At 43.4% G+C, this 72,089-nt stretch overlaps 2 protein-coding genes across 7 annotated transcripts in view; both read left to right on the top strand.

Annotated features, from left to right (window-relative positions):
• The window catches only part of ythdf2 (YTH N6-methyladenosine RNA binding protein F2), a 9,625-nt gene extending 3,830 nt beyond the window's left edge, over window positions 1-5,795 (top strand). Inside the window, exons 4-6 of the mRNA XM_080479913.1 lie at window positions 1-1,589; window positions 2,947-3,012; window positions 3,320-5,795. The exon at window positions 1-1,589 is cut by the window's left edge and continues 106 nt beyond it. Of these exons, the coding sequence (XP_080336039.1) occupies window positions 1-1,589; window positions 2,947-3,012; window positions 3,320-3,343 (1,679 nt within the window). The 3' untranslated portion in view covers window positions 3,344-5,795. The remainder of the gene's footprint in view (window positions 1,590-2,946; window positions 3,013-3,319) is intronic.
• A 19,984-nt stretch (window positions 5,796-25,779) lies between these two features.
• Window positions 25,780-64,569, top strand: msrab (methionine sulfoxide reductase Ab). Of its 6 annotated transcripts, XM_080479970.1 has the most exons (7): window positions 25,907-26,003; window positions 28,776-28,954; window positions 34,068-34,136; window positions 34,298-34,417; window positions 37,932-38,036; window positions 48,890-48,996; window positions 63,458-64,565. In XM_080479970.1, the coding sequence occupies exons 2-7, from the start codon at window positions 28,930-28,932 to the stop codon at window positions 63,617-63,619; spliced, it is 588 nt and encodes a 195-aa protein (XP_080336096.1). In that variant the 5' UTR covers window positions 25,907-26,003; window positions 28,776-28,929; the 3' UTR covers window positions 63,620-64,565. The 6 variants fall into 6 exon arrangements, with proteins under 6 accessions (XP_080336095.1, XP_080336097.1, XP_080336096.1 ...); XM_080479969.1 differs by lacking the exon at window positions 28,776-28,954 and having other exon boundaries at window positions 25,780-26,003; window positions 63,458-64,569; XM_080479972.1 differs by lacking the exons at window positions 25,907-26,003; window positions 28,776-28,954 and adding an exon at window positions 31,094-31,392.
• Window positions 64,570-72,089: the final 7,520 nt, after the last annotated feature.

The raw sequence follows: 72,089 nt of genomic DNA, 5'->3' as shown, positions 1-72,089 counted from the left end.
ACCCTCCGATGCCTTACCTGGCCTCCTATGGACAGCTAAGCAATGGGGAACCCCACTACCTCCCGGACGCTATGTTTGGCCAGCCAGGCCCCCTGGGGAGCAACCCATTCCTGGGCCAGCCCGGCTTCAACTTTTTCCCCAGCGGCATCGACTTCTCGGCGTGGGGCAACAGCAGTTCTCAGGGACAGTCGGGGACACCACAGAGCTCGGGCTACAGCAGCAGCTACGCCTATGCTCCCAGTTCACTTGGGGGTGCCATGATTGACGGACAGTCCCCATTTGCACCTGCTGCCAATGAGCCTCTAAACAAGGCACCTGGTATGAACAGCCTCGACCAGGGCATGGCCGGGCTTAAGATCAGTGGTGCTGCCCCCGGTGGGAGTGGGGACATGGCTCCTAAGGTGGTTGGCTCTGGCTTACCTGGTGGGGGTCCCCTTGGCCCCGTATCATCTGTAGGACCTCCGAGCATGCCGCCTGTCTCAATTGCCCCAACCAAGCCCGCGTCCTGGGCAGATATTGCCAGCAAGCCAGCCAAGCCTCAGCCCAAGCTTAAAACCAAGGGTGGCATGGCTGGTGCCAATTTGCCTCCTCCACCCATTAAACACAACATGGACATTGGCACCTGGGACAACAAGGGCACAATGCCTAAAGCTGCCACTCCTCAGCAGGTGCCCCCTATTCCCAGCAACGGGCAGCCGCCCAACCAGGCTTCCCCACAACCCGGATCTACTACTGCTGGGAACCCACAAATACCCCTGAGCAATGGACAGCTGGTTCCTCCCGTTTCCCAGATGGGGCAGCATCAGCTTCCACCAAGTGGGCAGCCAGGTATCGCTCAGATGTCCCAACCTCCTCTCTCCCAGGGTCCTCCTCCACCAAGCCAACAGCAGCAAACTTCTCAACCGACTCGCTGGGTTCCTCCGCGGAACCGGGCCAATGGATTCGGGGACGCTAGCGGGGGCGGTGCAGGCCAGTCACCTCCCTCCTCCTCTGGTGTGGGTGTGGTTCCGGGGGTCCCGTCTGAGCCTCACCCGGTTTTAGAGAAGTTGCGCATGGTCAACAATTACAACCCCAAGGACTTTGACTGGAACCCCAAGCAGGGCCGGGTGTTTATCATCAAGAGCTACTCTGAGGATGACATCCACCGCTCCATCAAGTACAACATCTGGTGCAGCACGGAGCACGGCAACAAGAGGCTGGACGCGGCCTACCGTTCGCTGGCCGGCAAAGGGCCGCTGTTTCTCCTGTTCAGCGTCAACGGGAGCGGTCACTTCTGTGGTGTGGCAGAGATGCGTTCACCCGTGGACTACAACACGTCTGCTGGCGTGTGGTCACAGGACAAGTGGAAGGGCCGTTTCGATGTGCGCTGGATCTTTGTTAAGGACGTTCCCAACAGTCAGCTGAGGCACATCCGGCTGGAGAACAACGAAAATAAGCCAGTGACCAACTCTCGGGACACACAGGAGGTGCCGCTGGACAAAGCCAGGCAGGTGCTAAAGATCATCGCGGGATATAAACACACCACTTCCATCTTCGATGACTTTTCTCACTACGAGAAGCGTCAGGAGGAAGAGGAGTGTGTGAAAAAGGTAATCCGCTTACTGTTGAATAAAGTGATTAAATGGATGATTTTTGGAGGGGGAGGGGAGGGGTGCTTTTAATTGACATTGAAAAGGTGCTGTATGTAAATGTTTGAATGTGTGTGTGTGCGTACGTTGCTTTTTGCATAATAGATGGTGGTAAAGCTCAAAGGATTTTAAAGCTGGGTTGAGATGCTTCACAGAATTAAATGTGACTGTGCGGTTTTTAGGCATTTTCTACTCATCACACATGTAATACCCTGCTTTTAGATTGACATGGAGGATGAACACCAGCAGCGATTACATCCTGTTGCTAAAAGAAATGAAAACTTAACGGTATGGATTACAAGAGGCCATGTCTGGAAGCCAAATTGGTTGATTCCAGTGATATTTGTTATGAAGCCTCTCAACGAGAATGTTTCCCTTCATCCCATATGTCTTGACACTTGGGTTTTTAATAGAATTTGTTCAGTTTGTATTGTGTTGAGCTGTCAGCAACAACTTATAAAGCTTAAAAAAAAAAATAAAAAAAAAAAAAAGCAAATGTATTTTGCATTTAAAGAGACCAAGAAGTGTTTTTATACATTTTGTATCAAAGAAATGTGCTGTTGAATACAGGTGCGTTTTTTTAATTTTTTTTTAAAGAGGACAAACTGGAACTTTATTGCACGATATTACCACTTCCAGTACACGTCATTTGCATATATCTGTGTTGTTTTTGTTGATTCCAGTTATTTCAAGTGTAGGAAAACCAGCAAACATGGGCTGTAAAAGATTAATTTGGTCACCACTCCCGCTAATTTGTTTGTCTGTGGATGTTTAGGCTTGTGCTGGTTTTATCTTCCAACACTTTCTCACCCTTGATTGCTCGCGGAACATTTTACAAAAGCAAATTTAGCTGTAATTGCGACCGTGATTACACAGCCATTAGCTTTTATTTGTTTCAATTTGAATTATTCACTTTGCGGCTGCTTAATTTATTTTTTTTTCCTGGAAATTCATTTAAGATGCTAATTAGTTTTCGTCACATGTTGTGACTATTTTTGGACGAATTCTTCCCCGTGTCAAACCACTGGTGTTTTTTTATTTTTTTTTTTGTGGATTGTCTGAGGAGTTTTTCATTTTAATTATTTGACCCAAAATGATGCTGGTGTGGGAACAGTTTTGTTTTTTCGTCCCACCCAATGTATTCAGTGCCTCTTCTTTACATTTTCTTCATCGGTGGTTTGCTTCACCAGACGGTGACGCTTTTTAAAATCCAGTCTGGCATTTTTGGTCGTGTTTTGGTGCGAGTCTGATCCGGGTGTCTGTTTTGAAACCTGAAATCTTTCGAGTTATGCTCAGTTTTCCCTCCTGTGTGTGGCAGGTGGAGGTCCAAGGCAGTGAGCCATATCCCAGCAACCCAAGCAACAGGAGTCATTACAGGCTTCAGGTAACTTCCGTCACCTCTGCTCACGCTGCGCAGCGGCTCCCGCGTTATCGCCGACGCAGTTAAGCCACCTGACCTCTTCCACCTGCGCCATGTAGATAATACTTGATCAAATCTCAGGAACGCTGTCGAGGTGTCGCGCTTTTCCACGTGAAACCCGCAGCAGCGCTCGCTGACATGCCGGTAGACGGCTGAAAGCCCGTTTGAACAAACCGACCAGGAAGCGTATTCGCATTTCTCGTCTGCCATCAATGTGCCTGATGTGATTTTGTGTGACGTGTAACTCGCTGTCCTTTTGCTTGTGTTCCAGGAGCGCCAAGGACGAGTCAAGTAACAGTTGGTGCTCTGGTCAAAAGACTGCAAAAGGCCCCACCTTCCCCTAAAGCCCTGACCGCCCCGTTACATCATCACATCCAGATCTCTAAGAAATTCTAATAGGGGTGAAGAATTAACAAAGGACAAAAAAACTAAATGAAGACTTTGATTTCTTTTGACTTTAAAGACTTACTTCGAACTTGTAGTGAAAAGAAAAAGGAAACAATTATTCATAGGACTACAACTAAATGCATAGCATCCTTAGATGAAATCTTTTTTTTTTTTTTTTTGCCCCACCCCATTCCACTACATATGCTTTCTCCCTTGTATGCTGCTTCCTTCCTTTTTGTTTTTTGTTTGTTTTTTTCTAATGAAAGGATCATCATCTGTTTTCTATGGTCCAAAAGCAAGTCTGTAATTCTCTCACAAACACACAAATCCAATAGAAATTTGTAGTGTTGGCTCATAGTAGTGTCCCAAAGTGAAGAATGGGAAGTTTGTCTCATTTTCTTTGTTACCCACCCCCCACCCCCCCACCTCACTCAACCCCACCGGTCTTCTGAGGAGGCTCAAACTTTCGACCAAAAAAAAACCCAGTGGAGTTTTTTAATTTTATTTTATTTTTTGGTTCCTTGGTGGATTCTCATCATCAGCGGGTGCCAACGACGCTCACTCCAGATTCTCGTATACACACTGGCCATGTTTTCTGCTGGGGGAGGGACTGCAGGTGTTTAGAAAGACCCTCTTGTGTTCGTTTTCTCACTTGTTTGGATGGAGTGTGTCGGAGAGGGAAGGTCAGGGGGATCTCGAGGAGAGGCCGGGAGACGGGCTGTTTGGAAGCAGAAGAAAAGTTAAGTTGATGAGCTCCGCTCGCTGTATAATTTCATGACCATGGGGGGGGGGGGGGGCGGGGGGAAGAGAAAGTCTTTATTGGTCTTAATTTACCCTCTTTCTTTTGTCTTTGACAAGTGAATTGTTGCTACGGGCTGCTTTTTTTTTGTTTTGTTTTTTTGTTTCTTCCTCCGTTTTCTAAAGACATCGATGCGAGTGGCTTTGCCCCCACTCTTTCTATTAATCAGTTCAAAAGTAATAAATGTGGTATATTCAGCAGAACTGTGTGCATTCCCCTTGTTTGTCTGTGGAAAGCGGATTTGTTCTGACACATGGTTTTCATGAATGTGTTGGGGTTTGTTTGTTTTTTTGTTTTTTTTATTCCCTAAACAACCCGTCTACCTTCACCCTCCTTCAGTTAACACTGCAGCGTCCTGCGTCAATTACCTCTCGACTTTCCAAGCCCCGCTCTGTCCTCCACACTCCCCAGGTTTTCTGTTCAGCCAACCATTCATATGATAATATCACAACCGAGCTTCAGCCATTTTGAGAATGTCTTTGTTGGCGAGTTTAAAAGGAAAAGAAAAAATAAATAAATGCAAGGTCCTCTTTCAGAACTACTGGCTTTCATTTGTGGCATAATAAAGATGCTCCACAAAGTCACATGTGGGTTCCTCTCCTCATTGGACAATTCTTCCGGGCGGGCGGGTGGCCTGTAGTCCACGTCAGGTGTGGTATAATCACTGTTGTGATGTACTTGGATGCAGTAATTTTTTTATTTTTTTTTTATTTTCCATTTTTAAACCATGTTGCACTTCATTTCCTGTGGGGGTCGATAGTGTACTCACCCTTTTACCTGCAGTTTTTGTGCATTGAAAAGCTATAAAGTACTAAATTGCAATGTGGATCAGCAGGAGGAATGAGCTTGAGCACGGCTGCATGCACTTTTGGGATTGTTGTCCAACATTGTGGGACCTGCTCAGATCCTTCGGTCTCTCCCATGTTTAGATCAGACCTCTGGGGGCACAACCAGCACTCCCAGAACCCCCTGTTCCTCTGAAGGTAGTTTATAAATGCTGGCTGTATGAGTTTGTTTTCCTTGTTTGCTGATTAAACCTGGAGCAGATCTCTACTGGTATCACACAGTAACATTATATTACCCCAATTTTAAAACCTTTGCTTGCCACTGTACACATAAGAGAATTGATTCTGGATCAGTCCTGTGCTTTATAGCTGTTTTTTATTATCCAGAACTTCAATATTTAAAATGGTGAGAGGTTTTAAAAGTATGTCCACTCAAATTGAATTTGTCATTTCCTGCCTGTACAAATAATTTAGAGTCCGCCATTTTCTATCATCAGTGAGGCTGCAGTCCCTACGGTGACCACAAGAGGGCGACACAGGCCCGTCCACTGCAGCTCATTTCTCCTCCCAGTGTGCAGGTCATCAAGGCCTTCACTTTACTTCACTGTTTTTTGTTTTTTTTTGTTCAACAGCATACTTGATGCATGCCACTGAATTCCAGAGAATTAGTCCAAAAAGCTGGATTTTAATTGCTGTATACCCGAGTTGCTCATTTGTTTTATAGGTATATGGGGATTTAAACGCCACTAGCTATAAGATGTGCACAAATAAAGGGTAAAAAAAGAAAAACTTAAAAAAAAATTGTTTTTATTTTGAAAAAAAAGTGGAGCACTGCCACTATTTCCTGTTTCCTTCGCAGATCGCAGCTGCAGGCCCGACACAAAATGTATACTCCCAGCTGATCGTCTCAGGTCGGTTTGCGTTATTATAAGGGCTGTAATAATTCCAGATTCTGTCTTAACGTGCATTGTGTGAATGTGTGCGGGGTTTGTATTCTGTCTTTACGTGGATTGATTTGTAGAAAATTGAAGAAACTCAAATGACTTAATTAAGTGTGTTATTTAAACATATTTCTATCGACATCATAAACCAGATTTAACACACAACGACCAGAAATGTATATTTGTTGAACTTGTCGCTAGTTTATTTAAGATTCAATAAAATGTGAGAATTTTTTTAAAATTGTCAAACAAGCTATAAATAACTTTTTTTTTTAAGTAATGAAATGCGTTTTATAACTAGAAAGAAAATCATTTACAAAATGAAAGTGTGCGTCGCGGGAGGGAGGGAGGTCGACGGCACGTGTCGTGTCTGCGTGGAGGGTGCGTGGCAAACACGCCGCCTCGAGGGGTTCTCCTGTGACCCTTATCTGCGCGTCTCTGGGGACGCCTTCTCGCCCCTCCTGGGATGCAAATGAGCGGCCATAAAACGGAGACAGACACGGCCTCTGAGCCGATGGAGGCGAAGAAAGAAAGAAAGGAGGGACCGAGGGCAGAAAGTGATGGAGGAGGAGGAGGGAGTCAGCACCTCCTCAGAGCCACATGGATGGAGAAATGAAATAAGTTGGTGAGAGGAAAGGGGTGTGTGTGTGTGTGTGTGTGTGTGTGTGTGTGTGTGTGTGTGTGTGTGTGTGTGTGTGTGTGTGTGTGTGTGTGTGTGTGTGTGTGTGTGTGTGTGTGTGTGTGTGTGTGTGTGTGTGTGTGTGTGTGTGTGTGTGTGTGTGTGTGTGTGTGTGTGTGTGTGTGTGTGTGTAAACTCTACTTAAGATATCGACTCCATCCATAAGAGGCTCTTGATTCATTATTAAACTCCTCCAGTTCAAATTCAATTTAAAAAGCAGGCAAACAATACAGAAAACAGCACATTTTGTTGTAGGGGCTTTAATTTAAGGGATATTATATATTACCGGTTGAACATTTCAAAGATATTAAGAGTTTTTTTTTTGTTTTTTTTTCCTTTTCCTGTTGTATTTTGTGAAAAGTATTATTGAAGGAAGGAGCTGCACATTAAACACGCTCTGTCTCCGGGTTCATATTGCACTGCAAGGTCATGCTTCTGCTTTATTTTCCCCCTCATTATCATAAGGCATCCATCTCTTTCTTCCATTAGTGACGCTTCACCATGTCGCCAACCCGACCTCTATTTACATGACTAAATTAGATTTCTTCTGTCTTTTCGTGCATTTCATATCAGAAAGCCTGCCTATAGCTAAAGGACAAAAACAGAAGACTTCATATTAACAGTGCACGGAGACTGCCTCATTTTAATAGAAAAATATATGAATGTTTATGGACTTCACTGGCTGCATCTTCACTGTGCAGCTTAAAGTGTATTTTCTATGGATTTCACAAATAGGATAGGACATACAGTCCCTATATATTACTTATAGTTGACACACTGCTCGAGCGAGTGCATTTACAAACACTTTTTAACATGCAATGTAAATGTTTATCCCCGTAATGGCCTATAATTTATCTGCATTATGTGGCGTCTCTTGGATCTGGGAGAGGAAAAAGACTATTTAGAAATAAGAATATGTCAGGGTGATGAATGTTTGTATCATATGAGTGGGAGGTGGGAGGGGGGGGGGGGGGGGCTGAATGCGGTCACCTGCTCTCCAGTCGGCAGGGGGTCGGGGGCCGTTGACACACTGAGTGTTACCCCCGGTGTCTCGTCTGTATTGTGGACTCTGACGATGCATAATGTGCAGACAGGCGAGAGGGGGCCCGAGCACAGTTGATGACCTCCGCCTCAACATATGTGGCACACTTGCCCTCTGCACTCTCTGATTGTGTGGAGATGACGGGCATTAATAAAATGTCATTCACAAATCCACGAGGGGACAAAAAGGCTTTTTATGTATTCTAGCTATAAAACATCTTTTTTTTTATTTTTTTTATTGAGAAAATCCCTCTGGCTTCAATGATGTGCTTACTTTTTTCTTTTTTTTTTTCATGTTTCTGTAATTATCACATTGATTCATATATTTAGACAGGTGCAATAAAAAAATAAATAAACCAGAAGATAGTGGGATAGGAAGATTTTTTTTTCTTCCTTTTGCGTTTCACACCTCCATCATTTCGGATGTAGGTCAACTCACATCTTTATTGCCTTCAGCAGTTTACAGCTTGAATCATTTCATGCGGCTCTGTGATTATAGGAGTGAACTGAGGCTTATTATTTTAATTACTCGGTGGGTTTTTAACCATTTTATTCCACTTCTCAAAGAAATACTAGATCATACAAATAGAAATGTAGTCCAAGAAATGATTTCTTTATTGAGGGTTTTTTTTTTGGGCACAACAAAACCATAAAGGCTCAAAAAAAAAAATCATAAACAACGGTCATTTTAAATGAGCCAAAGGAGAAACTGGTGTTTCAGGAGTTTGGATGGAGATGGAACTGGAATCAGCTCGCATGAGGACTTTTTAAAGTATTTTCACCCAGTTTAAACACACATGTATATTATATATATATATCTCGTTGCCTCAAACGGGGCGAGTGTACGCTCATGCGTAAACGCATAGACCTTTGAAGTGGCCCTCTGTCACCACATGGCAAATCCCCCTAGTGCGATCCCTCTGTCCATTTGGCCACAGGACCGACACTGGGAGGCTGCGGCTCTGTCTGTTCTGACTTTATGTGAATCGGTGGACTCGGTCCACGTCTCTTCCTCCGATTACGTTTGCCTTTGCAATTGCTGCGTTCACCTCTAGGTCTTAGCGATATATGTGATCTGCATTAACTAATCTGAACACCTGTCTGAGGCCACCGTTTGCCTAAAGCCTCCTCTCCTTGCCTCTCGCAGTAATCTCGTGGGATTGCGTGGAGCGTCCATCTGTTGGAGTTGCCGGTGCCCCTCCTGCTGTCCTGTCGCCGCGTCATGCTGGTCTCTCAGGTGAGCGAAGACTGTGGCTTTTCTCTTGGCATTCACCGCGTGCCTTAATTGTATTGAAATTAAATCAAGGTCCACTGTGAACACAAAGAGCTCAAACCCAAACTTTTCAAACGTCCTCGGTCACTCTTCATGTCCTTGTCTTAATCTGGCCACTTACCTTGTGTTTTAGCAACACTTCCCCCCCCTAGTCTCTCTCCTGCAATCTTCAACATGTGGACTCTTTGCTAAAGGGGCTACTTTCTCAGTTGTGAAAGTACATCCTCTCTCTTCGCATCTTCAGTCCTTTCCGCTTTTGACATTCCTCTCTCCTCACCTGTGATCTCTCATCTCTGCAGGCTCAGTGGCAGCTCTGCGGTCCTTTCACTCGTCAGTGTCCATTGCATGCTAATCCCACCGAAACATGCATTGTTTCTTTGCAGTAAAAGCACATTTACAATTTAAAAAAAACAAAAAAAACAACACACATTACAAGCCAATGACATAGTGATTCTTCTGTTTCAACATCCTGCAGTATTGTCAATGCATGCATGCATTTATGGACGTGCACGAAGGATTTACCCGCAACAAAATGAGAGCATACGCACGCACACACATATACAGGAAAAAAAATAATGAAAAAAAAAACACACAGACATCATCAAAGCAGAATTCAGACCATTAGGACATTTGCTGTATATGCACTCTACAGCACATCATTAAAAAAAAAAAAAAGAAAGAAAAAAAAGCAGCACCACAGAGAGAAGAGTACAGAGAGAAACAGGGAGTGAGGTAGAGCGAGCGAGCGAGCAAAGCTACCTTTGTTGCACCATAAAGAGAGCAGCAGCACAGCTACCTGATTGCTACCATTCCTGCAGACCATCTTCCCCCTCAGAGCAAAACAAAGGATGATGACTAGATATTTATGAGAGCACACTGCGATGCATCGCTATGCCGTATCCCCTCCGCTGCACTGCCTCCACTGTCCCTGGTTAAGAGCTTGGCGCGGTTTAACCAGACCAAGCAGTTCTTCATTACAGTTGGTAAAGCTGTGTCGTTATCTCCCCTTTACCCTCCCTCCCTCCCTCCTACTCTCCATCTCTTGTCTTCTCTCCTCTCTCTCTCTCTCTCTCTCTCTCTCTCTGTACACTCTGCGCATGTAACTATAGCCATCTACAGACTGGAAGGCAGCACCTAAATAACAACAATCTACACCCTGTGGTAAATAACTACATGTTCACATGAATAATTTTGCAAGAAGTGAATGCTGATGTTTAACACAAAACAGAAACATGAGAGAAAATATTTAGCCTCTTTGCTATTACGCAGGGGTTTCCCCCCAAATTGCTCTTTTTTTTAAAACTCCTGACCTATGCGCCTAATTCCTTTTGTTTTTGCCGTTACCACTACTGTTGCACAAACAGAACAAGGTACTTTTTTTTTTTTTCAAATCAAATACATCCTTCCTCTCTAAAGACGAGGCAAAAGAAAAAAGATTTAAAAATAGCAGCGATGCTGCAGAGTATTTCCTCCTTCGGATCCTTGGTCCTGGTTTTGTTATTGTTGTTGCTGTAGTTGTAGCTGTGACTGCGCAGCTCCATCCTGTGAAGGTCCTTGTGGGTTGGGAATTGCAGGGGGAGCAGGCACACGGGGGGGGGGGTGGTGGTGGGATGGCGGACAAGGGGGCTGGAGGGACGGGAGGCAGGCAGGTGTCAACGCATGCAGTCAGGGGGAAAGAGGAGGAGAGGGTCGCAGGAAAAAAAAAAAAAAAAAAGGGACTATACTACCCAGTCATCACCATTCGGAAAAAAAAAAAATCCATTTGGATGTTCTCAAGACAAAACCAAAAAGGAAGACAAAAAAAAACGCCCAAGATGTAAAACATACATATATAAGCCAAGTAGGTATATATGTATAAGGATCCAAGGGAGAAGGAGGAGAAGGAGAGAGATAAGGGATGGACGGACGAGGAGGAACAGGCAACTGGCTCACACACAGACACACTGCGCCGAGGCGAAGGCACGGGCTTCAATTTATGCTTTCTGGTCGACACCACCCCCCACCTCACACACACACACACACACACACACACACACACACTTACACACATAGAGCGTCCCGCCCCTATCTGCCCCTGTCCCTGTCCTGTCCCATACTGGATGCGTGGCCCAGCTGATCAGTGCAGAGGGATTAGCCAACAGGGCCAGCTGGCAGGGATTACACAGGCAAAGTGGGGGAGGTTTGTGTGGGGGGTGGTGGGAATGGGAGAGGGGGAGGAAGAGGGGTGAGGAGGGTAGGCCTAATACTGGGGGAGCGGTGGTGGGGGGGGAGGGGAGGCCTTGTCTTGTCCTGCACGCACACACACACACACACACAAACACACACTCGTGGATAATATGCGACACGCAGATTTGTCCAGATATCTAGCACACGCATACGCGGATGCACATACACAGGACCCACCGGTGCCTTAACATGACGCCAGATATGATTATTTTTTTTCTTTTTTAATTTTGCAGCGAATGCAGAAGGTGCAGCGGCGCAGGCTGCAGGGGTAGCCAGCCAGTAATGCGTGCAAGTGCAGCCGCTCTTTCCCCGTGAGCCACGCGACGACACACGCTGTTGATAAATGTATGTAAATGTGCAGGCGGCAGCGGGGGGATGGATGGAAGAGGCGGCAGATAGAGGGGAGGGAACCCCACGGGAGAGCAGCGCTCGGCTGACAATGCAAGGTTTTGACCCTTGACCCTCCTGCGCTCCATCTTCCGCGGCCATCAGCTGATCCCGGGAAATGGACAGCCACAGTAACTCCCCCCTCCCCCCCCCTTCTCTTTTTGACTCACAGCCGCACTCTCTTACACACACACACACACACATACACACACACACACACACACACACACACTCAGCTGCTTATTGCACTGAATCCAGCAGGGCCCTAACCGACCTTTTTTCTGTATATAATATATATGTGTGTGTGTGTATGCAAACACAGACACACACACAAACAGTTCCTTCACCAGCCCTCCATTGCTCCTTCATATCTCATCGTCTCATGCCTCAATTCACCACTTAGCTCATCGTGATATCCCCGCTCCTAACCTTTCTCATTATTTTGAAATGTGTCGACATCCACAACTGTCATATCTTTGCGCGTGGGGATCCATGCTGCAGCAGTGTATTTTTTATGTCTTCATGTTTTCACTCATCCCACTGTATTCTGCATTCATTTTTAATAAAATGGCCTTTTTAAAAAAATATTTTGATGATGAACTAATTTTAATCAATATATCACATACAAACAAGTTGAAAATATTAAACTGGTTTCATGATAATGAAACGGTGAGTTGCTTGCAAATCACATTAGCAGCACCTTCTATGTTTAGCACAGGCCAGCTTTGATAATTTACCTATGTGTAGTTAATCTGCAGGGATGTATTTTCACGTGAACATGGAAGTTTGGATTTTTTGCTTTGGTCACTGCTGTCAGGGTGAAATTTGTTGAACATTTAGCAAATCATGCAGGCTGAACGGCTGCACGTCGACCTCGGTAGCAATTTGACACACATTTCCTTCACACCCTTTGATCTCCATTAAAAAAAAAAAAAAAGCATCAAACGTCCATTTTAAGTATCATGCAGAATTACATACCTTGATGGAATAAAATGTCCCCGAATTTGATAGATTATTTTTCATGGAAAACACGATCTGTCTCTGGTCTGTCACTGAATCTGCACAGAATGCCCGGTGTGTGGGGGGATAATTCAGACATGTTCACTTAGTATTAGTTGTGCCGAGTGCTATTCAGTGAAAAGCTAAATGTCAAAAGTTTTTGCAGGCTGTCAACAGCAGTTTGAGCTACAGTACATGAGACAGAGGCTCACATCAGCCCAAAAACACACACACACACACACACACACACACACACACACACACACACATGCAAACGCCGCGCAGATGTACGCACGCATAGCAGCAGACATGGATTGATTTCTGTAAAATCAAAGAGACATTTTGTTGGGCCTTGCAGGCAGGAAACAGCCTCTGTGTTTTATAGTTAATATATAGAATCAGACGTGGTTGATGTGTGACAAATATGACATTAGTTTAGAAGTGTTTACATGAAAAGCACAATAAGGTTACAGCAGCTCTGGGGTGGATCGCCTGAGACTTCCAGGCCTTTCGGTACGGGAGGGACAGATTTTAGGAGTGCCCGTGTGAGTAAAGTGGTTTCGAATGGACGCATTAACAAAAGTAAATCAGCATTCGTTTTTGTAAAGCAGACATTAGAATTTGTGCCAAATATTCTTTGTGCTTGCCTCTTGGTGAGCGCGCAAACTTTATTATTCATGAGCGTTAATTACGCGTCTTGGATTTCATGCCCGCTGTATTGTACTCAATGTTTTTATTTGACGTGTTTACTGTTGTGTGTGTATGGATGTGTGTGTGTGTGTGTGTGTGTGCAGACATGACAATACGAAGATTTGTAACCGCACTTTGATGTCCCACCACCTCATCCTCCATTTTAAAGCCTCGCATATGTGAGGATGAGAGCGGAGCAAACAGCCACGCAACCCCACCAGCAGACAGCGAGGAAGATCACAGGGCGGCAAGCAAGGAATTTTTTTATTTATATTTTTTTTTTATCAAACGGAGGAGAAAGAAGCCGGCGATTACACGAAGAGAGACAGAGACAGGCAGGAAGACAGACAGACAGGCCGGGAAAAATAGGCAGTGCCCGTCCCTAGTTTGGTAATCTGATGGAGAGATTAGCAAGCAGGCAGCATTTGGGTCGGATTATCGAGTCATTAGAAAAGACTGGTGCTTCAGAGCCTCCCTCATGTGTTAATGTGGCTTTACAGGTCCTCGGGACAGTCTGCGCAGACGGTCTAGATTGCGTTAAGAGTTCATACAGTCGACAGTTTTCAGAAATGCAAAAGGTCCGCATGAACTTAATGCTCCAGATGCCTCCGTCTGCATATTATTCAATCACTTCTTTAAAATGACACATTTCTTTGGATAATGTCTTAATTCAATTTATTTAATTTTTTTTAATGTAATAAATGTTTGTAGGTTTTTTTTTTTTTTTTGTATGTGTAATTTGGTTGGTTAGTATCAGTTTTTATTCCTGAAATTGTTTTATTTAAATAAAAATTTTCGATTTAAACTTTTGCAAACTTTTTTTACACATTAAAAAACTATTACGTAACTTATTTCTAAGCTTCTTTTGCCTATGCAATAATTTCTGCAGTTTTTAAACCGTTAAACTGATTTCTATCCTGGAGGTGTGTGAAGCAAAGTCTTTTAAGCGGAGTCATTTTCCACCGTTGCTTCATAAGACATGGCCTCCAGCGTGGACTGTGGGTCAGTCGCGGGGAACACGGCGGTATGTGCCCCTCGTCGCTTGCAAACCATACAGACGAGATGTTGGGCGATGACAGGATTCAAACAGGATCAGGAGGAAGCCAGGGAGCTTACGTGTGTGTGTGGGTGTCTGTGCAGGGAAATACATGTATTTACACTAGGTTATGTGGATTTGGGTATTTACTCTGTAAATATCAGGGGCGATACACACAGCCTGGGTGCATGCATTTAGTGGTGTCAGGGGTGGGAGTGGGGTGGGGGGGGGGGGCTGAGCCGTTCAATGACAGCTGATCAATGCTGCTGACGCTTGGTGTGTCAGATGTGCTGCTATGGTCCAGTGACCACAATATCAGTTTCACTAGAGTTGACAATGAAACTTCTGATGAGTGTTTTGACGTTGTTGTTGTTGTTGTTTTTGGGGTATGTTTTTTCTTTGCTAAATGGGTTTGGAAGAATGCATGAATGGAATATCGAAAAATAATAAAAATAGATTTAGGACTTCCACAGCGGTCTCACACAACTCTTCACACTTTCCTTTTTAGGTTGAATGCATTTTCGCTCGCTCACTCACACACATGCGTGTGCACACGTACACATAAACACAAATGCACTATCTGATCTGTGCTCCCAAAAACCTTCCCTTTTTTCGACTGCCTCTGCATACAACCATGCCCCAGTTCCCCACCCCCATCCCTTTTTGTCAAATAAATTGCTATGTGACCTACTTCCCATTTTGCACCATTTCTCTCATGTTCACATATTATTGTTTGAACATGAGTGATTTGCTTTGGGGCATACAGTATCAAAGAAAACACTGTACAGTATATAATATGAGGGCATGCCAAACAGTAGAGGCTAATGAATGAAACGTGTTTTTAAAAATATGCACACGGTAACATCAGCATTGACAGGTTCTTTTTTAAAAAAAAATTTTTAATTACAATTTGATGTTGTTGCATTGTGCGGCAGCTTCCTCCGATGTGTGGGCATCACACTATGTTTTATTTTGAAGCTTTTGTTTTTAAAATTGCTCTCGTATGATTTGTAATTAAAATGCATGGTCCAGATATTTTCTGATTAATACATATAGTAATACTCATAGTGCACATAATGACAGGATGTCTTTGCGATGGTCATAGACTGGGGAAATAAGGTAAATCAATTTTGCAGCCTAGTTAAGCAGAAAGCACAGTGGTAATTTTCAGTAATAAGCATGGTTAATTCATTGGACCACGTTGCATTTATAAGCCAGTTAGGTCTGCACTAGTTGGCATCCAGTTTCGAGCTCGGACTTGAGGTGCATCTCGAAACGCGCGTCAACAATTTATATGAGCACATTACTTTCAGGCTTTCGGTGGTGGAAGTAACAATTTAATTTAAGCCGTATTTTTGGATAATTGTTGTTTGTTTTGTTTTTTTCCAAGTATGTAGTTTTAATGGTTCTTTACACTATGTGATCTACTTCCCTACTTTCAAATTGCAAGACCTAAGTACATCCTCAATTTGAATTAATATTCAACCGTATTTTCCTGCATTTTCGTTGCCAACGAGTTTAATTATTTTAACAGAAGAAATTCGTGTGTAATACATATGTTTGTTTCTCATAGTGAAATTATTATGAAGTGAATCGAATGTAATAAAACATCCAAGGTTAAGAAATAACCCGAGAACCTTTTAGACTTTTTACAGTGCTTTTATTTGTATCTGAGTTCAAATCACGCAATTTAAAAATAGATGTACTTGAATAAAAATGTTCTTCTCAGCTCTGTTCAGGTCTAAATTTATTTTAAAACGTCTTCTACTTAAAATGATCAATACACTTCTTTTTTTTTTTGCTGATTTCAATCCAGCTAAATATTAAATTTTATAAATTTGTGAACAAAGTTTAATCTTCAATTATCACACTTGTCAATATTTTAAATACTGTGTGTGTGTGTGTGTGTGTGTGTGTCTTTCGTGACTTTGCATAAAATGTGTGTGCCAGTGTGTTTTCCTGTGTATCGGAGGATCGGGGGCCCCTTGCCCTGCCTTTTCGCGGCCGAGCAGCGGTGGCACCGGAGACCACACTGACCCTGATTTATTGGGATCAGAATCCACATGACAGCAATTAATTTACATCCATTAAGTACATCGCCCGCTCTCTCGTTCCTGCTCTCTGTGGACATTTTGCACTCGCGCACAATCAGTTGGAACATTCGTTCGTTTTCTCCCCTCACTCTCAAGACTTTTTTCCTCTCTCAGCATGTTCTCTCCCGTTTAATCAGTCACTCTCACTCCCCCAGTCACTCCGGCATCTCCTCGCTCGTGTACTGGGATTCCATATTACTAATCCATTTAGAAGACCTTTAGCTTTCTCTCCTACCTCCGTGTATTAAGGTCCGCTATAGAAACGATTATGCCATCAAGTTTATGTTACGCGCGTGTGTGTGTGTGTGTGTGTGTGTGTGTGTGTGTGTGTGTGTGTGTGTGTGTGTGTGTGTGTGTGTGTGTGTGTGTGTGTGTGTGTGTGTGTGTGTGTGTGTGTGTCCTGGAGGGTTGCGGCACCTCTGACTTACGGGGAATCACGTGAATAATCCCTATGAATTATCATTCGGTTATGTGCGCTTCCTCTTTATTAAATGAACAAACCGACATTGTGTAATCGCACACCAAAATGGAGCGGCGCTCAACAAATTCGGCTGATTACGATTACACAAGGAATTTGACATCAACAGTATAGGCGCAGCGTCTCTTGATGGTTTCATCGTTCCCCTCCGTGCTGTTTTATCATTAAAGCATCCAGTACGTGCAGGTTGCGATGCTCAAGGGTCTTCCTCCCTTACCCTTACATTAGGAGCCTTTATTACTGGCCTACATCTGTCACTGCTTCCCTACCTCTCACACTTCCTTTCTACCCGTGTCTGTCTGCGCAATGCTTTTTTTTTTCTTTTTTTTTCTGGCCTTTCAACTCAAGACAGGAGACTTTGCTGGAGGGAGAATTTGCCATTTATTTCCGGAGACAAAAAAGTGGAAAGGGGCTTTAGCGCTTTGTATCTTTCCCCCCTTTTTGTCTTCGTTCTCTACGCATCTTTGCTCTCTGCGCCATTGTGGTGTGTCTTCATCCGATTCAGGCTTCCATGCTTTGACTCTGTCCTCAGGGTGAGTCGACCAGAAGAACATGGCTTGGTGAATGTGCTGGGGGTTGGGTGACTGCGATGTTACAGTGGAGGTTGAATTAGACTCTCGCCCCTTGTTCGTGAAAACTGAAGAAGAGCACTCTCTATTCCAGACAGACAAACGCACATACAAAAACTCTCACAGGCACATTTTCTGTATGTGGCCATGCAACGCTGGGCGCCCATACACACATACAATCAAGCGACTAACATGTCCTTCTAGCATTGTGCATGAGCAAGGCGATTTTTTTATTTATTTTCTTTCTTGCCTAATTCCAAATGCATTCTGAAAGGAGAGACAATGAAAAAAATAAAAAATAAATCCTTTGCTTGCATCTCTTAACCAGCATAGCTCGGGGACAGGTTCCACCAGTATCTGTTCAAGGATTGGCTGAGGATGTGGTGCGGGAGGAAAAGTTGCAGTTGGCAGCAGGCGGAAAGACACTGCAAAGGGAGCGGGGGTTCACAATAAAGGATTTTAAACTAAAGCCTCTTTGGTAAAGAGGAGGCGAGGGAGGGAGGGAGGCATGGAGAAAAGAATGGGGTTGTGGGGGTGGTGGATAGATACAGGATGACACAAGGTCCAGATTAACCCTAATCTCAGGCCTGGTGGTTTAGGTGAGGCTGAGGGAGTGAAGGAAGCTATTCCATGCCAGGTGGTCATGAGTAGGTTAAAACTGGGAAAGGGCGGGCGGGGTGGGTGGGGGGGTCAATGAGAGCATGAGTTGCTAGGGGAAGATAGAGGGAGAGAGAGAGAGAGAGAGAGAAAAGCAAGTCAAACAAGGTACATTCAGGATAAAACTAAAAATGTAAAATTACTGTTCATAAACTTGAGAAGAGACGTGCTGGATTGAAGTGTGTGTGTGTGTATGTGTGTGTGTGTGTGTGTGTGTGTGTGTGTGTGGGGGGGGGTTATGCAGCTACCACGACAGCAGGGACTGCGACGATGGCTGCAGGGTGATTGGGTGGTTGGTGCATGGTGACAGTGGCACATGCCCGGGTGCATGGGATTAGAGGGACAGTCAGTAATCTGCTGTTTAGGTTGTATGTAGGGCAAGAGTAGCTTAGCCCAGCCACTCTTAGGATGGGTGGAGCGTCAGAGTGAGAGGAAGTGGACTGGTGTTACATAGCTGCACTCTGCTCACTCCAATCACCCCTCGGTTTCCCCTGTTTATTTATTTCAGTTCAATCCTCTCCATGGATTTAATGATCGGTCGAATTTAGCTCGGAATAATTTCCAGAACCGCAAACAACTAATACCCGACAGACGCAAGACGAGAAAAAGATTAAAATACATTAAAAAATGCTGAATTAATGTAAACGTTTCTTTGCACTAAACAAAGGAAAACATCTAGAGTCATCCAAAAAGGTTATTCTGGTACTATTTTATTGGTACGACCACTTTGAGATCATACTGCGCCGTTTATTGCCCCGATCTAAAATGTAACCAATACAAGTCTTCGCAACTTGCAAAAAAACTTAACGCAATACACCACCAGCTTGAGAATAAATACAACATATACAGCGGAAGAAAATCTAACGTTAATTAGGATCTCATTTGCAGGTGCGTGTGGGATAAATTGCTTTGAACAGAGCTTTGTAATGCAATCAAATGTAGTACAGCCGAAATCCTATCAATTCTCAGATTACGGAACAGCACACAAGAGAAGGCCTCCATAGAAGCAAGATACTGTGAGAAGGTGATGGAATATCAAATAAATATCCAATACAAGCCGGTCTGAATAGTTGAAGTGGGTTCATAAAGAAAAGCCCCAAATAGTAATTGTGGAGCAAAGCTTATCAACAAACTGTTAAACACGTTAAACTGTGAATCTTTATAGCACAGCATGAGCTCTCCACATTCACATCGTGTTTCGCCATGAACCAAAAATCATTGAGCAAATTAAATCTTATTGTTTGCGCCGCTGAAATAACAAACGCAAAAAAAAAAACTCACAACAAAATGACACGGTACATGGCTCTAAGGAGAGACGACAAATTGGCAGACTATCTCCTCACAAGTGCGCACACATCCCCGCCGAGTGTACAGTGTGCAGACTCAGTGACTGTCAAATGAGAGGGATGCACAAAAAAAAGTGAGTGCTTACAGTTCGTAATCACTGTTGAACAGGAAATGTTGAGACAGAGAAGCACATCCTCCTCCTCCTCCTCCTCCTCCTCTTCTTCCTCCTCCCTCTATCTGCAAAGTTCTCACAGTTGTTTTCAAAGCTTACAGGGGAAAAAAAAAAAAAAAACGCTTCACAGAAATTCACATTCATCTGTTGTGAGTGCGAATTTTAATGAATAAGAAGGCAGCATTATTTATTATTTATCAGTAATACTTCGTTTCTTCTACAGTGTTATGTTTCGGGGTTTCTTTTTTCTCCTTTTTGGTGTAGCCTACGACTGAATTTAACCCTTTATATACCTTTACATTCTTAGAATTGATGGAAACACGTGAACGAGTGTCCCAAAATGTGGTGAACAAATTGACAAAATGATGCCGCATGGATTTTGGTATTGGCCACGTCACTTTGTTGGTGTTTGAACTGTGTTTGGGGCATGTAAAACTGGCTTTTATATTCTGTGGGAAGAAACCAAGTTACCCGGAGAAAACCCATACGAACACCACGGATTCATACCGGGGACCTTCTCACCTTGAGGCCCTGCTAGCCACTACACCACTATAGCTGAAGTTTGATCTGTTCATTGTGTGGCAGAGGTTTCTGTCTTCTATGTACTTTGGGGTCCATCATTTAAAAAAAAACACCTAATTTGATCAGTTATTGTTTGCAATAGAAAATGAATTGTTTTGCAAATTGATCTACAAGTGAGTTGAGGCAAAGAATTCAAAACAAACATTCCTTAAATATCAATTTGTTTTCAGAATATCTACTATGGATTATTTATTTGCTTCTTTTTTTCTAAAGTGGCCACCAATGTAATGCACCAATCATGAATGAGAATAATCCTTTGAAAAAATGGTAATTGCGTCTCTGACACCAGCAGCGCTACTCGGGGATTTAGTACCGTTGACTTTCTGCTCCCTGCCGGTGAGATTTGCTGGATTGAGGGAGAAAAGGGGAAGAGGCACCATGTCACTTTGCAAGGTCACTTGTTATAATATTTACTTTCTTGCTGAAAGCAACTGAAATATACGGCAACCATCTTGGAAAGGTACCGCCGCGCAATTTCCCCTCCGCCTTTTCATGCCATTCAAACACCCCCCCCCTCACACACACATCTCTTCCCTCCATTTTCCAATGAGCCAAGTGATTTATGTCAAGTGAAGTCAAGCATGGGCCAGCATATGAATCAAAATTTGTCAAGTTCGCTTTTCTCACTCTGGTCTATGAATTGATATGGCTTTCTTTTGAATATGAATCCCCGGAGAGCGCCGCGTTGCTTTTAACTGACTGTAGCTTCAGCAGAGCAATCAAACCCTTTGTTTTTTCACACCATCCCACAATCCCACCTGCTTCGGCGAGACGATGGAGGGCCCTTTGAAAACAACGAGGCGGCATGATTTATTATTCTAATTAGGCGAAGTGAGACTTTAGCCACAATTACACTAAATCGCCAAAACAGTTTTCTGGTTGGCTGGCTCCTCTTCTGTTCAGATGTTAATCAGACGCAGCTATTGACTCGAGGTGCAAACGGCTTGTGAGTCACACTAGTGCTTAGTAATATCGTGCGCAAACAATCAAACAAACAAAATCTGGAGTCCGTATTGGATCGCAACTAAGCATTTTGGCCTAATAAAGAAAGTGGCATCCACTTGTCAAGACCAGGTATGTAATGTAGCCTTCTAACCAACTCCCAGTCAAACAGAGGGCTTAGCATGCGATGATACCCAGTTAAAATCTACTGCCGTGTTTAATTCCAGGTCATTTCATAATCTCTTTGATACTCACTCACATCTGCACGTCTCCTCACTCTCACTCACTGACAATCAAACAGCTGCAAGCTGGCACACTCCCTAAATCCTTCGCTGTAACGCACAATCAAACATATGCAATCCCCCACCACATGCACACGCATAAACAACGTACACAAGCGCTCATTAGAAGGCTCGCACGCACACGTGCGTACGTGCACCAGGGCACGAATGCAATCATGCAAAAAAAAAAGAAAAGAAAAGAAAAAGTGGGCTTTTTTTCCCTCACAACATATATTCGTCGAGGTTTTAGAGTCGAGCCCTCCGCGAGCGCAGCACACAGCAGAGTCGAAGGTGAAAAAGCACATTTATTGATTCTTTATTGGAGGAATGCAAAACAGATACACACACACACACTTGGAGGGAATTAACACGCAACATGGACTCTCTCTAAGTATGTAGTTCCCATCCATCCCTTGTGGTTCTCTTCACTCTTCTCTCTCTTTCTCTCTCTCTCTCTTTCTTCCCCTGTCTCTTCCGACATCCCCCCACCCCCAAACACCCCAACCATCCTGCATCAACAGGCATGTGAACCCGATGTTCAGTTCATCTCTTTCTATTGCTCCCTCTTCCTCCCTCTCTCACTCTGCCTGCTCTATTTTCATCTGTGTGCTTCCACTCTCCTAGCTTTCGGGTAATTACCTGGCATTTGCATTGCAAAGTCCCCTGTGCCGCCCTCAGCTCCTCCGCAGGTGATTGAGCTTCATTTCCCCACCAGATAAGAGAGAGAAAGAGGAAGAGAGGGAGGAAAGGAGGATTGCAGCAGGGTGTGATGTTATTCTGTTTTGCAGGATATAGGAACAATGCCCTGGGTTCTTTATTATTCTCACCGCCTGGTTCAGAGCATTGTAATGTTTAAAGTTCCCACACATAATCAATCACCGTCATTACTATCGCATCACCTGGTCTGGCTGAAAGTGAAACCGGAGTGCAGGAGGATCCGCCCTCTGACGAGAGCAGGCCTGTGACTCAGGGTGACTTTTAGAAAACTGACAGGTTCAATAGAGTGAAATATGCTTTTGTTTGAGAGGTTCAAGTCACACTTGCATCCTGGCCAAAAAGGTCCTTGTAGCTAACATGGAACAATCATGTGTGCTGTTGACCATAAAGCCACTTTTCACTCTCATCTGAGACAAACAAAGGATTTATCTTGGAACTGTATTACACTAAGTGAGAATTTCAAGATTTTCTCCAACCAAACAATTTTCGAACACAAATAACCTGCAATTTGACAGACATCGATGGAATTTAAAATCATTGATCAGAACCGTTCTGTATTTGCCCTCAAATGGCCATTTCTCCTTTGTCCAGCCGTTGTTTTTTCAGCCCACCCTACTCACACACACATTTGATCCCAGACAGCGATGTGATTCGAATTTGCAACTTTCTGCACACCTCATGATGATAAATATGACTTGAATGAAGTTTAAACTCAATGCTTCCTGCAGGTGTGACAGCGGTCTGGAACCCCGGGTCTCCAGCCTACGACTCTTAAGTCTAAATCGGCCACGCGACGAGACTAGTATGGGGCCTCTGCGTGTGCAGGTTCCTCTGACAGGTTAATGGGTGACTCTAAATAGTATGTAAAGCTCTGTGTTTTCCTGTGATGGATGAGCAACTTGTCTAGAATATACCATGCCTTTGTCTATCGTCGGCTCACAACCTCAAATTTGATAAAGCGGTGGGCTACAAAACAGGGATTGTAAGACAACTCGTCCACGGACAACTCGTCCGCAAAACTGCAACCCCGGACAACCCGTCCACGGACAGCACCCTAAGTGGACGACTCGACTTTTAAATATTGTTATTTCTAAGTGATATTTTATATTTTTTTCATATAACTAGTAAATGACAATATATATTTCTCTTTCTTTCCCATTCTCTTTAGGGATGGGGCCGGTCCGATCCAGTATCGGTATCCGATTCCGATCTCAACGTAAATCACGGATCGGAAATTTCCGATTCAACCCGCAGAGATTTCTGATCCATGAAGCCTCATCTGTGCTTTACTGTTGCTGAGATGACTGCACAAGTGTTTCCCTGCTGGCTGCTCTGCTCACTGACTGCAAAATGTGGACTGGATTTCCTGAAGGGGGGGGTCTCAATGAGAAGTGGAGTAATGAGTCAGGAAATTTATTCCACAGTTTGCAGCCAGATAGCAGGCTAGCGTAGCAGCACTGTGGCTATCCAACTTTTCATGACAACATGTCCGCTGAAACACTGAAAACACCGCAAAGCAACACAGCAACGTGGATGTTTGCAAAGCCGTTGTACAGCGAGGCGGCCGCTCTGCATCCAGACGCCACCGTTTTAAAACTCCAGCTCGCCGAGGAGAACGGCACCGACCGAGGCATCTAAGCAATGAAAAGCGGCTCCTCCACGCTGTAGCCGGCGATTCACACATTCGTAAATCTGCGTCCGACTCCATGTAAAACTCAAAAAATAGTCCCAATCATTTGTGCTCCGTTAGAGCTGGAAAATTTGCTGTTTGTGCTGCGTTGCTAAAGAATTTCCCCAGGTATTAACAAAGTGATTCTGAGGTTTTAAAGATAGAACAAGTTTATTATGGGATGATGACGTCACGCAGACCCCCACATTGTCCAAACTGAACAAAAATAGTTTGTGCGGCTTCCTTTTCTGACCTGATACTAACCTCAAGTTGCATTTTGAGAGAATACATTCATACATTCGTACATTTCATACTTGCCTGTAGAGAGGAGTTTATGACAGCCTCATATAAAATCAACAATAATCATATCAATAATATCAAAGCAAACAGTGCTCTGGTTTCGGAATAGTATCAGTATCGGCAGATATCCAAATTCGGGTGTCGTGATCAGATCAGAGGTGAAAAAAATGTGGATCGGTGCATCCTTAATTCTCTTAATGGTAAACAAATTGAACAAGTGCATGTAAATACATTTCTAGGAATTATTTTTGAGGAAAAGCTCAGTTGGGAGGTGCATGTAAATGTCCTGAAGGCAAAATTAGCAAAAAACATTGGAAGAATGTGTAAAATCTGATCAGTATTAGATCAAAATTCCCTCAACTTATTATATAACTCCCTCATTCTTCCATATTTGAGTTCTGGTGTGGAAAAATGGGGATATAATTATAAAACAAACAATGATCCAAATTGTTTTTTTTACTTCAACTTGCAAATCAAGCTGATTATTATGCTCCAACAAATCATCTGTTCAAATATTGTCGGCCTTAATACAATAGCTGCAACATATAAGGAGATCCTTCAAATCAATAATGCTGAAGAAATTAGTCAGGGACGATATTGAAATATATATCTTGTGATTTTGTGTCAAATATACTTAATAATCCTTCCAAATGTGTCAAATATACTTTGAAATCCAATCCTTCAAATCAATAATGCTGAAAAAACTTGTTGTGGACGAGATGTCCGGAGGAACCACATGGACAAGTTGTCCGGGGTTGCACTTTTGTGGACGAGTTGACCATGGACCCAAAACAGGGATGGCCAACATTGATCATTGTGAGGTTGTGAAAATGCCATCCCACCTGTAAGACAAAAACTGTGATAGAGCATATCTACCAAAACGGTTTATCAGAATTCTAATGACTAATTTAATGATAAGGACTAATTTTATGTCCCTGACTGTAAACATGGATGCATTTGTCATGTTTTACCTTGAAATAAACCCAACAATGCAATAATCTGAAGTAATTTCAATAAATCTGTTGTTCAAATGTGCTTGAAATCGCTATTATTTTGCTATGACCTTTGAAACCAAGATTTTTTTTATAAATTTTGGGAAATTAGTAAAGTATAGAGAAGGAATGGGGCTGCATATAGCCAGCTGTTTGTCAGTTGTTATTGTCTGCTATAGAAGAAAGGTAAATGGATCGGGATGGAGGGAAAAAAAAAAAAAACTGACAAAGATGATACACATGTAAATTCACAACATTTGGATCAAAGGATAAGAAGACTTAAAAGGAGTGTAACTACCAAATTGCATAAGATACACCCTAATGGAGGCAGACATACACAGTGTGTGTATTATATTCTGTCCGTGAGCAGATGACCACTGGTTCTTTAATATAGAATAACTAATGGAGGGCAAGAACTACTTTGTGTGTTATTAACACCGGCCTCTTCCATGTGTTAGCCATACACATTAACCTCAAGCACGCGTCCTGTGATGTAAAATGGACCACAAAGGGAAACCTAACCATCCATACATCCACTCTCCAACCTGGTCAACCAGAAGCGCCTCCCACAGACTGGCATCCTGATAATTGGCGCGTGCTCATTTGCATGCCGCGCGTCGCGGATATTTATTTAAATTTAATTTCGTCCCCGCACACGGTTGCTCTGCAGGCTTTTGTGCCAAAGTCATATTAACCCCTTGACTAGTTAATATGCAGTGCACGGCGCTGCCCACGCACGATGAATATTCATAGTCGACGGCGTTTTCCGCCGCCGTCTCTCCACCCTTCCTCCCTCCCGCTGTGACGCCGAGCGGAAGACCGGAGGCACGCGACCACTTTCAGATATTTGGCCCCAAAACAAAACTGTTTGTCTCTGGTGTGTGAGTCGACAGACACATAATGACCGACAAGACGCAGCTGCCGAGCAGAGCGCGCGCTCTGAAGGGGAGGGAGGAGAAAATGGTCGTGGCAGGTAAATTACGCACGGTGGCAACTTTCTGAAGTGGGTTAGCTCGCGCACGGTGACCTGTCCGAAGTTTCCGTGACGTGGCAAAAAAAAAACCCACCTGAGAGGGTTCTGGGTTTTAAAAAAAAAAGAAAGAAAGAAAAGTTCCCATCTTCTATTGAGATATAAATAAATTTAAAGTTTCAAATTTAATTAAATCGATCTTAAGGATTAATTGACAGATGCTCCCGTTTCCTGTTGTAATCAGGCCTATATGTCGATTTACTATCGTGGCCTCTGCAAAAAAATAGCCACAATTTTATCACACTATAAATGAATTTGTTTCAAAGTAGAGCGTTTACACCAGAAAAACTGATAACTTTTTGTTCCCATTAACTGTGACTAAACTCATTCTATAATTTAATGGGAAGAAATGTAAATATGCATGCATTTCATATACATATGTCAATTTTAACTGATACCTGCTTAAAATTGGATTAAATTCAACATCTTATCAGTGCTTGCGAAAGAAGCACTGGTAAGACTAACAATATGTCTGGTTTGCACCACTTGGCTGACCGGTGGCATGAAGCCTTCAACTTTTCAAAGTACAAGGTGTTTATTTGTCATCTACAAGCTTTCACAACAGGTAAATGACATTCGGCCCTATTGCTCCAGACTCGTTTTCCTTTTTTATGCTTCACGAAAATAATAAAAAATGTTTAGAACCAATGGGGATCAAGTGGTGTCTTTACGTTTGAAGAATGGTGCAGGGATCAGTGTTACCTTAAATGACCTCATGAAAAGCAATTTAGAGACGTGATTGTTGACTAAACTAATGTTTATGATTATCACAGTTCCAACCTGCCATGTTTGTCAAGTCCTTTGACTCATAAAAAAAAGTGCGCTTTTGAGGCATGGTTGTAAATAATACAGAATAGAATTAATTGTTGTAGTGTTTTAGAAAAGGCATTATGTTTATTTACAAAACGTGATGTTTCAGGTCTCCAGTTCATATTGAGATATGAATTACTTTTGAGGGAATTGCCAGAAATGAAATTAAATGAAATGAGCCTCATATACCAGGATTAAATGACAGCTGGTGCTGATGGAGATCATAGAGTGTCTTTGAAACATCTGCTGGTGTTTAGGCCCACCTCGTTTTGCATTGCCCTTGATGCAAAATCACAAGTTAATCACCAGTTAAAAAATCATTTTTATCTAGTTCTATAGATTTGTTTATTCCGGCTGTTGATGACTGACAAAATACTTTTAAATGTTCTTAGAAGTGTTATTTTCAAAAAGCTATGCTTTTGCAAACTATAGTGATTAAGTGATGTTTTATTATTATTTAAATTTGGAGTCCTTGATATATACAACAAATATGTAGGATTTAGTCTGACCGTGAATAAACTGATAAAAAAATAAACTTCATACAGTCAAGCTCATCAAGTACAATAGCATCCTTATGCAGTCAGGTAAAAAGTAACTGCACCCAAAGAAAAGTCTGACATAATGGACATTAAATACAGCTTCAAATCCATCAGAGTACAAGTTGCAGATTCAATGTAAACGAGCAGAAACTGCTTGAAAAGGTAGTTCACATGTCGTTGACTAAAATAATGATCACTGTAGTTCTGTGGCTTTGGAGGGACAGTAGTGGAAAATGCAAATACTGAATGTATTATTGTACTACAATACTGTTGAAAATTTGGTGTCCATTTTCCATTTAGTTTTGGATCAAATTTAAGTCATGTCACGAACTTAAGTTTGTGCTCAGGCCCACCTCCAATTGTATTAGATTAATCCTTCCATCCATGTTTAGCCGACATATATGTCATTATTATCATTATTTTCTATAAATAGAGTTTACACGTTTGGTTTAGCTGTTTGGAGATCAGTGTGAACAACTGCAGAAAGCTTTGAAATGTTTTTGACACGAAAAAATTTACTAAAAATGAACTAAAATACTGTAAATTTCTTCTTGAAAGTAGCAGTTAATTTTTTATTGCGCGTGTGTGTTGTTATAAGGAGACACCCTTTGCCATTTTCTCTTTGTACGCTTCATTTCTGCTGCGTCATTTGAGACCAAGTTGCAGAACAGGTTGAATCATGTCTGTATACTTTTGTTGCTGGATTGATTTGTAGCTTTGATAAAGAACTAGAAATGTTTTGGAGTTTTTCAAATCTCTCACCGGCCTGTCGTAACCGATAATGTTGTAATATAATATTAAATAATCCACCCACATGTTTCCTAAGCGTACTTCTTAATATTAGGTTTTGAATTGTTGTTTTTTTCACCAGTTACTAAATTCACAGATGTTTTTAGTACAGCAAATTTAAAAGAAACGCACGGTTAATGGGTTTTAAAATAACCTGGCAGGGTTCATTACAGATTGAATTTGCTGTGTTTTACCCTGGTAGATTTTTAGTATTTTAGTTTGGTTTCTAAATAGTCATTGGGCCTGTAAAAACTATATATGTAGCAGTTAATTCAAGTTTATGAGTTAAATGCCGACGCTTGTAGTAGCAATAAAAGCCTGTTTGGACATGTTGTGAGATTGCATTACAAAATACTGATTAAATCAGGACAACCTGTATTCTTGCAAAACATACTGGCACTGAGAAATCGTGACATTCTCTCTTTCCATTTTCTCAGTTTAAATATATAAAATGAATGTATTGTAGTCCTTTTGCCTGCTTTTTGAATCTAATCCTAGTATGTATCACAGTCTTTGCCTCTCATCCTCATCTGTTCTTTGATATCATCCACCTTTTCATCGCACTATTTTGAAACAGGAAGTCTGGTAGGAGTACATCACAAAGGACAAACCTGATGCTGCCAATCTTTCACCTACTCAGACAGTCGTATGCACATAGTGCATTATGGGAGCTTGGTGTGAGAGCATAGGAGGAAACAGTGCCGCAGCGTCCAGGGGCCCATCTGGGCATTATGCGCATGAAGGCTCCGCCCCATCGTAAGTTCCTTCTCCGTCTGTCGAAGCAGCTCGGAGACACCGCATGGCAGAAATCTGTTCCTCCCCTTTCACCGCGCGGGGGGGGGGGGGGGGGGGGGCAGTTTAGATGGGGACAGACTTGTGCTAGCCTGTGCATGTGTGTTAGAATAGCATGCTCCTGTGTTTGGTGGTGTGGGCCAGTAAGCGTGAGTAATTTAAGGATTGCGGGGACAGTCTCCACATATGCCCCATGCAGCCTCAGCCTTGTGTGTCTGTGAGAGCGCACACTCGCCCCCTCGCCACAATGAAGATCACTAATTTTGAAAGTTGCCTCTCGCCCTCCAGCCTCCGTAAAGAAGCTCCTTGTTCCTTGTTCAGACGTCCTGTTGTCCTGCCTTCCCTCCCTTGCTCTTGTCTGTATAATGTACTCTGTGACCTTGGCGAGAATGATCCAGTGGCAGATTGCTACATGGTAGGGGCACAGTAGCTATTATTTTGAGTCAGAGCAGAATAGACTGCCAATATTTCTTCTAAACAGGATGGGGAGGTCAGCTGACCAAAATCAATCTCTGGTTACATGTTTCCCTATAACTCTTAAAAGCAGGTTTGTGGTGCAGATATATTTCTAGCGTTTTTTATCAGTTGTTTCTTTGCCTCGCTGCTTACCCCGCATGCCCTTGTTTTTGGCTTTGCAAAGAGCTTAGAGGGGAAGAAAAAAAAACAAAACATGTAAGCAAGTGAGAAAGCGTGCAAATTAGCTATACAAACATGAGATAAATAAATGAGGGCGATTTGCTCATGGGCAACGCTGTGGCTCACTGATTAACACCCGCTCCCCATTGTGGCAATGCAACCTGAAATATGACGCCTGCTTGCTCTCCCGGTGTCTGTGTGAGGTTATTCTCGGTGATCTGGTTTCCACAGTCAGGCAGGTAAATTGGAAACCCTGAATGGTGTACCATGCATCCTGCTCAGTGCACTCTGTGACAGACCGGAGCGTACTGTGACACACACTGTGTCGAAAATGAATAGATTTCTTCTCATTTCCACAGATCCACCATAATGTTATGACCACTGACAGGTGAAGTAAATAACACTATTTTTTATTTTTTTTTTTTTTTATCAAGTTGTTGCACAGTGAGAACAACAGTTCTGCACAACAGAGCAATAACTTGTTTAGATAAGCCTATATACGTCACTTAACTTTGGAGCACGTCACCATGTTGAATTCTGGGAACGAAGCAAAGCCGGTGGAAGCAGTGTGATGCTTTGGGCAATGTTCTGCTGGAAAATATTGGATCCTGTCAACCATGTGGATGTTGGCTAGAAACCTATATCTAAGCATTGTTGCAGACCATGGACACTGCGTAATGAAAAGGAAAAATATTTAATGATGCCAGCTTCTTTCAACAGAGTTTGAGAATCCCAAGTTTGAGGGCTTGATGTGGCATCTTAATACACCAGGAGATGTACTGGACAAACAAGCATGAGCCATGGCCCAGCCTTACATTTTAGATTATCTAAAGATTTGCTGTCATCCCACAAAACATCTTCAGAAGATGAGTGGAGTCCATTTCTCAGCTGTTTTGGCAGCAAAAGGGGAACGTATGGAAAATGAAACTTGTGGTCATTTTGTTATATTTGTTGATTGGTGTATCTCCTGACCTAGCTGGTTAAGCTCTTTGTTTTAGTATAGTTTGGTAAATATGATGCGTTTTATGTATTTATTTTTCCTTGCCAGATGAAGGCAGCGCCAAATACCCCCCCCCCAGCAAATTAGCTTTTGCAAAAGAATTTTGACCAGGCCCCAACAGGATGTGCCTCCATCTTCCTGGAAGGAGATAATGGAGCCGCTGCTATAGTAAGTGGGCTTCTCCATAGCAACTGTATCCGTTGCTAAGATACAGTATGTATGGGATGCATGGAGAGGTTGAAAGTTGTGCTCTTCATAGTCTGGACAGTTTTCCAACCTTGGACTGTGACAGCTTTAAACACGTGAAATGTGCTGCAACGGCAAGTTGTGTTAAAGACCACAGTAGCATCATTTACTTTACTTACCTCCTACTGTTCTTAAAAATGGACCACCTCCCACCAGTGTTGCCACATTCCTCCCCTCCCCTCTTTTGCCCCACTCCTTCTCGCCCCTACCCATCCTCCAATACAGCAGAGGGTAGTTGGCACCGGTATAAAGCATCAGCCTCCTCCGACGACTCGTGCCTGACTCTCTGCCAACCTGTGTGAAGCTAGAAAGAGGAATGGCAAGAGGGAGGGAAGGGGAAGAGAGAGGGAATGAGAGAATGGATTTTGGAAGGAAATAAAGAGAGCAGCCTGGAAATCGACCTTCCATCACCACTTTTGGCATCCGCAGACAGTACCTCTCCCGTGTCTCAGTCAGAGGAGGCAGCAGCGCTCGGACTTCAGTTTGACGGGTGAGAAACGTGGGATCACGGGTCGAACCGGTGGGTAACAAAGACTAAAAGCCCACCCAAACAAGTCAAACTGGACGTCACTCTCCGCTAAGCAACAGCGAGATTGTTGTGCCCTTAACCTCGTTTCAAACAGACTTGGTTTGGCGTCGGGTCCGATGTTTTGGTCCTGGTCCAACCGCCTACTGCCGCCATGCTAAAAGCAACAAAAGGTGACCAAAGTATTCCGCTTCAATCCGGCTTTACTTTGTATCGTGCTCTGCGTTTTTCAGATATCCTTAAAAACAAAGGCGAACAAAAGAAATTACGCCCATATCTCATCCAAGTTGGGGGCACAAAAAAAAAAGTCCTTTTCATGAATCCTTCCCCCATATTCAGTCTGTATTTCTTCTTTTGTGAGCTCACTCGGTCAACCTCCCTGCTTGTTTTTTTTGTCGTCCTCTATTCTTTCTTTTGCTGGCGTAGAGAGGCAGCGTAGTGAGGGTATTCAAGCCAGCTCTTTTTCGGTGCCTGTGTGTGCTAGATGGGGTAATTCTGGCAGAATGGGTGTGGGCGCTGGTCTGGCGGGGGGGGGGGGGGGATGCTGGACGAGGCACAGTGAAAGAAGCCAGCCTGGCACTGTTTGGACCAGCGCCAGAGGCTCCATGGGAGTCACTCACTGCAGAGGTTGGTGTGCAAGTGATTGTGTGGCTGATTGCATTCCATGTGTGCGTGCAGGCAACCGTGCACGTGTTCGCTGAGAAAAGAGTGAGGGATGATGGGAAGGTGGTGTGAGGAAGAGTGTGAAGCGAAGATGGAGAGCAGCTGAGAGAGCTGAGAGGGCGGGGAAGTTTGGCTGAGAGTTGGCTCTTCTGGACAGTGCTGCGTCGGCATGTTCTTGGCTAACTTCATCTTTATCTCTCTTTTTTTTGTTTATTTGTTTACTTGTTTGCTTTCTGTGTTCTGACTTGGATGGGCTGCCTTTTTATTTTTATTTTTTTTAATATCCTGCCTGAAGGCATGGCATCCTAAAAGCCAAAAGAATCCTTCATTGCATCTCTGCTACCCTCATCTGTTGCTTCTCACTGGCTATTTACTCCTTTTATTGTTTTGGCAGGCTGATCTCTCCTCCTCCCACTTCTCCACCTCCTCTATCGCACACTTCTCTCTCTCTCTATCGCTCTCACATTCTCTCTTTCTCTCGCAGTCATTTGGCAACTTCGCTACTTTTTATCGCCGTGGCCAGAAACAAAAGGACAAGAGGAGCGTGAGCAAGGGATAGTCACTACAAACCCACAGAAGGATGGAAGGTTTCTCCTGTCCTCCCATCGACTCAAGTCACCCCGACGGAGGGAGAACATTTAGCCAGTGCGATTGCTGACATAGATATGCTTTGATTGTGGCTGACTGTGCCCGTGAACATGACCTGGTAGTGCCAAACAACCTGCTGCTAAAAGACAGAACTGTCTCACAACAGGAGGGCAGGAAGAGACTGCCTGAGGGCAGCCAGGCCTCTGTGACATTTCAGTCCTTTATGCTCCTGCAATCTGTTACTGCACTGAAAGAAAAAGAAAAAAAAAACATTTTTGTTGAATATCAGAAAGTGCCCTTATACATCAAGAAGGGCATTATCAACTCAAGTGTGATGGCGTTTCTTTTTTACTTTCCTACATCCTTCAACTACTTCATCCGTGGAGTAGTGGCTTGGAGAAACTGTTTCTTCTTAGCGCTTCTGTGCGGTGTGACTTCATAATAAACTCTTTAAGTCTGAAATAAACTGCAGGTTGTTGCCGTTTGTCACAGTTCGAGATCATCCCTCACCTACCGAGGAAAAAAAAACTAACTATTATGTCTGTATCAGATTTAGAGATTGTTTGTATTCAGGTCAAAGTCACACGCAATATCTGAGCAGCCAGTGAGCAGTCACACATTTTGAACTTTAGAGCAAGCATCCATTATTGGTGTGTGCCTAAGCTCTTAGTGTACCCTGTGGCCTGTTTATCTGTAGACTAATATTAGTGGTTGCAGTACAAACCAGCCTTGCTTAGTGGAGATTTGCACGCTAAGTCACCTCAGTCTTCTTAAACCCTAATCCTCCTCACACATCTGTGGGCTACACACACACACACACACACACACACACACACACACACACACACACACACACACACACACACACACACACACACACACACACACACACACACACACACTTCCTTTTTAGAGCTTAATACCATGCAGCACAGTTGGCAGCAGAGTACCACCTCTCAGCACTCGAGTTTGTTTTACTTATTGGGTATTTTTAACATTACTAAGATTAGGACAGCCCTGGATCCCTCCCGTGCATGTGAGGGGATACAAGTCCCATTAAGAGTTGACACCACTTTGCTCTGTTCACAACCCGTGGCACCAAATACGATTGCTTTCAATGCACACTGCAGTGAGTGAGCAACCGGAAAGTGACTGTTTCATTGTGTTTAATTGTGGGTATTGAGGAGAGGACAGCAGGGATGGGATAGCGGTCAAAGCTGTGTAATCCCTTAACTGTCTTCCTGCACAGAAGCCTCTGGCTCTGATCCGTTGGCCCGGGTCATCCTGTAACGAAGTGAAGACCTAGGAGGCCGACTTCAAGCCACTAATGGGCCTCTTTGCTCACAAGCTGTAATTTGTACCAGTGCAACACAGTGTTGTGATCTGATAACATATTTGCACACTGTTTTCCTTCACAGACAAGCATGCAGTCAATGGGAATCCAACTGTGGAGCCTTTTCCAGAAGGCATGGAAACCATCATGTTTGGTGAGACTGCACAATCACACGTTTAAGAAATCAAAAAATAATCCAATATGGAAACCTCATTACCAGTTTGTGGTCGATAACACATTTTGGTGAAACGCTGGTTCTGTCACAGCACAGACAGTCTAATTATCCATGTGTTTATGTGCTGTGCGTGTGTCCAGGAATGGGCTGCTTCTGGGGAGCTGAGAAACTCTTCTGGCGGCTTCCAGGAGTGTTTTCCACCCAGGTGGGCTATGCCAATGGTTTCACACCCAACCCCACCTACCATGAGGTCTGCTCAGGTACTGCACTTTGCTCTCTTTTTATTTTTTATTTTTTTACCCCCCCCCCCCCCCCGACACACACACACACACACTTTGATTCATATTAACCAGTGCTCTCCTGTGAGGAAATGAAGTGACTTGGCGGTACACTTCAGTGTGTGATGAGTCAAGTTTCAAGAGACCACAATTTGCAAAGGACGAAGAAAAAGATAGGGTTTGAAAGATTGTTTTAAGTAGAGCTTGCATCCTCTTGCTCTTTTCCTTCATCTGCAGTCAACTACTCAGAATGCACTGCTCCAGATGGGCTACACCCCCCATCCCCACCCCCCTATGACCTACTTGTAAGGATTGGGCTCTGTACTTTGCTGTACTGCGGCGTTTTCGCCAACAGAGGTTACTGTGTACGAAGCACCATAAATGGGCTTCTTTCCCATGAAAATAAAATTTGGCAAACGTATTGAAGACATGAGCATTAATTCCGTTTGCCGTTGAGGATGTTGAAAATGTTTGCTTACCTGTCCGGGTCCCTGAATTTGTCTGTTTGGGTTTCTCTCAGTACGCTACTAGATAAATGGGGACTCGATATATAATTTAAATGAGTCAGCTGCGTCTCACTTCGTGTCCCTCTTTTGCTTTTCATGAGACTGGAGACAGCTTTAGTTTGAGCCTTCTCCATCTCTCAGCGCACATCATTGCAGGCAGGCACAGAGTCTATGGGGAGACCCTGCATGTGTGGGGGGGTATGCCCTGAACTTTGGCTGGCAGATCTTGTGAGACATCCACAAGATTTCTATGTTTGCCTCCCAGTCCCCACTTTCCATCGGCCTCTCACAAGATGGTCAACTATTGAAGAAGATGGAGATGAAGGAAAAAAGAATGCTGCAAGTGAAAAAACGTGGGAGGAAATAAACTTTTTAGCGGAAAGAAAAATTGAGTAGGGGGGGGAAAAAAAGTGTGAGAAAGAATGGTTACCTGTCCATTGGCTGAGAGGGTGCAGGCATCGCTCCAGTGGCCATGACGGAGCAGAACACTGCGACGGCATGAGACCGAGGAGCTGTCAACACAGCCAAGGCAGGACAGACAGACAGAAAGAAGAGGTTGATGGAACTGTCAGAAGAGCCTGGAAAGGATAGGACGGGCAGACAGGTGGATGGTCTGACAGACAGAAATAGAGGTTGAGGTGCAGTCAGATTTGTCTTGGGAGGACAAACACAGACAGGTGAGAGTGGAGAGGACATGACTATATAACCAATCACTATTTTAACCTCATCTGCTTCACTGTACAGTCCATTTTGCACCATGTTTGTTGTAAAGAATCAAAAGTCTGCTGATGCTTGACCCTTACAGTGCTCGATGAAATTAAACCCATTTCTCAAAAAACGGCAACACAACAACATGTTAAACTTTAGGGACGATCCCCAAAATGTCAACTTTAGTATTTTCTGGCATCATTAAAATTGAGACATTTACGTACGGTTGACATAACGGGACGTGTTGTAAACAAGTTAGTTCTGCCTATTGTTGAAAATTCCTGCAGTGTTGTCTCCTTTTAAAACAGACATGTGGTTGTTTTGGGATGTTTTGTAGTGGTATGACAACAAAACACTTATTCTCTGTGTTACTTCAGGTACTTTTACAGACATCAGTTAGATCTGAATAATGTGTTTTTTCAGTTTCTGAATACTTGAACAAGTGCCGTACAAAGGTTCAAGTTAGTCCTATTTTAGTCAATTTTGAGCAAGTTTCTAAACCACCTAGATTTAACTCCAGTAATATGTAAATGCTCAATTTTCTACTATTGTTTTACAGATACCCTCTTGAATTATTATTATTATTATTATTATTATTATTAAACTCTGGAGTTGTCCACTTTTTTGCTTTTGTGTTTCGGCAGTTTTATTCGCTGTGACTCAAATCATTTGTAGCACTGAGCAGTTAAATTGACTTTGCTGTGTGTGTGGTGCTGAAATGGAAAAGATAATTGTGCCATTTTATTGCTTTGTGTTGTTTTCACTCTGATCGATCACAACTCGCGCCAGCAGCGGCTTATGAGAGAAATGTCACAGCCCAGGCACAATTCATGCTTTACCCCATGTGCTTTTTCTTCGGCAGCGTCAATTTGAAGTCACATTTTTTGAGAAACAACAAAATGGCTCTGTAGCAGCCTCTATAGGTACGCCATATTCCCCCAGACAAAAGCATAATCTTTAGAAATGACATTAAATACACTCCTTTTGTTGCTTAGGAGTTAAAGCTGGTAAAGTAAAAAATTTCAATAGTTGAACAGGTGCTGGTCTGTCTGTTTAAACTGCAGAAAACAATTAAATAAAATAAAAAGTGTAACAGGATGTCATATTGATTTGTAAGGCTGTAATCACCCAGAAGGCTTTTCACCGTGCTGAAAAGTGCTTCAGCCAAACACTGCACCTCTGGCAGCTTTAGTGGTCTTTGTCATCTCTCATCCTTTCTCCCTTTTCATACAGAACAAGCCTCAAGAGTAATTTCATATAGTCACCTTTTTTCCCCCAACTGTTCTCAGCAACAGCTTTTTCTGATGTCGTATTTCCAGATTTCTTGTATTTTTAAATTATTGCTATTATTTTCCTGCAGCCATAACCCAACTTAATCTAATCAACAAAAAGCATATAGGATGATAAAGTTGTTTAATGTTTCATGCTGTAGAAAGGTTTTAACATAAACAGTGACGTTGTGACAGATTGCTTAAAAGCACTGAAAGATGTGCTGTTCAGAACTTGGGTTAAAACGGGTGAAGCTGTCGATGTTAATTTGACGTGAAATCGTCCTTGCAGTGTGCAGAGTGTCACTTTGTGACACGGAGTCAGTCTCAGACTGGATGCATGATTTTGACAGTCATTCTCCCATTATCTGCAATGCACCTGGTGCATCTCAAGGTTTTGGCATGTGTGTGCATGGGATATATAGTACTAGTGTAAGCATTTGGGAGCAAAGTCTCCTTTTATTTATGAATACATCGATGCTTATGGTGAGAATTTGATCACCATTGTTTCCACTATATATGCATGCGTGTGCCTGTGCAGGTGCACCTGTGTGTGAGACCTAAAGCAGCCCCCAGTTTGAGAATGCCTGCAGGCAGCATGTTGAAGCTTCGGGGTCCTGGCAGCTGCAGACAGGAGCGAGAGACTGTGTGCTTTTGGCAACCTCCACCATAAGCTTAACCTTTGCAGTGCCTTTTCCCTCTCTCTGTAGCTCTGTCTCTCTCTCTCTTTCCCTTGTCATTGTGCCATAAGCAACAACACTGCTGTGTGGATTCAACCTGAGCAATTTCTTACCTGTGGCACTGCAGTCGGTGGCATGCACATCCCGTACCCAAGTATAGCTACTAGTGCTTTATTCTTGATATTGGTGACATTTAAATTATTTGATTCATGATAAAAGTCATTTTTTTTATGTCCAGCCTTTATGATTAACTGAAAGGACCTTGTGAAAGCTCACAAAAAAAAAAAAAAGCTGTCTTATTTCTAACTAAATCAGTTTTGTAAATTGTCCCCAGGTCTGACAGGACACACCGAGGTGGTGAGAGTGGTCTTCTCCCCTAAAGACATCAGTGTTGAGGAGCTGCTGAAACAATTTTGGGAGAACCACAATCCTACACAAGGTAGCCACACACACACACACACACACACGCACGCGCGCGCGCAGCACACATACCCCAAAGTCGCCCTAAAATAAGACCCGTCCCAGGGGGCACGGAGTGTATTAGAGCAGAAGGATGATGCCCAGACGTGTGCCTGCGTGTGCATTGTGGTGGGGGGAGGTCTCAGGGGTGTAAGTCAACGCCAGACTGTGTTAATGTGTCTGAGATCCAGCCATCCATGGAGAGACACACCAGTGTGGTGCATGTTCTTGCCCAGTCGTGAAAAAATCTCTTGCTGAGCATGTGCTTGGCATGTACTATTTCCAATATGAACCAGCCTTTGCCATTCCTGCACATGCTTCTGACTGATGTAATGATGATACTGATCTTAATCTTCCTGTCTTGTTTTTAACCTACTGTCCTCACTGCATTTCATTGACCATCATTCCCTTTTTAGCAATCAGGAAGTTGTCAATCGCAAGATTCTGGTGAATTCCGCATAAAGTTTGCTGTGATGGAGAAGCGTTTCACCTAATTAATTCATACGGTTGGTTTGCGATCCATATTCCTGTGCTACATACTTTATACAGCGTACCACAGTTGTGCCACCCACTCACATACACATCCATGTACACATACGCATCCAGCACCACCAAGAACCCCCATCCCCCACAACCTATTTCTTCAAGCCTTGTGCTCTCTTGTTTTCTATGCTCACTGGAGGAGGTGATGTAAGAACATTAATGCACCAGGAGGACACATGGAGGGTGCGTGTGTGCATGTGCGTGTGTGCATGTGCATGTACTTTTAAAAGGGAGAGAGAGAGAGTGAGAGAAGCAAAAAGGTACTCTGCTCACTCATATTGAATGTAGGGAGTGCCATGACAAGTTTGGAAGAGGTGGATCAAAGATTCATAGGCCCGACCTTCAGCGTTAAAACAGGCTTGTGAGGGTGTACACACACACACACACACACACACACGCACGCGCACGCGCACCTGAACGAGAAAGCCCACCACAGTTCCGTCATCCCTTTTGCATCTGTCATGATTGCTTTCTCATACACTGTGTGACCTAAATACACTGAAGCGTCTGCCATGTTTGCGTATCTACCACAACTGCTTGGATATATAAACATGAAAGATGACTTGACGGCATTTTTCACATTCCCCCTTTGAATGTTTGGGTAGACTTCGGTTTGTTATAGGAGATGGGGAAGAAGACTCAGTTGATGTCTGATGTTCAATCAAAAGACATCACGACCTCTTTATCAGATGAGGTTCTCCCCGTGTTCGCCGTATCCACGTCTCTCTACGGGCAAAGGCACAGGCAGAGTCGAACCGGCACGCCACGGGGCAAACGCAGTGAGGCCAAAAGAGTAGTCATGCATTTCCCCTGACTCACTGCCTTGTCTCATCTCATGTTTTATTAATAGCATGCAGCTTATTGTCTATTCACTCTGTTTGTTGTTTTTTGGGGGGTTTTTTTTGTCACAGTTGAGTTTGGCGACATATTTTGAAATAACCACAAACTCAGATGTCCATTTTTTATTTTTTTATTTTTTTCCTTGGGAGTGTTGCTCCTTGCGCGTGACTTAAATGTGAATCCCTGCCGTTTCTCTCCTCTCAGATTCTGGGTTCACGTGTAGCAGAAATTCCTCTGATTTGACAAATGTAGCGTGGAGTGGTGGAAAGGGGCCCGCTGGCTGTGCCTTCACGCATGCTTAAGCTCCAATTTATTCTGTCCACCTTAGAGCTGGGCTTAAAAGAGAATGGCGAAATTAAGGAAGTTCACTCTTTTCCCTTTTAACTGCGCAGATTCGCTAGAGATTGCATATGGAGACGGGCCCTGCAGCATTATGAATTCTGTTTTCTCCTGATGCATATCAACACGGAGCACAGGTTTTTATATACTTAGTGCTGGCATGCATGTGGAACTATGCACAGGTGCATATTCAGATGCACGTAACGCTTCCTTTTAATGCGTGTATGTGGGTGTGTGCATGCACATATGTGTGCGTGTATGTGTTTTGATATCTGTGCCTCTCTGCTTTGCCTCAGTTCAAAAGGGTTTAGTCCCGACAACGTGATGTCGGGCTGCGTCAGTTCCACCAATCCCGGCCTGGATAGCAACATTAGCAGCCAATCAGAAACTCCCAGCAGCCTTTGCTGTGTGCCCTCTTTCCATATTCAGCAACACTAGTCTCAATCTGCCGGCTTCCCTGGGATGTTGCATAAAACCCCCATTCAACACGCTCCCGTATTATAAGTTTCTTATGTCGACGCTAAGACAACTCCTCAACTGTGCAAACCTTCACACGGGCGCACCAAAAAACTCGAGCTCGGTCAAACTCTTTCCCAGTTGAAAGGGCATCAGAAGCAGCCTTTCTGTTTCGACGGAATGGTTGAAAACATCACTCGGTTTAGCAGAACTAATGTACAGATGCAAATGCGTCTTGTTGTGGTTTCACGTAGCACTGACACATTCCTCCATGCAAACGCACACTGTTGACCTCATAGTGGGCACATGTGGCCCGTATGCACGTGTGGGCATGACGCCAGCTTACAGCGGCACTGCTGACTTTTTACATGTCATTAAGCTTAACAAGACGCACGTAGCACTTGCAGACGATGCTCACAGCTGCACAAGTGGCATATCAGTTGGGTACACGCTTGTTACTGAGGCCTGTAGGCCCTGTTCTTTCTTTTACTCGCATCGGGAGATAGGACAGAAGCATCTTGTCTGGCTGATTCCTTTACCTGCCAACCAATCAGTTCTTCGCTCGAGTTCTTCTGTAGTTGCCCTACCACAGTTTATCGACTTCAACTTGAAGTCATCAGTGCTCTTGGCCTTTTTTTTTTTTTTTTTTTTAGTGATTTATTTTTCTTCCTTTCTTTACTTCTTTCATCCACGTTTGCACATTCTCTCCCAGATTGCCTTTCCCCCTCCCCGACCCATACTCCCTCTCCCATTTCACCTGTACCCTCCGCCCCTTGTCCTCTTTGCGGTGAGCAGCACACCGAGGTGGGTGAGTGAGCAAACGGCCCAAAGCCCATCAGTACATCCGCAGAGCAGCACCGTGAGTCGACCGCTCCCTGAGGCCGTCCGCTCATCACACAAACACACTCACATCCACTCACTCCTCTTTTATCTCTTAGTCACTCTCCACTCCTCCTCCTCCCCCATTCCTCATCCTCCCTTCCCCCTTTCCTTGCTCTCCCATGTCTCCCTTCATCCCGCCACCCCCCTCTGCCGCCCTTCATCTTAACAACCAAGGCTTTTCCCCTCTTCATTGTTTCCTTCTCTTTCCTTTTCGTCCTTTACTTCCTCTTCCTTTTTTCCTCCTTTTTTTTAGTTTTTGTGGCCGTGCAGTATTTATGATTTGGGTTGCGGATGCTGCATCAGTGAGCAGGCATTACAGTCATATGCCAATAGACACAAAAACACAAATGCACAGCTAAAATGGCCGATGCATCTGTCCTCATTTGATAACATCTGCACGTATATGCATGCTCGCCCTTGTACGTAGGCATTCATATTGTCACAAAAAGGCAGATCTATTTTACAGTTGAGTATAATTCAAAAACGACTGATAATGGTCTCTTTTATGCATTTCAGCCTTGAGGTTGAACGATTTATCAGAAAATCACTTTTTATACCACCCAGCGTTTTGCTTTCGCTGCTTGCAATACACTTTTTTTTTTTTTTTTAAGCTTACCATATGAAGTATTAATTGATTTTCAAATATATGCTATAACTGCTATGGTCACATCACAGCAATGATGTGAATCAAGCTGTCTTCCATTTGACTCATGCTGGTGGCGGTTACTTTATGACAACTGAAATGAGCATGAATATTCTTTTATGTAATAGCTTCAGCCCAGCTGGCTGCGACACACGCCAATTCCCCGTTGGGGTACCCCCATGTCATCCTGTGTCACCACATCCCTCAATTTTAGGGGTGCCCCTGCCATCTAAAGGCAAACCCCACAGGAGCTGACCTTGACCTTTGACCTGTGACCTCTGCCACCCCCACAACCTAATCCAAATGCATTTTCTCCTCTGTGGTTGGCTGTGGATAGCATGCTCATTACCAGGTGTCGGTTATTACACCCTCACACATGCTGACAACCCTAATTTATGGAGATTGCGGCACGTGTGTGCACAGTGTGGGGGTTGAATTCTGCATGTCCATTTGATTATACAGAAATTATAAAATTTGTAAACTTTTTTAGGTGTCTTTTTATGCTTGGAAAGCATTGTCTCGTGACTTTTTTTTCAGGAAAATAAGTTGTGTATTTGAAAAATCAATATTTTTCTCAACCAATTTGCCTCCAAGAAAGTAAAACTGCTCATATTTGATTAGCTATCGAATATCAATGTTTTAAGGATTGCTATTGTCAATTTTTTAGAAATTTAGAAAATAATGTTCTTGTTTTTTTTAATAGTATTAAATATATCAACTTTATGTCAATGCATAGGTGTGAGAATAGTTTGAGAAAATAATCATAATAGCTTGCCACGCCTGTTGAAACAGTTGACCTTAATGCTGTCTAATGGTAGACAAGGGTGGAAATAGAGGAATCCAAATCACGCTAATATCCGGACAGATTGCAATACAACAGGAGAGCAAGCGCTGCTGGTTAGACTTAGGTGCAGCTAAAAATACACAGTTATGGGCCAGAGTCACTGTGCTCTGACAACATGCCCAGGAACATGAAGTGATCACGTTAGATAGCAGTGCTCTAGTATAGAAATGATCAAATTCAAACTAAGGAGTGAGAGGAATTGGATTGTTGTTCCTGATTATGACTGTAATCTACACCTCTCCATTAGTGGAATTCACACAAACGCTCATAGCTCTGATTTAACATATCCTCCGTATGTGTTGTGTCACTGACGGCCAGAAGAGCATTATTTTCTGTTTCGCGTTGCAAGTCCCTTTATCTCACATACTCACTCTTTTAGATGTGTCTGTGTACGTATACAGTATGTTTGTGTGTGTGAGCCCATGTGTTTGCACGTGCAGCGGAGTGTATGTGTGTGTCCGCTGGGGATGCTCTCACCATCCCAACTCCATATTCTGCCTCTGTCTCCAGCGCGTCAGGAGCGGCTTACATAAGAACAGAGCAAAAATAGCAGCTAAGAGTGGAGAGGAAGAGAGAGCTCTGCTGGCACGCACACAGTCGTAGCGGGACCGCCGGGCACGGCACATCCCTCAGTACCATCACACACTCAGGGAAGACTGCAGTTATCAGGCCCTATTCCAGTGTACTTTTTCTTTTTTCTTTCTTTTTTTTGACAATAGTGCAAATGACAACTCCATCAACACCATCAAATCTCTGGTGACCCTTCAGCATTGACGCAAGGCATTGTTGAAACTCCCTCCCGACCGTGCGAATATTGCATTGAATCAGTGCTTAAAGATGGTGAGAGGGTAGGAATAAATAGGTAAAGGAACAAGAAAAAGAAACCGTCTTAGATTGTTCATTAGTGCTCACTCTGCTGCAGTCTAATTGGTACGCAATGCCAAGTGAAGTAATTCTGAATTCTCTTCAGATGTTTTTCCTCCATGCTCAGAAGCCCGCAAAAAGTCACCAATTATGCAGAAACATTTCTTAATTGCGGACACTGACAATAGCCTGACTGCTGAAATGTTTGTTATTCTTTCTTCTGTGTAATTAAACGAGTTCCCCTTTTTCTTTTTTTTTTTCTTCTTTTTTTTGGCCTCATTTGCAGTCTTTTCTTGTTTTACATCTATTTGAGTGCTGGTATGCAGGGGCAGCGGGGTGGCTCAAAAAGACCAGTGAGTGAAGGATAGTGCCATGAAGTACATTTTGGAGTTTAGGCCAATCTCCCGGTATTGTTAACGAGTGATGGATCGCTGTGTGAAAAGATGCCTGGGAGAAGATCCCTGAGGTCAAGTGTTCAGTTCCACGGAGACCCTGGAAGGACAAGTCTAGTGTGCCAAGCATCCATAGATTGTCCTCACTCTCCCTTTTGCAGGTAATTCCCACCTTCATCTCTTCGTCATCTATTCCGTCCTCACCTATTTTTGTTGAATGTCCTTTACCTTGGAACTGAAAATCGCATGTCTGGCGATGCTTTGCACAAGTTGACCCCTTGTCTCACCACTCTCAAGCATATATACTCAAGAGGCAAAAATAGCTAGAATTTGAGTTAGGAAGGCAAGAAGAAAGAGATAAGGTGGGAGCCAAAGGAACATTATATATTAGCAGTGATAGCTGAAGGGGTAAAAAAAGGAAGGTGTAGCCAGTGGGAAGTGGGAAAAATAGCAGGCTTTTATCCCCAACAGCCAACAGGGACATGCTGAGTGGAACCATTTTTTGGTGTAAGGGTAAACACTGGAAAAGATTTTACAGAGTTGCAAGAAATCTCAGTGGGTTTGAAAACAACAAGCCTAAAAAGTGAATGCGTGTACATTTGGGCACACAGGTTTGTGCATTAACATCAGCCAAAGAGACAAGCTACTCCCCCTCCAAGACTTTAGGTACCCAAACGCCCTCCCACTTTGTCTGGGCTCTGGCTTTCATTCTTGTTAAAGGGACTATTTTAATGTTACGGTTTGGGGGTGGGGGGTAATTAATTAATATTTTTGGCTTTTGTAGGCACAGGTCAGTGACCCCGAGAGGCAGCGCGTGTGTCTGTGTGTGTGTGTGCGCGTGTGTGACCCGTAGCCCCTCCTCCTCTGTCCACCCCCATTACCCTCTGCTTTCAGAGGCAAGGCTCTCATGCATAATGCAGAGAGAACAGGGAGGCTCTCATTAATAATTACTGCCGCCTTTGATGGATAGAGAAAATAACGAAGGGGGCTGTTAAAAATGGAGAGAGCAGGAGAGACGGTGGAGGTGGGAGGGGAAGAATTTGAGTTTTTTGGGGTGGTATTTGTTGCTGCTGTAGTTCTTTGAGGACTGAATGCTTATGGGGATGGATTTGGAGTTCGTATAATCAAAAGCAAGACTGATATTTTGGATGGTTTTAATATTTTGATTAGGGAGTAGCGCCTCTTCTGATGGTGGATGGATCTCAGAAGATGAGATGAATCTTAATTGTGTCTGAAGCTACTATTACCACTCAAGGGTGTTTGTCCCTTGACTTTTCTTCTGATAGGCCGTGTCATCAGATATTTCTTTGTGATGAAAAGCTTTTGTCATTTTTACTTATTTTTTGGAAAATATGAGATCTTAAATGTCTTTCCTGCTACTTTGAGGATTAATGCTGTTAAGTGACAAAAGCGCTTTAATCAAATTGCAGCAGTCGAACCAGCAGTTTGGTGATATACGATGGGCTTTCTTTATCCTCATTAATATGCGTTATTTGTCCATACATGATCTTGCACATGCAAAAGCAGGTCTACATGTGTGTGGTTGGGGTGGTCAGCATCACGAGTCAGCATGGAAGGTCAGGGGCAACAGCAAAACTACAAGACCCCTGCCAGACAGCCAATCACAGTAAAGGCTCTGGTGGGCAGCCAATGGCAGAGTGGCTTGGTGGCCTTTGATAGAGGGGCAACCATTAGCCTCGTCACTGAACAACAGCGCTGGGGGCAAGATGGCCGACTTCCAACACTGCAGAGATGGAGAGAAAGAGGGTGAGGGTAGAGATGGCTGCAGAGACATGGGGAGACAAATGCATTGGCTGTTAGGCAATAACATGAATTGAAATATGGATTAAGTGTTTGTGAAATACAAGTAGGTTTAGATAGTCCATTGTTGGAGTAATAAGAAATAAAGTTTCAAGCAACCGACATCCAAAAATGCTCAAACAGTATACATGTGATTGTTTTTGTACTTGACCGTTATTACTCAAAGTAGAGTGCTGTTGCTGCTGGTTTGACCAGGAATGTCTTTATTAAATAAATAAATCACAATTTTAAATGTGTATTTTTGTGTTTTACTATAAAGTGTTTAAAAAAAAAAAAAATGGATTGCTAATCTTTCTACGCTTCTGTACCAGCTTCCTTCGACACATCAATTTACATCAATCCCAGCTAGCACTGGCAGGATACATCACAGGGCTAACACACAATTGGCCAAACACAGTTAAGAGTTTCCAGTTTTACCTAACTAGCATGCATTTGGATTGTGGCAAGTACCCAGAGAAAACTGACCCTGGCACAACATGCAAATTCTACCCAGAAAGGCCCACAGCCTGTCGATCAAGCCTGGTTTTTTTTCACTGTCAGTCGACGGTGCGAACCACTTCATCATCAATGCCTGCTCGAATATTATCTGGCCTTTTGTTTGGTGTTTGAATATTACAGACCAAGCTTATTATCCAAAGCAGCAATCTAACTTAAACATTTTTTTTTTATAAAAAAAATCAGGATCCAGTCTTTGAGCTAAGATGCACTAAAGATATGGATTTGTATTTATTGCAACTAAATAATCTAATGGCTGGTCTTCTTTATGTTTTTATATATATATATATATGTTTAAAAGAAAAGTTTGAGTCACAGGAGTCAACACAATTGACATACTACCCTGCACAGATCACAGTGATAAACAATTACTCACAAGCAGAACAAAGTTGCCTCTTAACAAGCCTGTCTTTTGGTTTTGGTAAAAAGTCAAAGTATCCAGAGAGAATCCTTGCTGGTATAAGCAGAACATGAAAACCCAGAAAGGCCCCTATCCTGAAGACAAACTTTGGTATCTGCACTGAGGTGTGACAGTACTCACGTCTCTTTTTGTTAGATTTAAAAAAAAAAAAAAAACTAATTCACTAAAGTTCACTGTGGAACTCCTGCTACAATAGCTGGGATATCACAGTTAAATTACCACGACGCTGGTTTTATTTGTGGCAGATTTTGAATGCACTTCGAGTATTGCACTGCTTTGTAAAGCTGATGCTATATGTCTCGTATTCAACAGGGTTTTCTCCACAACACACTTGTTTAATCATATTTCAACCACACAAGCATTTAATATCGTCGAAGAAATTTTCCGTGAGGCAAATTCTCTGAGGCAACAACATTAGTTATCATGAGTTTATTCGGCGCGTGTTGCAGAGCAGGCGATGTCTGCTTGTCTGCTGCGATTTGAATGAAGACCAGATGAATACTTGTGGCCATTATGTTTGAACAGACTGTGTCGCAGATAGGTTGTGACACTCTATGATGCAAGGTAACATTTAATCTAAAGAGAAACAAGATATGCAGATCACCGTGTCAGGGTGACGTCTCGTCTGCACCGCTGGGAAATTGTTATCCTCCCGCAATATGAATAGAATATCAGGAGATGAGATGTCACAATGGGAGAAAGTTACAGTATGAGAAATTTCAAACTTAACAACTGTTATCTCATGACATTACTTAGACATACAGCTATACACAGTCAAATACATTAAATCCATATGTTTAGGATGTTATACTGGCTTCCTACAGATAAAGATGCACCTGAGAAATATTGCATTCCTCTCTTCTGTGCAGATATCCCATGACTCAGAATACTACCCTCACCACAAGAGGCTTTGATAATAAGACAATTCTGTTCACATCCTTCAGCATTGTTTTCATTTCACAGCCTAAATCATAAGCATCCTGATTTTCTCTCACCATTCTGGTCAGCTTAATTTCCAGCCGAGCATACGGTAGTTTTCAGCAAAGAAAGCTCAGAATTAAAAAAAAAAAAAAAAAAAAGGTACACAACCTGCCAAGAACAGCCTGCCAAGTGCTAAAGTAACTATCTGGTGAACATTTAGGGACTGGAAGGCTATAAATTTCCCTCAGGAGTTGGTGGACAGTACAAAGAGAGCCGAATGTTCGAACTCCAATGTGTTAGATGGACAAAAACTGAACTGCAAAAAAAAATTTAAATCCTAATCTTGTGCCATCTGATGTATAAACTGCTTGCCAACATGTTCGCATACAACCCTTTATTAGGTGAAAAATACATATTTTGTGAGTTTACAGATTGTTTGATGCCCTGACATGGCCAGCAAATTGATTGTGCATCAAGGAAATTAAGTAAAAAAACAAACAAAAGAAGTCAAAGACATGGACCTGTCAATAAGGCACAAAGCGCTGCAGAGACAGAGGCAGGATTATGCATTTAAAATACAGTAAGGATCTTTACCCTTTTGTTTTTTTCAGTAGCGTTCACTGACCAGCAGCCAAAATTTGATCGAGTGAAACTGGGCCGCAAGGAAGAAGAAAATCTGTTGTTTTAAATGAACTAAGCCGGTGTCACTGTCAGTTTGCTGAAAGGGATATCTGTGAAGACCTTACACACACACACACACACACACACACACACACACACACACACACACACACACACACACACACACAGTACATAACCCTGGTGCTCGCCTGTGGTGGCCAACGGTTGAGAAAGACTAGGATTTAAACAGGTAGGTGAATAAAAGAATGACACTCTACACTAAAGAGAGGAAACAATTACTGAGTGGGAGAGAGACTGAGAGATAATAGGAGAGGAGCCCAGCATTGATGTGTCCATGGGTGCCAGCGATGCTCAGGATTGTAGCCTTGGAAAAGCATGGAAGTGATGGCAGCTGTTTGGCCTCCTAATCAAGGTACACTCGTCTTGGGCCTCCTCCAAACACACTGACGTAAAGCTGATGAAAATTCTGACAGTGCCACGGAGATGACAAAGAGGGAGAAAATGCACCCACCCACATGTGCCCATACACCTCCTCACCACAGGCCTTCCTAATGAATGCCCGAATCTGCTGTGATCTTTGAATTCATTTGGCTTCATGAATTCAAGATGCTGGATGATGACATAATTGTGAAAACCTTTTACATGCAAATGGCATTGTGTCTGCTGTGATTGTGGTACTTATGCTTATTTGTGGGGTGTCTTATTTTCCTTTTGTCTGTGTTTCATGCAGGTATGAGGCAACACAATGACAATGGTACTCAGTATCGCTCAGCCATTTACACATCCAACCCCACTCAGCAGCTGCTTGCACTGCAAAGTAAAGTGGCCTACCAGCAGGTATGATATCCCCACACACATTAGAAGGTTTGGTTATTACTTTTACTCAAGCAATGTGTTACACATGACCAGGGTGAGTATTGCTGAGATGGATGGTGGGGATTCATGCCCCCGCGCCCCCTCTGGTCTGCGTATCATCCATTCTGCTTCATTATTTTCAATGCAGAGGTGAATAAAAATGTTCTTCCCTGACTTTGTGATTGAAGCTACTTCACCAGCAGGCCGGTTTTCCAGCACAACATTGCTCAAAACCATCACACAACCGGTGGAGACTTGCCATCATCCCATGTTCTCATAGTGCATCCCTATGTCCAAGAGAAAGAGCCATCTTCATGATCTAAAAGAATGCTTAGTGATTTCAGCACTACACAGGGATCAGTGTGGGCACATTGGTGTGACTATGCAGCCACATACACAGCAATCGGTGATGCTGCGCTGTGTATCGTGACACCTTTCTATCAGAACCAGCATTAACTTCTGCCTCACTTTGAGTAACAGTATGTTGTCTGTAGAATCAAACAGCATGAGCCGACCTTCACTACCCACATGCATCAGTGAGCCTTGGCTGCCTATGGCCTTACCACCAGTGGATGACTTTTGATAGATACTGACCTGCAGACAGAGACCCTATACCCTACAACCGCGTCAGTTTTGGAGGTGATCTGATCCATTCTTCTCGCCATCAAAGTTTGGATCTTGTCAGTCTTGCCTAAATCCTCACATGTCTCTGTCTTTATCCTTTGAACATTTCACCCTCAAAGTTGATATTTTAAGTTGTAAGTGCCTGTACATCTGTCAACCAATCAGGAATCAGGAGTGAAAGTGTTTATGATCCATATTTACCAAAATTTGCAGATCACAATGAAGCGTAACTTGGAATACTTTATTACAATTTCAGGTTTGCCTGATCTACATCAGAGAACATTTTTCACACTATATGGTCATATTTAAGTTTTCCCCTCAAATCCCAGGCCGTTGAACGAGTTGAGCCGAGTTTTTGAGATGTTCCGTTTATTTGAATAACAAAAGCTTTGCGTGTGGAGTGGTGACCTCCTTTGCTCTTTAGTTAAGCAGATCCAGCTTTATTTAGAAGATTTCCACCTACATCCACTCAGGGAAACGTTCTTTTTTAATCTCAGAGAGAAGAAGAGGGTCAATAGGTCATCCTAACTGATTTTCTAATGCTCTCCCTTTCAATGGGACACGCGTCCATCTTTTGTTCCCTCAATCCATATGTCCATGCGTCCGTCCGTCCAGCCGGTGATCCCTGCATCACTTAGACTTGTTCATCTCTTCTCCCCTGTGGACGGTATTCATGGGCGAGCCAGCAAGGGGCAGAGGGGAGCAAATTATGATCGTCATGGTTACTTGGGGCTCCTGGGGTCAGCAGTCATGGGCTGCGGGGCTGTCACGTTGCTCTGGTAACAACCTCCCAACCTTGGCCTTGGGCTGAGGTCAGAGGTTGGAGAGGAGTGGCAGCTGGGACTGGGAAGGCAGGGAGTTAGGGGGAGGAGAGCAGGGAAAGTGAAAGAGGCTGGCAATCAAATCAGAGAGCCATCACTGACAGGCTATCAACTGACGATGACCCCAGTCTTCAGCTGCCAACTGGCCATGACCACCCCTCACCCACGTGTGCCGGGACGGTGTTTAAAAAAACAACAACTTACTATTACTAAACTATTAATTCCACAGGATGATAACAAGAATATAATGTAACTTAGCTGGGTATGAAAATTCAATTAGTCATTAATGCAAATGGATCATCAACAAATCACTTAGCAGCAACTTGAGGTATTCAGGGGTATAGACATGGTCAAGATGAACTGCTGAAGTTGAAACTGAGCATGCGAATGGCTAAGGAACATGATTTAAGTGAAAATGGCATGTTTGTTGGTACCAGTTGGGCTGATCTGAGTATTTCAGTAACTGTTGATCTACTGGGATATACATGCTTAACCATCTCAGGGGTTTACAGAGATTGGTCCGGAAAAGAGAAAATATCCAACGAGTTCAGCTTTCTGGGCCAAAATGTCTGAGGACAATTGCCAAACTTATTTAAGATGATAGAAAGACAACAGCAAGTCAATGAACAAACCTGGTACAACTAAGGTATGCAGAAGACCTTCTCTGACCATACAGAGATGGTGAACAGCAGCAGATGACCACACCCAGTGCAACTCAGCTAAAAACAGAAACTTGAGGCTACAGTTCACACAAACTCACCAAAACTGTACAATGGTAGATTGGACAAATGTCTGGATTTTTATTGAGACATAATTTCTACAGTTTGGGCTGCTTCTGATTCTGCTGCTGGTGTAGTGGTTTGGGGCATATTTTTTTTTCACCTTTTAGTATTAATTAACGTCATTGCAGCATACTATTATTGTTGTCCTTCTCTTTATGACCATCTTCTCATGGCTACTTCCAGCAGGATAACACGCCACATCACACAGCTCAGATCACATCAAACTGGTTTCTTGAACGTGACGATGAGCTCACTGTGCTCCCACAGCCTCCACAGTCACCAGAATTCATTCCAGGAGAAAACCTTAGGATATGGCGGAGTCGGGATCACGCTTGCTTACAACGTCAGAGACAACGCACATTCGCACTTGTCGTGTTTCCAAACTTAAGGCTACTTCAGAACCACACGCTAACTGCGACGCCCTGGATGATGACATATATTTGACACTAATGTTGCAGTGCCTGAGATGTCAGGATTTTTAGGAAGAGGAGTAGGAAAGGGGTCATAATTGCCTCTTATGCATATTCTGCAATTATTTCCTCCACTCTCCAAAGACTGAGAAGTCATGTGACCTCGTCAGATGACCACAGTGCCTTCTCATTTCTTTTCTGCGTGTTCACGATGCGACAAAATCAGCTAGATGGCGGCAGATTTGATAACGTTTAGAGACGCAATGCGGTGGTTGCATTGGCTGATATCCAATACATTTCTGATTTATCTCCACATATGAATGAGGCTTGTATCCAATCTCAAAATATCTGAATGCAGGAATCTTTTTCCAGCTTACATTGTCCAAAAGCATATCCGATCTGTGCCACATAACGACAAAAAATTGGAATTGGGTCATATTACACTGAAAGCACTATGTTGAGTCGAGGCCACAAAGAATTGAGGCAGTTCTGCAGCCAAAGAGTGGGTCTATCAAGGTCTACCTAATAAAGTGGCCAATGATTGCACATACAATCTGACACTTTAACCTTAACTGTAGATCCACAGCTAAACTAACACAGGCCAAGAGGCAGAGTATATATATATATATATATATATATATATATAAGACCTAGAAACAGACTGTCAATAACACACATTAACCCAACAAGTGTTTAGATTGTGAAAGACAGTCACAGGACTCTGAGAGAACATGCAAACTCAACACACAAAGGCCCGAGTGGCTAGCTCCCACTGGTTAGAACCAGGAACATTAACCACTGCCTCAGTATGCTCGAGCTTTCCATCGCTTTATTACTTTCATCATGCTCTGCTGGTCACCTAACTGTCAACTCTCGGGATTGCTTGAAAGTTCACATTCTGAAACAGTGGTTGGCAACAGATTTTCATTGTGTAATGTAGACTTAATGTTATGCTTTACATTGCTTGGGTGCAGCTCCAATTATTATATCTTATCATGTAAAAAGCATCAGGAAGCCCGGCATTTAACCAGAAACTGCTGGGTTGGCCTTTGAAGTGGGCACCGTGTAGTTCAAGCTCCATACAGGGGTCTCCTTCAAGCATACCTTGAATACCGTTGGTCTGCCTGATTCTGAATATGAATATATATAGATATGACTTGTTAATGGTATGGTTTGAAACCCTATTACCATCAGCTGGTAAATGAACTCAGTGAAATCTGGTGCAGGGTTCACTAGGTTCATATTGGAGTACCAAAAAAAAAAAAAGGGATTTTACACTGAGCATCATCTTTTTGTCACATTCATGCGGGGGAACAACTGAGCACGTTGATCCATTTCACAGCAGACGCTCACAAAACACACACATGCAAAACATCTTGCTCCTTCTTCCCTACGCCGTCTCTCCCCGCAGTGCTGCTGACACCATCGATCTGTCAAACATTTTAGTGGCACCCCAGTTTCATCAGAGGGCCACTGGGACGCATATCTTCTCAAAGCCGCTGACACGCTCTGAACCAAAATGGCAGCTTCCTGCCCTGAAATGGTTGCCTTGCCGCATTGATGCTGAGTCCCAAGAACGACTTGCTTGAAAATGGCATCTCCATGGAGGAATGGCTTTCTGCACGGGTCGGTCTACCACGTGACTTGGTCTGCGTTTTATCCTAAAAGGCCAAAGCTCAGCGAGCATCAGGAGAAGCGAAGGCATGTTCAGGAGGATGACAAGAGACAGTGGATGGAGGCGATCTAAGACGACCAGAGAGGAGACGGGCATCACGAAATCCAGGTTCCACCCCACTGCTAGCTCATGACTCGCACGCACTCACATGTGCATACAGACGCACACAGACATACATTTGGCACATAGAGGCACAGCCCAATGAATAATTAACCCATACGGAGATTCTCTTCTGCAGGGCTTTCAGTTTCTTAACTTCAGCGTTGAGAGGGGGTTGAAGAGGGGGGGGAGGCAGAAAAGCTTGTTTAAGCGCGAGAGCAGAGAGGGAGGGGGGATGGAAAAGGGGAGAGGAGAAGGGGGTTCTCTATAATGAAATTTGAAATTTGCAGAACATCAAAGGCTTCTGTAGCCAAGCCGCTGTGGCAGCAGAGCAGAGAGGAGGAGTGCATCTCTTTCTCTGTCTCACTCTCTTGCTGTCTCCCCATCTCTCTTCCCCTTCTCTCTTTCTCTTCATCCCTCCCTCTCTGCTAAATTTTGTCTCCCTAGAGCTGGGTGGGGGGTGGGGGGGGGGATGAGCAGAGGGTGAGAGGGAAGGGATGGGAAGAGTTGATTAGGATGAGAGTTGGGGGTGGGGGTGGCTTAGAGAGGGGTTAGGGGTTTGGAGAGAAAAATGGATGAACAGTGGTTCTCTATATATACACGTGCGTGTGTGCGCATGTATGAACAATAGGTTTTACCGAGCCAGCGTGTGTGTGTGTGTGGTTGTGCATGTGTGTAGGGCCTTGGAGGGGTGAGTGTGCCCTCTGATAAAGCATCCTAACTTAATGAGCTTGAAAAGGGGATGAAGGGGGGGGGGGTGCACAGAGGTTTGGATGATGGCTGGAAAAAAAGGGGGAGATCATATGGGGCTAGAAGTCTGGAGGAGAAGCCCAAGGGTTGGTAAAACAGGTCACGGCATCAGCAGGTTTCGTAATGGGGCTTCAAGTCACACAAGCTCATGTTTTTCTATTTTGGAAAGTCTTCAAAAAGTCAGATTCACTCGTCAGACTGTTTCCCGGCTCTCCGGTTTGTCTCGCCTTATCTCTGCGTCAGTGCAATTTCTTTCAAAATCTTAGCCCCGTGCTAAACTGATCGGTTACGTAGCCATGAAGCCTCAGCGTCTTTAGTGAATAAAATAAAAGGAAACTTGTATATTGTTCACTGATAACTTTTGTCGGTGCCGGAAGGTACATGCCCATCCGCCAGGGAGGTTTTGTCGATTGCGCAGCAGCCGCAATGTTAAAAGGCGATCTCTTTTCCCAAGAATGCAAGACTGATGTTCGACATTTTCGGTCTTCAGATACTGCGCTACTCCAAAAAGAACAAAAACCGAAAAAAAACCCAATGTAGGAGCGTGCACCGCTTCGCTCCGAGAGTGAAGTGCGTGCATCCTCTCTCCCTCTCAAAATGTAGGAGTGTTGGCTTCCTTGCTCACAAAATGTAGGAGCGCTCGCTGAAGATTAGAGCCCAGCTAAAATGGATGCCTGACCCGTGTTGAAAAAGAGAGAGACGAACAGAGCAGAATGGGGGGGGAAGACAAAAAATAAAAAAAAACACAACACTTGTCAACATCTGCGCAGTGAGACTTTTATGACGCTTTACATATATGGGATTTCGCATAACCTCACGGGAACAAGAAACATCATGTACTGCTCTTTCATTATTTTCTGTCTATTTCAAATGAATTATTTCTCACCGCCACACTCTGGTCTGTTTTTCATTCTATCAGCATCTCTGCAATCCCTCGTCCTTTATATCACTCCATCTCTCCACCGTCCTCATGTCTATCGCGCTCTTTAACTGTTTTTCTCCTCCATCGTCTTTCCATCACTCCCACTCTACCTCGCTCCCTGAGGTCATTGAGGGCAAGCTCAGTACCGGGGACGAGTCGATGAGTATCATGTCAGGCTATTTCATGTGTTTTCAGGCAGAGCCACAGTCGATCTATTACTGGCGTTTCACCACAGAGCAGCTTTACTGTCTGCACTACTCAAAATGTATTCACATTTTTAAGATGTTTAAGGGCTTTTTTTTTTTTTTTTTTTTTTTTTTTTTTTTTTTGCTGCACGGTTCAGGTGTGCAGCAGCAGTCGACATTACATCAATTTTATATCTGATTGAGAGATCTAGAGTGGTTAGAAAGACACAGGTCCTTAATTTATTTTTGCCTTTACAATCTCCGTTAAAGTTGCAGAAAGTAATTTTGCCACTACATTTCGGTGGGTAGAATTTAGCCACTCTTTCAACAGACAGTACTTACAATAACTCATGATATCCCATTTCCATAATTTTTGAGAGACCTTTCACAGTTAATACAGTTGTTTCATTTTTAAACACAATTTAAAATCAGTCTTAATAATTGTTTCCAAATTTCCGAATAATTATATCGGAATCTTTTGTAAATATAATGTGGCAATAATCAGACAGTAGCGACATGCCTATGAAAATGGTAAGAATTCCAAAAAGCTGTTAAAATACATACAACAGAAATAAGTAGTAAGCTGTGATATCCATATAGCGGTAATTGTAGTGGACTTGGGGGTGATTACATAAATCATCGAATTGAGGTCATATCCCTCTTCAAATGTCTTCACCATGAGTCATCGGGTGTCACAAACTCTATGTCAGTGCGCCTCTTCCCCACCAAGCTGCAGCCGTGGGCCTTCCGACACAGAGAAACAAGACAGTGGGGTGAGGGAAAGAGACGGAGAGAGTACATGTTCCTCCTCCTCCTCCTCCTACCTCCTCCAGCTCAGGCCCTCTCCCGCGGTGTCACGTCCTATTTGTGTCCCTGGGCCGCGACTCTGGCTACCGTGATGGTGCGAGGGGGCTCTCTCGCTTGGCTGCAAGCAGGGAGGACCCGGTTGCACGAAGCGATGGTCTGTGCTTACATTGTTGGGGGGTGGGGGGGGTCGACAATGGAGGGAGAGAGTCAGACCAGAGGAGGAGGAAAAAGAGGGAGAGAGAGAGATGCACCCATTCAGCCATGTCTTTGACATGGGAGTCTTTCCGACAGGCGTGAAGAAAGGAAGGGCTGACTGGGCTGAGTGAGCTCAGCCCTGGACACACTCACAAACATGTTTTTGTCACTCTGGAGGACATCGCATTCACGGCCATTCACAATCTTTAAATTCAACCCAACATTACCTTTGATCAATCCATGCATAACCCGGAACCCTCAGCCTAAACCAACAACTGCAAGATACTTATTGACAAAATGCGTTTTGCTCCGAAATTTAATTCAAGAACACAAACTATGGCTTTGTGACATGATACCTCCTGACACCCGCGCTGAGCTGTTTCATCCCTCGGTATGACCCTTTTCTTGCTTGGTCATAATCAAATATATAAGCCTTTTATTCAACATTTGAACACAAGCTCCAAAAGACTGTTTTCATGGTTATATTTTCCCATGTTTGCCATTTTTACCCTCCATATTCTTCCTTCCACTCCATTGCTGTTGCTGCTGTTGCTGCAGTAAGAGAGGCAGAGAGAGGGAGAGAGAGAGAGAGCAAAGCCACATAAGGTTATACACAGTGGCATGACGCCATGCATTCTGATTTATAGATCTAAAATGGCTGCCGTGTTGTGACTGCTGTAGAGGGCTGCTGGATGGCAAGCGAGGGAGTGGTGCTGGGGTGTCAAGGTGGAGATGCACGTTTGCTCCAGTCTCAGACGTCTCCTCGGACGCTGTGCGCTCTCGTCTCACATTGAGCGTCCTCTGCCACGGATGCTTCCATACTTCTGTGGTTTGGTGGTGATGACTGATGAATTAGGCCATGATGTACAAAAGCTCTGCGCTTGTGTCGGATGGCTCGGCACAGCACTGGCGGATGTAGGCAGGAAAATGGGTACGTTCCAGCCAGACGGCTTACAGTTTGCACGCGAAAGGTAAATATATGTGCGCTTGCTGAGGCTCTGGTGTTCTCCGCTGAGAGCGGCATTGTGCTGGCGTTTGCTTTGCGGACAGTCGCTCCTTCCTGCGGGGAGATTAGAGCCCTCACATTGTAGCTGCAGCCACTGAGGACTAGAGGTCAGCTGCTGCCTCAGCCTCTCTGTGGGGCGCAGCGCTTTGATTTACTGACTCCACTGCATCACCTCCTGCACACTGTATATACACACTCCGCTAGTGCCACACTGCCTCCATGTGGACAGAAGCATACACTACACTGTCTTTTTTTTTTCTGTATTGGAGTGATGTCTTGGTTCCAGAAAAAAAAGGAAGTGAGCTGTTGTAACCAAGTCATCAATACCAACAATCAGTATAATGATACCTTAGAGAGAAGTAGGGAAACTGTGACGTCTGCTTTATAGTTACAGGGTTTCTGAATACATGAGATGTGTTTTCTACATAGTCTAAATCAGGGATGCTCAGCTTTGATCATGGTGAGGGCCACAACATTTTTATATACCGGATACCCTTCCTGGCTCAGGGAACAACGGTGGGATTCAAACCAGTGAACTTCCAATTATAAAGTCCCTTCCCTGATTTCTGGGCCACCACGGCCCCCCTCTACATATTCTACATAGTTCTTTGTGACGATTTATTGCACGTACAGTAGATCACCTTTTTAAATTGACAGTCCTTAACCCCCTGATACCTCAGCTTAGATGCACATGCCGTAATTGTGTTCCCTCTGTATACTGTTAAATTGCATCCCTCTCCCTGCAAATGTGTGTTTTTGCCTTTTCTGGCCTGTTACAAAATCCTCAAAGAATTTGCAAACGACTTTGCGTGCCGGTGGCACAATTAAAGTGCAAACAAGATGTGAATATCACAACACTACACGAGCAAAATAGCTATTCTGTCATAAATAATGTTCCCAGGATTCAGCATCGTGATGGCTGAAGGGACGACGGACTGAACAAGACGATTTGTTCTCATTGGGGGCACAAAAAAAAAAAGAAAAAAAGAAGAAGATGGCTCAAGGGCATTAATGAATTGTTCGGTTAAAAAACGATTTCCCAAGCTTGTTGGACCACCTGCGATTTCCCACAGTTAACATGCGTCTTTGCTGGACTCTAATAATCTTGGAGCAGAGTTTCATAAAGCCGAGGCGCTTCTTGTCTTAGACTCAGAAACCAGCAAATAGAGGAAAATGTTAAAATACTTCAATTAAAAGACTGCTGAAAGATTAATTTAAATTTAGAGTAAAACACAGTTCATATTCAGTTTGATCCTCGTTAGTGGTTGTTTTGGGGTTTTTTTTCTCTCCAACTAGTCACGAGTTGTTGAAGCTCAGATAAGATCAGGGCTTCAGTTCAGTTTCAGCGACGGATGAAAAGGTTGTCAAACATGTTGACAACATCCCTTCAATGTGTGTGTAGCTTGCATTGGTTTTAATTTCCCTCAACATGCAAATCTATTGATTGACGAAGAATTAGTTTCAGCATTTCCATTCAAGGAATAAATAAACGCAAAAATTTACTGGTCCAGATTTTATTTATTTATTTTTTTTTGTCCAAATCAAATTCTCTGGAATATATTTTTATATATTTTTACTCCACTAATAAATGACCAACTATTTTACTAAGTATTTGGTTTCTTGCTGACCCATTTGGTCTGATTTAAGTGCGTTTTTCAAAATCTACATGATTAAACCCCCAATGATCAAGAAGAAGAAAAAAAACCCTATCTGAATTCATATTTAATATTTTTACAAGCATTATATTTATTTCACTATCAACAATATGTGACTGACGGAAAAAGATTTTCAGGATTTGTCACTTGGTGCAGTTAAAACCATCATTTGCTTGATTGGACTCTGTTGTCCATTAGTGGAGGTGTGACTGGTGTGACGCAGACAAATTCCATCAAATCAGAAAAAACAATCACTTCTTGGTCCTTTTTGAAATGACCTCTGGGGTGGTTTGATTGAAGTCTGAAAGACGTCTAAAGGGAGCAAACACAGGATGTGACGGGCTTTAGAGTCACTGTATACTTCTACCAAATCCAAACTGATGTGGGCTGTTGGTGAGTTCTCAGCTCGTAGGAAAAAAAAACCCCAACATAATTATCTCAAATGTCAGTGTTTTTATTGAGCACAGTATGGCTTTGGATGCTTTTAACATGATATCAAGCTTGTTTTCTGTTTGCATCTTTTGGTCGCTTGTTAAAAAAAAAAAAAAAAAAAAGTCATTATGGGTGCAAAGAAAAATGGAAGAGTAAAGAATTTGTAGTTTTTTCGGACTGTGGTCCAGGTCATGTAACTGTATCTTGACTGTGCACATGAGTGTATCATGTGTCAGCCTACAGGTGCGAGGTAAACTTGGTTCTCGATGCCCATACCATTTAACTGATTTAGGTCCCCAAAAAATGAATTGTTGATCTTTTTATTTGGTCATCGGTTAAAAAAAATTACATTCCACCACACCCCAGCAGTTTAGGATGACCCCCCCCCCGGTCTTCGCAGAGCCGTAAATGGTTTTGAAGTGCTTCAAATCTGAAATGTCTCATTTTTATCCATATTTATTGTGCAACTGGAACATGAATGGTTTTGCACCGAGGTCTATTTTATGTTTCAATTCGTACCGATTACACTGTTTTGAAAATCCTTTTCAAATGAGTGAATCTATGGCTTTGCTCTGCATTTCGTTTTATTACGAATTGTTGGACAAAAAAAAAAAAAACATGCTGGAAAAAACGTGATTCTCCTGACTCCCAGATCTTTCTCTGAGGCCCACCCCACACGTCCAAAACCACCATTCTGTATATTATTTGATATATTGTTGATATAAAATCACAGGGTTGTAATCGTTCCGTTTTGGCTGTCCCATTTCAGAGCCTCGTTTTGAAGAACATTGGGTTTCACATTAGAAAGCAGCTCATAATCCTCAAGCCTTTTGAGGAGCGCTAATAAGTACATTCTATGTTTTCCTCCTTTGAAAGCATATCCCAGCCGTCGCCATGATGGTTTTCACATCGTCAAGCCGGGCTCGCCTTCAACAAAGGAGCGCGCTACGCAATGTTCAAGGTTAATCACTTCGGGAGGAACAAAGTGTCTTCCTTCCCGAAGCCATATCCATGGCAGCGTCATGCGGAGACACAGGACGTATGCAGAAGCTGATAAGAACAGGTTGAGCCCGGGTTGAAAACATCCAGCTTCTGTTTTAAGACGCTTGCTAAACCCACCTGACGCCCCCGCAAAGCAAAGCTCCTCAGTGCTGCAGTTGTTCTGAGGCGTAAGCACGCTACATGCAAGCTACTTGTTGCCCACAGACGGTCCCAGCTGCACCTCCGACTTGTTGTTGCGTCAGTTCTCAGGAGCACTGATCTAGAGAGGACTGCGCACTTGTATTATTAGATCGAGAAAACCACTCAGCGCAGCAGGTCGAGCTTTGATTTAACCGTCGGAGGTGTTTAGTGTGTGTGTGAGTGTGTGTGTGTGTGTGCGTACAAGTGTGCTCTTTTAGTGCGTTTGAAGGCTTCTCTCAAGGTGTTTAGAAAAGGGTAAGTGTGAAAGTGTCTTAAGGAGTTCTCAAAGAGAGCGGATGCTCTTTGATGCTTTTGTCCCACAGAGAGAGCCACAGAGGCTTGCTGCACTACAAAAAGGAAATGCTGCTCCTTTCTTCTGTCACTCAATCACCCTGCTTTCTAGTTGAGGAGCAGAAACTCTTTACTGTATTAGTGAGAGGTATTGGAAGTTCACTTTCAACGCACTGCAGAATAAAGCAGCCGTTCAAGGTGTGTGTTCATTTTGAGGAAGTTTGGGTCGTCGGAGAAATGTGCGTCTTAACTGTGATGGCGGCGACGGCCTGTTGGATCAGAGCACCGTGCACATGTATTGTCGGTGTGTACGGTCTTCTTGGGGCAGGACTGCTGCTGGCGGCACGGCGATGTAGTGTTTAGCTCTCTCGCCTCACAGCGAGGATATCTGAAGTTCGAGCGCGGGCTTGGAGGGATTATTGATCGTGGAGTTAGGACGATGCACTTTGGTATCAACGATAATTTGATGGTTTCAACAGGTAAAATACGGCTGCAGTCTCGACAGACTGAGAGCATGGGTGGGCGATATGAACAACGAGGACAGCTGTGGGGGTTGATGAATGGACATCAAATCTTGCGAGTATTCATACACCTCCCCTTAGAAAGCCGTGTGTTACATTGTTTTGATATTCTACAGCGACCGCTCTCCAGTCATGAAAATTCTCAATGTTTTACACTGGAATTCAGTAAATGAGTTTCATATTTTCCCGACAGTTGCAGTTTATTTAGCGTCTTTTTTTACCGTCGCCAATGAAAGTTGGAGCGAAGGTTATGTTTTTTCCGTGTTTATTTATTGGTTTGTATGTTTGTATGTTTCCCAACTTTTTGCAAAAACCGTTCACCCGAATTGCATTTTGTCATAATGTGGTCAGTTTCAATCCGATCGACGTGAAACCAATGCCAAGCTTTTCCGTTTTCAATTTCCTATCCTCTGATATGCCGCATTGATGCAGTGACGTCATTACCCTGGTTAGGGGTCAAACGCCAGGGCGCTCACAAGGAAAATGTAAAATATGTGTACACTTGTGTCAAACAGTAATAACATGAAGCAAATAAACAACCGTGACAAATGATAGAAAGGATAATCAACCAATCTTGTAATCTCTTGGTTTCCATGGCGACAAATGTGGCGATGGTGACGGTTTGCACTCTACCGAGTGCCCGTTCTAGTTCTGTTTTCTGCTGCAGATTCTGCTCTGTGGCTTAGTAGTGGAGGTTTTTCCCAGCGTTGCTGCAGCCGCATTCTATTGTCCTACAGTGACATCTAGTGGTCCAAGATGGTACATACCAGCATATTTTGATATATACGTGCGTCACTTCTTAATATATTGCGTGACCAGCCAAACAAAGAGTACTTTGATGTTCATGGTCTGATTTAAAAGAAAATACATACATTCACCATCAAACCAACTGTTTAATATTTTCTTTACTGTGAGCCCCCAAGTGTGCGGGGTAGGGATTGTACACTCTGCTGGCCAATATTCCTAGTATTTAATTTAAACACTTTAAACAAACCCCAAAGCATTGCCAACCCAAAGGCCACATGTGGCCCGCAGGCAGTATCATGTCGGAGTCTGCTGTTGAAGCTTTTTTATTATTGCACAGAAAGACACAGCGAAGCTACAAACTCTTGTAGCTGCTGCAGTTGCAGACATCCAGTATTTATACTGTAATTGTGTGTGTGTGTGTGTGTGTGTGTGTGTGTCTGTTCTCTCTTCTGGGATTTTTCGTACAACACACAATTATTTTCTGTGACGGCACTTCTCCTGCTCTATCATGAACAGCAGCCAGGAAATTGAAGTTTTGTTTGCTTTAATTGACAGGTTTCAATGGCTTTTAGAGCACCAAACTGTGAAAGATGCTGTTTCCCATGATGGAAATCAAAAGGACTTGAAACACACATTAAGTACATTAAGATAAACTGACTCAGGGATGTCGACTTTATTTATTTCAAGGGATATACACAGCCAAGTATGATCTCTATATTTCTGCTCATTGTTAGTGTAAGTAAGTACACGTGCATTCATACGTTTCATTTCTGGGTCTCAGTGTTGCCTGGGCAAATTAGGAAAACTCACTTTTTTTTCTTTTTTTTTTTTGCAGTGCAAAAGTTATAGCAGGAGTCCAGAAATGTGTGGGTTTGCTTGTTATTTGTAAAAAGTCCATTCGGCTGCTCATTTTCACAGACGTTGCCACAGCAAGTCGTTTTGACTTCCACCTTAGACTTGGCCTGTTATTACACCAGATGATCATCTCAACCAGGAATGGATCCAGGGTCACCCGCATTCAAGAACAAGACGTAACCCAATGTGCCCGTGTTTATGCCTTGTAACAACCATTAGCGGGAGTGTTTCTGTAACTGCAGAGGAAGTCGAATTAAAAAGAACTTTTTAGAAATGTACTCACACCTGTGTGGGACACATGGAAGCACAGAGTCAAGCCAGCTAAGGTGCCCCCAGAACTCATAAGATGTGGTGGAGTTTAGGAAAGTCTTGAGCTCTTTGCTCTCCATTTTGCCACCGTCCGCCCATGACGACCAAGCTGGGAGGTAGATGGATTGTATTTTAGGTTTAACTGTCGTGATTCGTGTTTGTATTTTCTCACCAGGAGCTGGATAAAAAAAACTACGGCCCCATCACAACTGAGATCCTGGAGAATCAGCAGATTTACTACGCTGAGGAGTACCACCAGCAGTACTTGAAGAAGGTACCAAAGGGCTACTGTGGCCTTAAAGGCACGGGCGTTTCCTGCTCCCTGGGGGCCAAGTAGGATGAGTTTTGAGGGCTCGGTGATGTGGGGGGAAAAAAAACAAAAAGCAGACAAGGGTGTTTAACAACAGTCATGGTACTGTTAACTATTACTCATGTTTTCTAATTCTATTTCTTCAGTAGTTAAATGATTGTATTTCTAGTGTAACTGTTTGTAATTGAAACAATAAGCCTAATATGATTTGATCAAAGCATTAAGTAAACAGATAGCATATAGAAAGGTGTGTTTCTGTACAACACACGCGCTTATCGAATTGCATTACATAGGTTTGGGTTTTTTTTTAAACTAAGAGAAAATTAGCGGTTGAATTGCATGGAATAATATGAAAAAACATTTGAAAGACGACTATGTTTTCAATCCATTTCCATTTTAATGTGATTTAAAATGTGTTGGGTGTTATTTCTTTAGCTATTTGCATCCATATGCATGGCAGAGCCTGTTTCTTGAAAAAGTAAACAACTGTCAAATATAAATTGTTTATGTACACAAATCTGGGCAAAATTTAGATTTATATAGAAATAATAATCAAAAAAACTACTTACTGATATATTGTAAGTACAGGTTGAATGAGGTGAACGCTAAATGTGTATTAATGTCTATTAGACTGCGGTGACTGGCTGATGCCACAAGGTGGCGACATTTCTTAACAGTTGAGGTGGATTTTTTAACTGCAAATGATTAATGTCGATACTAATTTTCACACTATTGGTGAATCTAAAAAAAACAAATACCCGGAACTGAAGCATTCTACTTCTCACTTGAATTGTGTCTGATTCATTCAGAACCTACTGTGATTTTTATTTAATTTTTTTTATCAAACTAATGTAATCAGAAGCAGAAAAGTAGCTACGTGCAGTAATATTATCTTTTTCTGTAAAACTTCCTTTGACTTGTTAATCTTTCACTTTGGAAATAATAAAATCGGTCCTCTCCGACTTCTTCGTTGCGTGTTTATGCGTCAGTGTGTGATTAATCTTGAATGTGTTTTCCCCATGAATCTGTATACATAGATAATTTTACTATGAGCCACTGCTGATATTTTATTTCTCCCCTTTTCTGCCCCAGTTGAGATGACATGCCGCATGGTTAAGGGGACTAATGGCGATGACTCACTTTCAAGTCCCACTCATCTGGATCACACAATGACATACTTGAGGCACTCGTGTGCAATATGATACACAGTTTGCTTAAACCCTCACTCCACTTGCTGCAAGCCTGTAATTAGAAATAAAAGTTCTATTATGAATCTATAATTACATATACCAAGGAGAGCAGAACAATTACATAAGTCTTGTGTGGCTTACATTTTACAATTCGACGCTTGAAAGCCTATTTAAAAATGAAAATCACACTCATGGTTACACTCCAAAATACAGAGATGATATCTAGAAAGAGCTTTTTGGTCGACCGCAGCAGTGTGATTCACCCCGCTCTTGTTTTTTCCCTCCCTCTCTTCTATCTTTCTTTCTCTGACTGTGTGTGTGTGTGTGTGTGTGTGTATGTGTGTGTGTATGTGTCACATCCTGACACCTGTGTGTAGGTGTGGACCAGGGCACAGGTGCAGGTGCAACCTCTGAGGGCCTATTTTAGTATTGGGACAGATATTTTTTGCATGTGTCTGCATGCAGCAGTCGCTTCTGTGTGCGTGCGCGTGCAGGCAGGCATGTGAAGCTGTGGCTTGCTTGATTGAACCACGCTGAGTGGTATGTGGTCGGGCCAGCGAGCTGTTTTCCATGGCCTGCGTGTATTTGTTGCGTTCTGTGTTGTCTTCCTTCATGTGTGCAAGAGGAGATAACCTTTTAATAAAGCCATCTTCATTTCCTCCGCCTTGAAGAGGGGATGGCGTCAAGCCTTTAATCGCATGTTGAAATCAGTATTTCCACCATCTGCAGCGATGTCTGACTCAAACGAGCGGTGCCTCAGTGAGCCACGGTGTGAATCGATTTACTTCTGCCGCATATCATAACAGAGCGGCTGTTATCACGATCTATGTTCATGAGCCCCTAATATGTAGGAAGAGGTTTGCTGTACAGTTACCCAGTAAAAGAAAAGTGATATTTAAAAGTTGCTGTTTTGTTTTCTGTGTATTCCTTTGTAATGGATGGAAATGGGGGCATGGAAATGCATGGTACTCTCATATACGCATCCATACACAAGCACAGAGAGGCAGGGCAGGGCAGGGCAGGGCAGGAACCGGGCTGTGTGTGCCCTTAAGACAGAGCCTATTGTCTGCAGATGGGCCTTTAATGGCCCCACAGCTGGCCACAAAGAGCACACCGCTCCAGCGTACTGCATTGGCCCATACTGCCCTGAAGAGAGCTTGCATGCACACCACCATGGACGTTATTTGAATACCTCCGTCTGTTATATCATTTCCTTATACTCTTTTTCTTTTTTCATCAACACCTCTAAACTTGTGAAAATGGGACCATTATTTGAAGAAGAGTAAAAGCTTCTTTGGGTTTCTTTCTTTCCAAGTGGGCTTGAACAGATGATTGTTCGTCAGAGGTAGTCTGCACTCTAACCCACACATGCACACACACTCTCATAAACACATGTCCCAACCACCACCTCTTGCATCGTCCTGTACCGCCGCCTAATGCAAAAGGCATCGCCCACGCAAAAGCAGCATGCACACCGAAAAGACACCTTGCAGAGACGCGCACCCACACACACTTTCTCGCACTCTGATATGTTCTCCATTGTGTCCTCCTTTCAAAGCTTCTCATTTATCTTCTCTATGGCAGCTTCAATAGATCTCACCATGAGTATATAACGGAACCCAGTATGTATATATCATTGAAAGTCGTATTGTTTCATCTCTATATGCTATGTGGTGGTATTATTTGTTGTTTTAGACGTCAACACTGCATTGTTTGGTGAGCTATATAAATAGAACAATAGCAGAGTGGTGTGTTCTGGTGTTGTCCTACCAGCTGGAGGATTGTTGTGCCTTGTTCTCCTGCTCCTCACGTAATTACTTTTTGAGGCTGTAGAGCTGGTAGGCACACATTGAATAAGCATGTGGGTGTATGCATTTTCTCCTTGCATGTGCGATAGAGTAGAAGACAGAGCTTGGCTTTTCTGTATGGCCTGTACATTTCTCCTGTGATGATATGTGAGGTTGTGTGCCGGGTTTTGCATATGCCAGATGTGTTTGCGTCCCTTCGCTTGCTCTCCCTTCCCCTCCCTCTGGTTCCTGCATGGGCGCAGGGACTCAATCAGAGCATCAGGGCTCCAGGAACCAGAGCACAGCAGTCTCTCTGTGCTGTCCAGAGAAGTGCAGCCTTGTCTGGGTCGGTGCATCTGCGGCCTGGGGGCGAGATGAGGGAAAAGGGCAAACCCTGGTGCCCCTGCATGCCGGTTTCCCTTGAGGTCTACTCAGCCGGCAAAGCATGACCCTTCAACTCTGAAGAGGTAATGCGAGCATATCACCGAAAGCAGTTACAGCACATAGACACGGATGCTGCTCCATGTCTGTCTGTGCACAATTACTTGTTACTAAAAAGCTCAGTTTCAGCCCCCGAGTTAAAATGAATAAAAGTATTTCGGCCATGTGCGTTTCAGGATGTGTACACAATCTCAAATGGACAGTGTCACAAGATTGTCCCGCTTTTCCACTGGGCATAGCGCTGGGTTAAGGTTGGGGGTGGAGGGCAGCACGTGCTGCAGGGCCTCGTTGGCTGCTGACTGGCCCGCAGGCTTTCTGGCTGATGGCCCACTCTGTGACACTCTGCACCTGGAAGCTTGTGTGTTGTCAGCCATGTTAGTGAACTCAAGCTACCACCACATGACACACAGGAAACACAGAAATAACTGCTGAGTGTCTTCAGCACAGTTGCCACGCACCGGGGGTGTGCTGCTGACAAAAGGTGGTGAAGCAGAGGGGATGGAAGAAGGGATGTAAGAGAGGAGCACTGACTTGGAGCGGGACAAGAATAGAAAAGTGTAAAAGAAAGTGAAACACCAACATGTTGGCATTAGCACTTAAGACAGTTTGTTGCTCTCTTCATAGCGAGAATGCAGAGTATCCTGTTTATCTTGTCGTTTTCATGATCAAGCCACAAGGTGATTATGCAACAATCAAGGCATTGACATTTCACATGTGAGGCAGTCCTGAAACCGTAACATTTCAAAAACGTCTCTTTAATGTTCCTTTTTCCGGTCGTAATCTGCTCCGTCCATCGAGTGGCAGTTCAGCATCATGTCACACAGGTGCAGAGGAAAGTTGGTTCAGTACTATCAAACCCTTGATTACAGCTCAGCTCTGAGTGTTTTGCAACATTTCTGGGTATTGATGTGCCAATGTGTCACTACTCTCTGGAAACAAAGCAGAAATGGGACACACTCAGAATTTGTATTGCAACATGCACGGCGTTTTCCGCGTACTTGACAGCGCCGGGTTATTCCTGTCAACAATGCAGATTGAGGCTTGTTTTCTGACCGAGGCTGAAATAGGGTGGCCGCGCGGTATTATCCGTTTCTGTCTGGGCAGCAGAGATGGTGAGGGGGAGCGAGTCGATGTCGGGAGTGAAAAAGTGACGGGAGGAGCGGTGGCGCTCACTGCACCAGGAGGAAGCTGGGTGTGATGCCTCTCCATGCAGCTGCTCCCAGACACCCACACTCTTCCTGTTGGAGTGTGTGTGTGTGTGTTTGCATTCACACTGCCACACACAACCTTTTTGTCTCGTTACACCAGCAATCATGTCACTTGATCAGGAATCCCTGAAAATATCGATTTAAATATAATTACATTTTGGGGATTTTACCTAAGTGTAGAAATGATCCTTCAGACAAGGCAGGTCTCTCCTACTTGGCTGAGGCCCTTGGTGTCTTTTCAAAGAAACACTGGCCTCAAAAAACATCCGCTGGTAGAAACACTGGCCTGTCAGTAAGTGAATGGAAAAGTTTGAGGTGAGATTGTGGTCACGCTGAAGTGTCAGCACTGTGTGCAAGCGTGTATGTGTGTGTGTGTGTGTGTGTGTGTGTGCGTGTGTGTGTGTGTGAATCTTTGCAAGTTTCCATTACAATGAAATACAAAAGGCCTTTCTCAATAGCCACAGGACTGTTGTAACTAACTGTTGTATCGGCAGATAAACTTTTAACACTTTCTGCACATCATTTATAACATTTTGATTTAAAACTTATCCCCATTTCAAATGCCCGGAACTATATTCAAGTCAATGAAATGTCCTCAGATATACATTTATTCTCAGTTTTTAAACTTAGAAGCCCTCTTCTTTAAAGAATAAGTACGTCTTCCTTTAGGCTTTCTTTTGTTCTGTGGAGCTGCTGAAGTACAGAACGTGTGACTTTACCACCTCCACATTTCATGCAATGTTGAAAGTTATCAAAATCTAAGAGGAAGCGAATAGGATGTACAATATCTGGGTTCAAATAACAATTTCAGGCTTGGTTTGGCTTTACGTTTGTGTTTGTATGTTCTTTCTTTGCATACCAGCATTTGCTTCAGGTGTTCCAGTTTCATCCCACCGTCCAGAGGTGTGCATATCGGGTGAGTTTAGTGTCTCTTAATTGTCCCGAGGTGTGAAACTGTGTGCGTGTGTGTATCCAATGAACTGCCCAATGAGCATACTTAACGAATATTCCTAATGAAGATACGTTTTACCTCTATAAGTTAATAATATGAACCAATATCAAACTAAAGGTGGTATAAAGTGAGTGTTTTTATCCGTGATGTTTCAGCACATGTTCACCCCCAAAGCTGTGTGTCAGTGTTGACTGGATCTCTGTTACTGGAGATAATCTGAGCAAATTATACAACTTCAGTTCAAAGTCACAGTTTAATATTGCCAGGATTGTAGTTGGACCTTTAAGAAATAACTCACAGTAAGATGTTGGAGATCCTTTACCAGCTTGTTCCGTACTGCACTGCAAAGATCATTGGTTTGTTCATTATGTGACATTCAAACTTTAAAGTTCAATGGATTTTTGAAACGTCTGATCTTTGCCATTCGGCATTTCCCTGACTTGTAAGTTAAACTGATAAACAACAAAACAAAAAAGAATTGGTGTATTTGAATTTCTGTGTAATGAATCTTAATGAACTTTTCAGTCCATCTATCGTACCGCACATATTTACATTCACTTTAAATTTAGGCTCATCGATAAACCTCACGCTCGTGTTTTTGGACTGTGGGTTAGGGTTAGGACGGCTCTGGAACTGGATCCATTGATCATGACGATCAACATTTCCATCGAACTACATACTACAGCTTCACTCTCACAAGGACAAGATACAAGAAATGTTTCGCCACGTACAATATCTAAAGGTGAAACTCAACAGATCAGTTATTAGTGTTGTTCTACATGTCATTTCTATCCATCCTTCCATTGATCTTCTGTACCTGCTTCGCTCAAGTCAGGCTAAAATGTGTAAAACGTACATTTATAATTCATCTTATCTTATTTTTTACCATTAGAAATTGAATTAGTTCTTCAATGCAGGACAGAAATACAAAGCTTATCGTATACATAACTTATACAAAACAACTCCTTTCAAAGGATAGTCGTTAAATAAAATATAACAAAAAACACTACAAACAGGTAAAGATATTTATTAGTGACACTGATCATAATTTCACACCTAGATTTGTGCATTATTGGCCGTTCCCTGTTTATTTGGACGATTGCATATTTGGTATCTTCTGCATCATTTTTCACTTCTTCAAAAATAACAGTTATGAGTCAGTAACAGTTACATAACACATTACCTTCCAAAACATACCATATCTGTTTGCAGGGCAATAGAAGTTTGTTGGTTGAGAAATGATTGCGAAAGAATGTTGAAAACACCAGGCGAGAATTTGATAAAGAAGAAGAATTGATTCCCCACATTAATCACTAATAATGTCAACAGTAATTAATCTTTAGAATACAGTGGTTCTAGTCCTGTCTGTCTGGAGGAGGAGGAGGAGGAGGAGAACGAGGAAGAGGAGGAGGATGAGGTTCATTCCACAGCCAAGACACTCTGAAAGATGATCAGCCTCCCTCAGGTGTAACCGGCTCCTTCAAGGCCAACAGACAAAAAAAGAAAACGACTTAAGTAGATGAAAGTCAGACGAAGGAAGCGAAGATGAAATGAAGGGCACCGTGAAGGGAGTTTCTCCAGCCACTGAACTGGAGCATTAAAATCCAAAGTTATACAGCCATCATCACAACTGCATTTAATCCACATGAAATGATCACAAGAGGAACTTTCACCACTTTAATTTCTCCTGCAAAGGTTTTCTGCAACGTTGTTCCACAGGAGGTGTGAATGAGTTGATACAACGGGGTGATCAGTCACAAACGTGTCACTTTTGACCTCCTCAACCACTTCGTCATCTCCTTTTGCATTTTCTAATTTGTCTTCGTCTTGCTCACTGGCTTCTCTGTCTGTCTCACGCGTTTCCCCGTCTACTCTTGGGGCGGTGTGAGATGAGTATAAGACAGGGGAGAGTGTGAGCTGTGGTGAGCCGCAGACCAAAATAACTGGTACTTTTTTTTTTTATAAAAACACATGTGCATCCACCCACACATAAAGTCACACATGCGTGCATAGCCCCACACACACACACACACACACATGCAGATCACTTTTACTTGAGGATCCCTGGAGAGAGGTATATCTGGATATGATTTGGCCACGCCAGTGGAGATGTTGGAGATGGACCTCCATGATGTAGATAGAGGCGGGTTCCAGGAGCAATCTAAAGTTTTGTCAGTTGTCTGGACAAAAAAAAAAAGTAGATGCTGTTGCAATTCCCTTGTTTCTCTGTAAGATCTTGCTCTCTCCCCTCTGTCTCATGTTTCCCTCTGGGTCTCAGTTGCCTTCTCTTGTGACAGATCCTGCAGCCTCCCTGTCAAGCTGGCATAGTGGCATCATTCTAAAACTGGTATTAGGCATTTCCTGCTGCGCCCGTTGGCGGCTGCAAGTGTGATGTGTGTGTGAGTGTGTGTGTGTGTGTGTGTGTGTGTGTGTGTGTGTGTGTGTGTGTGTGTGTGTGTGTGTGTGTGTGTGTGTGTGTGTGTGTGTGTGTGTGTGTGTGTGTGTGTGTGTGTGTGTGTGTGTGTGTGTGTGTGTGTGTCGGGGCGGAACGCACCTGGTCCGCGCAGCTGTGGGGATCCTAGCAGGGGGGAGAGAGAGAGAGAGAGAGAAAGAAATAGAGAGAGATAGAGGAAGTAGAGAAAGAGAGAGGGATGGGAGGAGACGAAAAGGGGCCCTGTGTGCTGTACTGGGGACCCGACAAGTTCAAATAGGAAGAACGAAATGTGTGGAGGAGCGTAGTTGATCTTTAAAGATGTCACAGGGACTAATCACGCAGAGATTCATCTGCACTGCATCCATGAGCTGGAAACTTTCTGGAAGTGCCGTTTTAAAACTTGATATCTTGTTTATGAGAGTCGGTCTGTGGAAGATAAAGTTTCAGACGGAAATCGGTGTGCTCTGTTTTCTCTCCCCTGCAAT

This window comes from Lipophrys pholis (assembly GCF_963383615.2).
Source record: "Lipophrys pholis genome assembly, chromosome: 14".
NCBI classification, from domain to species: domain Eukaryota; kingdom Metazoa; phylum Chordata; class Actinopteri; order Blenniiformes; family Blenniidae; genus Lipophrys; species Lipophrys pholis.
This window is presented reverse-complemented; position numbering and strand designations above follow the sequence as displayed.

Bases quoted from the DNA above. Each gene is read 5' to 3' on its own strand.
- msrab (XM_080479968.1), top strand. From the start codon at position 31,902: ATGGGTGTGGGCGCTGGTCTGGCGGGGGGGGGGGGGGGATGCTGGACG. The intron at 32,026-34,067 runs GTTGGTGTGCAA...TTTCCTTCACAG, and splicing joins GGGAGTCACTCACTGCAGAG to ACAAGCATGCAGTCAATGGG. The intron at 38,037-48,889 runs GTAGCCACACAC...TGTTTCATGCAG, and splicing joins GAACCACAATCCTACACAAG to GTATGAGGCAACACAATGAC.